Here is a 72,089-nt window from a genome sequence, read left to right as displayed (position 1 = left end):
ATAATTACTTTGGTTGAATCTGATCCTTTTTATGGCTATGAATCTGAAACTGTTGTGGCACATCTTACTAAATTAAATGATATAGCCACCCTGTTCACTAATGATGAGAGAACCCGCTACTTTTATATCCTTAAAATATTTCCGGTCTCATTAAAGGGTGATGCTAAGATATGGTTTAATTCTCTTGATCCTGGTTGTGTGCGTAGTCCCCAGGATATGATTTATTACTTCTCTGCTAAATATTTCCCTGCTCATAAGAAACAAGCTGCTTTAAGGGATATATATAATTTTGTGCAAATTGAAGAAGAGAGTCTCCCACAAGCTTGGGGGAGGCTTCTCCAATTACTTAATGCTTTGCCTGATCATCCTCTTAAGAAAAATGAAATACTTGATATCTTTTATAATGGACTAACCGATGCTTCCAGAGACTACCTGGATAGTTGTGCTGGTTCTGTTTTCAGGGAAAGAACACGAGATGAAGCTGAAATTCTATTGAATAATATGTTGACAAATGAAAATAATTGGACACTTCCCGAACCAACTCCTAAACCAACTCCGAAGAAAAGGGGTGTTCTATTTCTCAATCCTGAAGATATGCAAGAGGCAAAGAAATCTATGAAAGAAAAAGGTATTAAAACTGAAGATGTTAAGAATTTACCTCCTATTGAAGAAATACATGGTCTTAATTTACCGCCTGTTGAAGAAATATATGATCTTAATTCATCACCTATCGAAGAAACTCATGGTCTTGATAACCCGAGACAGCTAGTAAAGGTAAATTCTCTCTATAGACATGATAAAGCTGAAATCCCTCCTACTAAGTTTGCTAGCCAATGTTTGGATGAGTTTGATAACTTTATGGTTAAGCAAGAAGATTTTAATGCTTATTTTGGTAGACAATTAAAACAAAATGCTTATATGATTGAACACTTGGGTGATTATATGTCTAGAGTTAAAGGTGAACTTAAACTCATTAGTAAACATGCTTCTATGGTCACCACTCAAGTAGAACAAGTACTTAAAGCTCAGAATGATTTGCTCAATGAATTAAATAGTAAGAATAATGATTATGCTGTTAGAGTGGCTACTAGAACTGGTAAAATGACTCAGGAACCTTTGTATCCTGAAGGCCATCCTAAGAGAATTGAGCAGGATTCTCAGAGAAATAATTTAGATGCACCTAGTCCTTCTAAAAAGAAGAAAAAGAAAAATGATAGGACTTTGCATGCTTCTAGTGAACCGATTGCTGAACCACCTGAGAATCCCAATGCTATTTCTATTTCTGATGCTGAAACACAATCTGGTAATGAACATGAACCTAGTGATAATGTTAATGAAGATGTTCATGTTGATGCTCAACCTAGCAATGACAATGATGTAGAAATTGAACCTGCTGTTGCCGTTGATCTTGATAACCCACAATCAAAGAATCAGCGTTATGATAAGAGAGACTTTTTTGCTATGAAACACGGTAAAGAAAGAGAACCATGGGTTCAGAAACCCATGCCTTTTCCTCCCAAACCATCCAAGAAAAAGGATGATGAGGATTTTGAGCGCTTTGCTGAAATGATTAGACCTATCTTTTTGCGTATGCGATTAACTGATATGCTCAAAATGAATCCTTATGCTAAGTATATGAAAGAAATTGTTACTAATAAAAGAAAGATACCGGAAGCTGAAATTTCCACCATGCTTGCTAATTATACTTTTAAGGGTGGAATACCAAAGAAACTTGGAGATCCAGGAGTACCCACTATACCATGCTCCATTAAAAGAAACTATGTTAAAACTGCTTTATGTGATCTTGGAGCCGGTGTTAGTGTTATGCCTCTCTCTTTATATCGTAGACTTGATTTGAATAAGTTGACACCTACTGAAATATCTTTGCAAATGGCTGATAAATCAACTGCTATACCTGTCGGTATTTGTGAGGATGTGCCTGTTGTGGTTGCAAACGTTACTATTTTAACGGACTTTGTTATTCTTGATATTCCCGAGGACGATAGTATGTCTATTATTCTTGGAAGACCTTTTTGAATACTGCAGGGGCTGTTATTGATTGCAACAAAGGCAATGTCACTTTTCATGTTAATGGTAATGAGCATACGGTACACTTTCCGAGGAAACAACCTCAAGTTCATAGTATCAATTCTATTGGAAAAATTCCATCGATTATTTTTGGAGGTTTTGAATTTCCTCTCCTACTGTCAAGAAGAAATATGATATTCTTATTATTGGGGATGTGCATATCCCCGTTGAGGTAACATAGTGTTATTCGAAATTTCTCCGGTTTCATGCTATTCGGAATGAGTTTGTTAACAAGACTTGATCAACCTTGTTAGTGGATTCCTTTTGATGAGCATGAGATGGATGAAGTTAGAAAGCACAACCTTCTGTACCCTCTCCCTACTTTCTTTTATTTAGTTGAAATAAAGTAAAAATAGTATTTTCTGTCTGTTTTCTGTATTATCCGTGTAATATAAAAATACCCCGAAAATAAAAGTTCTCCAAATGCCCTGCCAATTTAATATGATTTTTTTTGGAATATTTGAGAATATCTGGCACTGAGAACACAGCAGGGGGAGCGGGCACCTGGCCACGAGGGTCCAGGGCGCGCACCCCCTGGGTGCGCCCCCTGCCTCGTGGGCCCACGGTGGCTCCCCTCCAGTCATTCCTGCACCCACCCACTTCTTCTTCCTCCCAAAAAAATCACCATCCAGCTCAAGCACGAGTTCTAGCTCATTTTGCTGCGATTTTCGATCTCCTTGCTCAAAGCACCTCTCACCAAACTGCTTTGGGGGATTGTTCTTTGGTATGTGACTCCTCCATTGGTCCAATTAGTTTTTTGTTCTAGTTTTTTATTCATTGCAAATTTGTGCTGCCTAGGTGGCCATGTTCTTGAGCTTGCATGTCAAATTTATATGGTTCCAAGTAGTTATAATGCATGATTTAGGCCCTAGGCACTTGTAGGAGTAGTTGCTATCAATTTTGTTGAGCTTGGTTCACTTTTATTTGAAGTTACTAAAATTTTCAGAAATTTTTCAGAGGAAGAAATATGTTTAGGAAAATGTACCAAGGTGGTTCTTCAAGGAAGCAAGGACCCAGGCTTGCAATGTGTGATGCTGACGATGAACCACCAAGGGACGCTCCAGTGCGACCTTGTGAATGGCCTTCAGAAGACTTTATGGATCGAGCAGGAATCAAGGAAGAATTTAACGCATATTTACGTAACGCTGATCTCGTGAGCTTCGAGGCGGAAAAGTGCCGTCAGTACCACTATCTCACTAGTTCCTTTGTGAGGAGGTTTGAATTTTCATCTTCACACAATTCTCAGACTGTCCTATTTGATCTTTATGAAAATTCTTATACTATGGACTTAGAAGATTTTACCACTGCTTGCAAACTTCCACAATGGGGTAGCACTAGTGAGCCTCGCAAATCTGAGTTTAGAGATTTTCTTGCTGGTATAACGGTGGGAGAATCTAGAGATATAACACAAGCTACCATAGGGAGTATTCATTTTCCTGCTATACATTATTTTGCTCTCTTCATAGGTAGGTGCATGGATGGTAAGGATGAAGCATGTCACATGTGTGTCCCTGACCTCAGTGTTCTCAGGAGTGTTGTGTTAGGAGACAAACATTATAATTTAGGAGCCATTGTCGCACGTAGGTTGCATAATAATAAAATTAATGGAGAATTCTTTGGAGGAATTTATGCAACCCGTCTAGCTGATTTTCTTGAGGTACCTATACGTGAGTATGATGTTGAGCTGCCTAATGTTTATTTAGATTATAATGCCATGGTTCATCATCGTTTTCTTGAGAGGAATGAGCAGTCCCTCCAATATCGCTTAATCTTTGACAGACGCCGTGCTGTCCATATTACTCTCCCTACTCCTACCTTCTTTGATTATCAGGCAAAAGGAAGATATGTTATTACCAGAGAGCAGGCAGATGAGTACAAGAGGAGGGCGGAGGCAGCTCGCCGCCAAGCTGCAGCTTAGGAGGCAATAGCCGCTGCATCTCGGTACGACCCCGGTTATAACTTTGGATATCCGCCAGGCCATCCGTGGCAATAAACCAACTTAGGCCAAAAGCCTAAGCTTGGGGGAGTACGTATTTCTCACCGACATTACATTTATGTTCACACACTCATTGCTAGATGTCGGTGCTCATACTTTTTCATTGTACTATCCATGCTAGTTTATTTTCTTTTTCTTGCTTTCTTCTTGTGTGTTTGATAAACCTTAAGAAAAACCAAAAAAATAGTAGTAGCTTTTAGCTAGTTTACTTTCTTGCTGTAGTAGTAATAATTAAAAGAAAACCCAAAAAGATTTCCTGTTCTTCTTTTGCTTGTTGGGAGCTTTCCCGTGTAAATAGTTTTATTTCTTTTCTTTTCTTTGGGGGTCGATAGGAGAAGACCATAATTAAATTGTTGAAGTGGCTCTTATATGCATTATTGTTGATTTAACCAAGAGCCCATATTGCCTTGTCTTCTCCTGTTTATTGAATGCTCGCAGATTCCAGCTTAGTCCAATGCACGTGCACTATTATTATTTCACATCGTTCGGTCGTGCAAGTGAAAGGCAATTATGACGATATATGATGGACTGACTGAGATGAGAGAAGCTGGTATGAACTCGACCTCTCTTGTTTTTGTAAATATGATTAGTTCATCGTTCCTGATTCAGCCTATTATGAATAAACATGTTTGCAATGACAATTAGAGATTATAGTTGCTTATGCCATGCTTAATTAGCTAGGAGTTATAATGGTTTACCTTGCGTGCCAACATGCTATTAAAATGGTTGTGATGTGGTATGATGGGGTGGTATCCTCCTTTGAATGATTCAAGTGACTTGACTTGGCACATGTTCACACATGTAGTTGAAACAAATCAACATAGCCTTCACGATATTTATGTTCATGGTGGATTATATCCTACTCATGCTTGCACTCAATGTTTATTAATTTTAATGCATGTTCATGACTGTTGTCGCTCTCTAGTTGGTCGCTTCCCAGTCTTTTGCTAGCCTTCACTTGTACTAAGCGGGAATACTGCTTGTGCATCCAATCCCTTAAACCCCAAAGTTATTCCATATGAGTCCACCATACCTTCCTATATGCGGTATCTACCTGCCGTTCCAAGTAAATTTGTATGTGCCAAACTCTAAACCTTCAAATGAAATTCTGTTTTGTATGCTCGAATAGCTCATGTATCAACTAGGGTTGTCCGTATCTTCCATGTTAGGCGGGTTATTCTCAAGAGGAGTGGACTCCGCTCCTCACTCACGAGAAAATGGCTGGTCACCGGGATGCCCAGTCCCATGCTTTATGCAAACCAAATCAAAATAATTGCAAACAAAACTCCCCTGGGACTGTTGTTAGTTGGAGGCACTCGTTGTTTCGAGCAAGCCATGGATTGATGCTTGTTGGTGGAGGGGGAGTATAAACTTTACCATTCTGTTTGGGAACCGCCTATAATGTGTGTAGCATGGAAGATATCGCCATCTCTTGGTTGTTATGTTGACAATGAAAGTATGCCGCTCAAAATATTATTTATCTCTGCTTTCAAAATCGAGCTCTGGCACCTCTACAAATCCCTGCTTCCCTCTGCGAAGGGCCTATCTATTTATTTTTATGTTGAGTCATCACCCTCTTATTAAAAAGCACCAGCTGGAGAGCACCGCTGTCATTTGCATCCATTACTATTAATTTATATTGGGTATGACTGGATCTCTTTTACCATGAATTACAATGTTTAGTCAGTCCTTGATCTTTAAAGGTGCTCTGCATTTATGTTTTGCGGTCTCAGAAAGGGCTAGCGAGATACCATCTTGTTATATCATATCATGATTGTTTTGAGAAAGTGTTGTCATCCGAGATTTATTATTATTGCTCGCTAGTTGATTATGCCATTGATATGAGTAAACATGAGACCTAAGTGTTATTGTGAATATGGTTAGTTATAATCTTTGCTGAAAACTTGAATGCTGGCTTTACATATTTACAACAACAAGAGCAAACAGAGTTTGTAAAAGTTTTTCTTTATCACTTTCAGTTTATCAACTGAATTGCTTGAGGACAAGCAAAGGTTTAAGCTTGGGGGAGTTGATACGTCTCCGTCGTATCTACTTTTCCAAACACTTTTGCCCTTGTTTTGGACTCTAACTTGCATGATTTGAATGGAACTAACCCGGACTGACGTTGTTTTCAGCAGAATTGCCATGGTGTTATTTGTGCAGAAATAAAAGTTCTCGGAATGACCTGAAACTCCACGGAACTTATTTTTGGAAAATATTAAAAATATTGGCGAAAGAATCAAGGCCAGGGGGCCCACCACCTATCCACGAGGGTGGGGGCGCGCCTGCCCCCCTGGGCGCGCCCCCTGCCTCGTGGGCCCCCTGTTGCTCCACCGACCTCAACTCCAACTCCATATATTCGTGTTCGGGGAGAAAAAAATCAGAGAGAAGGATTCATCACGTTTTACGATACGGAGCCGCCGCCAAGCCCTAACACCTCTCGGGAGGGCTGATCTGGAGTCCGTTCGGGGCTCCGGAGAGGGGAATCCGTCGCCGTCGTCATCATCAACCATCCTCCATCACCAATTTCATGATGCTCACCGCCGTGCGTGAGTAATTCCATCGTAGGCTTGCTGGGCGGTGATGGGTTGGATGAGATTTATCATGTAATCGAGTTAGTTTTGTTAGGGTTTGATCCCTAGTATCCACTATGTTCTGAGATTGATGTTGCTATGACTTTGCTATGCTTAATGCTTGTCACTAGGGCCCGAGTGCCATGATTTCAGATCTGAACCTATTATGTTTTCATGAATATATGTGAGTTCTTGATCCTATCTTGCAAGTCTATAGTCACCTACTATGTGTTATGATCCGGCAACCCCGAAGTGACAATAATCGGGACCACTCCCGGTGATGACCATAGTTTGGGGAGTTCATGTATTCACTATGTGTTAATGCTTTGGTCCGGTACTCTATTAAAAGGAGGCCTTAATATCCCTTAGTTTCCGCTAGGACCCCGCTGCCACGGGAGGGTAGGACAAAAGATGTCATGCAAGTTCTTTTCCATAAGCACGTATGACTATATTCGGAATACATGCCTACATTACATTGATGAATTGGAGCTAGTTCTGTGTCACCCTATGTTATGATTGTTACATGATGAACCACATCCGGCATAATTCTCCATCACCGATCCAATGCCTACGAGCTTTTCACATATTGTTCTCCGCTTATTTACTTTTCTGTTGCTACTGTTACAATCACTACAAACCCCAAAAATATTACTTTTGTTACCGTTACTTCCATATTACTTTGCTACTAAATACTTTGCTGCAGATACTAAGTTATCCAGGTGTGGTTGAATTGACAACTCAACTGCTAATACTTGAGAATATTCTTTGGCTCCCCTTGTGTCGAATCAATAAATTTGGGTTGAATACTCTACCCTCAAAAACTGTTGTGATCCCCTATACTTGTGGGTTATCAATGCCTTCTCCTGAGTAGGTCTTCGTTTTCTTTTTCCTGGGGAAATGTCTCACAAAAGGATCTTTAGCTGGTAAGTCAAATATGACATTTCCTTCAAACACATTTATCACGGCTTTGATAGTCCTTAAAAAGGTCTACCGAGAATGACAGGAGCAATTGGATCTCCAGGCATACCTACTATAACAAGATCAATCATGACAAGGCAATCGTTAATTTGAACTATAACACCTAAACACCATGCTTAATACCTACTGCCTGAGTAAAAGTAGAATTAGCCATGTTCAAAAGAATCTCGGTATTAGCATAAGGACCGAGATTGAGACTATCATAAATTGATTTGTGGACTATGGAAACACTTGCCCCAAGATCACACAAAGCACTAAATTTAGTTAATCCTACCTCAATTTCTATGGTAGGTCCAACAACATCCTCTTGCTTAGCTGGTAACTTACTGTAGAGCTTCTTCCTTACATCATCAGGTTCATGTACCTTGGTTGCAACTTGTTCAACAAAACATTATATGCTTCATTGTTAGTTACCTCTGGTAGTGGATACTTCATGGATATCATCTTCACAAAATCTACAACAGTATAATTGTACTCTGGCACATGACTTGTGTCAAGTACTTCAGCTTTCTCCTCGTTGCTTCTTACCATTTTAACTTCTTCAATTGGATTAGGCTCCGGTTTACCTGCAAACTTAGCCAGAATTAGTGTTTGGCTCTCTGATATTTTAGCCACTTGTGCTTCCATATTCTTGGATTTTTCCTTCAAGTATCTGTGCATCATTCGTTAGTACAACAACCTTACTGGTTAATTCACCAAGCAAGTTATCATGGTTCTTCAAGATATTCTTAAAGTTTTCATTCTGCTTAGTCTGACTAGCGATAAAACTTTTTAGAGTTTCTTCAAGAGTATTTCTATTGCTAGCATTAGCTCCATTAAAATTATTGGACGCTCCTCCATTACTAGGATAAGGAAGTCTAGTAGCATGTCCTTTATTTTTTCAATTAGAATTGTAGCTATTACGAGCGGTAAAATTCACATCACTAGCTTCTTCACTAGTGAGAGCATTCACGTTTACCTCTTACTTACCTTTTATCGCGGAGATAAGTTCATCTAGCTTGGCTGTTAACTCCATGCTACTTTCTTCCATGGCATTCACCCTTTTAGTGGTGGTTTTCTCTCAACATGCCATTGGGCATAGTTTTCTTGCATATCATCCAATAATTTCTTGACATCTTCTATGGGCTTTCCCATGATTGTTCCCCCTGTAGTTGTATCAAGCATAGTTTTTGACATATCATTCAAACCATTATAAAACATATGAACAATTAACCATTCCTCCATTCAATGGTTGGGATAGTTTCTAATCACTTCCTTCATTCTATCCCAAGCAAGCGCTAGTGGCTCACATTCCTCTTGCTTGAAACATGTAGCCTGAGAACGTAATTGCATAATCTTTGCCGGTGGGCAATACTTAGATAAGAATTTACTGCAATAATCAGACTAAGAAGTAATACTGCCCTTGGATAGTGCAAGAAGCCATTCCTTAGCTTTTCCTCTTAAGGAAAATGGAAATAGACGCAATTTTAGTGCGTCAGGATCGTAATCCTTTATGCGTGTCATGTTGCATAATTCAATGAAATTGTGTAGGTGCATACCGGCATGCTCGGAAGCAGAGCCTCCAAATTGGTCCTGTTGAACCATGGAAACTAAGTTCCATTTAATCTCATACTCAGCGGCTGCTACCTCAGGTTGTGTTATAGGTTCACACATGAAGTTGTTGCTGGGAGTAGCAAAACTCCCAAGATTATGAGCCATAGTAATCTTTTGGTTTCTCAACTAACAAGACTTGCAACTAAAAATTAAAATGTAAACTAAAAACAGAGAAGTAAATACAAAAACTACAAATTAACTATACCAAAAATGCTAAACACAAAGACTAGGAACACTAAACTCCTCCCCAGCAATGGCGCCAGAAAAAGGGCTTGGTATCTCCTTTTTAATGTTCCGGTATTGGAACAGAAAAGAGTATCCCGCACCTATTTCCCCATAGGTGACCCTGGGTTATCGAACCCACCAAAGGAAGATTCCCTTGAAGCGATGGTCTCTAACAAGCTTTCGTCATAGTATCAGATCCAGCTTTTGACTAGATCAGCAAGCACATAATGATTCAAACACTTATAATAAAAAGAGGTACGGGTATGAGGTCTTATGCTTACAACCTTGTATCTGCGATGGGATCAAATATGATATTAGTTTATGCACTGGAAGTCACCCGTCGAGATGTGCTTGCTACTGATCGAAGTAGGTGATCTGTCTAAATAACATCTTCCCGGCACGAGTCCCGCATCAAGAATCAGTTGTCCTATCTGTCGCGCGGGGTTACCTCGATAATTAAGATAATGAAATCATACAAGAGCTTTGGGCGTTTAATGACTACACCTCATTTATCCCCAAAGGATAGGATCCATGTTACCCCACTAAACCTTATTGTCACTTGTGTTCGTTATAACACTTCACAGTCTCCTTGTTCCTAGCCTCACCAGTGCTCGATCTCCATGATCCTGGGTACCTGCAGGGATGAAGATCACGGACAAGACAAGAGACATCTTCACGTAACAATTTTATTTCACACATACGGGGCGTTATATGAAAGTCTTCCATTAATCCCCTCAACAAATACCTCGGGTTGCAAGGCTTATGCCTCAACACATACTTTACCGAACTACTCACACATGGAGATCAGGTCGCGGGAAGAAAACATTGAAGAACACATCTTGAGATTGATAAATTGCAATATGTTTTACAATGGATGCCTCGTGCGATGCACGATTACAAGTATGAATGGGATGGATGAGCACTACGGTGGTGGTCGAGATGGCTATGGAGATGGCGTCGGCTAAGGTTTGTGGATGATGATGATGATAAGGTTCTGTCTTTTGTGCTCCTTGCTCGTCTCTTTGTTCACATTTCGATGGAGTCCCTTTAACAAAAGTTGTTTGGTTGGACGATCTGCCTCGGAATCCACGCCATACGAGCGCTCACGCACGTATGAAACTCCATCTTCTGTGTTGTTTCCGCGTAGACGCTTCCTGGTGATTCATTCCTCCTCCATTCTTTTTCCATTCCATTTTCACACGTGATTTCTTCCCTTTTAGCCCATTCCACGTGGGAACACATCAAAGAGAGGATTTGTGGAATCCTTTGCATTCATTAGTCATTAGTACCAATATCAGAGCGAATACCTCTTTTTAATTGAAAGATCTCAGTTTAAATAAAGGTGAAATAAGTGTAAAAGTATCACTCATCACAAAAAAATAGATAGATCAGAGAGAAATATAAAGCTATAATAATCATGCATAATAAAGTTAAGAAAAGACTCAATTACTTTCAATGAATAATTTGATCATAAGCCCACAATTTATCGGATCCCGGTAAACACACTGCAAAAGAAGATTACATCAAATCGATCTCCTAAAAGATTATTGTATTGAAGATCAAAGAGAGAGAAGAAGTCATCTAGCTAATCACTATGGAAAAGTAGGTCTATGGTAAACTACTCACACATCCTTGGTGGTGCAACAAGGTTGATGCAGAAGTCTTACGTGATCGATTCCCCTCCAGCGTGATCGATTCCCCCTCCGGCAGAGTACCGAGAAAGGCCTCCAGATGAGATTGCGAAAGAATAGAAGCTTGCGCCGGCAGAAAAATTGTTTCGGGTGGCTCTCCATTTTTTTGGAATATTTGGGATTTATAGCACTGGAATTAGGTCAGCCGGAGCCACGTGGGGCCCAACAAGGCATCAGGGCGCACCTAGCCCCCCAAGGCGCACCATGTTGCCTTGCCGTCTCCTCGCTTCTCGTCTGGTCTCCTCCCGAAGCTTCTAGGGTCTCTTATGCCTAGAAAAAATCGTCGAAAAGTTTCATAGCGTTTGGACTCTATTTGGTATAGATTTTCTTTAAAACCAAAAACAAGCAGAAAAACAACAACTAACACTAGGCATTGATTTAATAGGTTAGTCCCCAAAAATGATGTAAAATTGCATATAAAGTATCTAAGATTGATAATATAATAGCAGGAAACAATAAAAAATATAGATACCTTGGAGATGTATTAGATCTCTAGGGCTATTTGTGACACTTTGGGGGTGGTTCAATAGATTGATTGGAAACACAACTTTGAGGTGGTTTGCGACCTACGCGATTTCATCCTACTTTTTTCGACAGAATAGAAACTTTGGAGTGATTATTTGCTACACTTTGAGGGATTATCATGTGGTTTAATTATGTTAATGATGTTGAGAGGTTGCATTAGTGAAAGTATGAACCCTAGGCCTTGTTTCCAAGCTTTGAGACATTATTTTCACACACTTTTGTTATTTGCTACCTTGCTGCCTTTATTTGTTCACTTTTATAAAACCTATTTCTACCATCCATATTACACATCTATCATCATCTCTTCGCTGAACTAGTGCACCTATACAACTGATAATTGTATTGGGTGTGTTGGGGACTCAAGAGACTACTTGTATTTGGTTGCAGGGTTGTTTGAGAGAGAACCACCTTCATCCTACACCTCTCGTGGATTGATAAACCTTAGGTCATCCACTTGAGAGAAAATAGTTTGTTCCTACAAAACTCTGCGCTTGGAGGCCCAACAAAGCATACAAGAATAAAGTTGCATGGTAGACATCACTCTTGCATGGGGATTAACATGCAATATTTCCATAATATCAAGAGGAATTCTATAATAAATAGTTTCCATGGGCGGGGGGTGCTCATCTCTTACCAATTGTGCACGTGGAATCAACACCCCAAACAAACCTCTCAAAAGATGATTTTCCATGATAGCAAGTGTAGATAAAATTCAGCACCTATACACTAGTAGAAAAAGGGTCAAATGTTCAGCTCATTAGTCCCAGTTTGAATTTGAGCCGGCACTAATGTGTCCATTAGTGCAGGTTCCAACGGCTAGGCGGGCCGCTCTCATTAGTACTGGTTCTTGCCGAACTTTTAGCACCAGTTCGTGCCACGAAACGGTACTAAAGAGAGTGGTGGCAGGATGTTGTCAGTCTGGGGCCCCTCCAGCACCTTTAGTACCGGTTCGTGCCTAGAACCGGTACTAAAGGTTCTCCTATATAAACCCCTCATCCACCCGCACTCTGTTCTTCCCCCTTTCCCCTCTCCTCAGTTCTTCCCTTCCTCTCGAGCTCATCACAAATTTTTCCCAAAATTTGTCAAGATTTGAAGGCCCCCATCCATTCAAATGATCACAAAGGTTAGCAACTTTGTCCTTTCATCTCTAATTGCTAGATTAGCTCTTGCAATGGTTTATATAGTGATTAATTTGTGGGTTTTAGTAATTTGGGAGGAATTATATGTGGTAGTATTTGATTTATATGCAATTTGAGGTCAAAATAACACTTAGTTTGCATATGTAGGTGTGGTTTACTTAGTGCCTTCTAAATTTCCGTCGTAACCACCATTGATCGCCCGCACCGTCCCGTCGCCGGCACCACCTTGTGGTGAGCCTCTTGTTCTTATCTTTTTTATATAAAAAATTCATGTTTGTGTGATTTGGATATATAGTTACTCGTATAATTATCTTACCCGTACGTTGTTTGTTATACATAGTGCCATGGTTTTGATATCCGTCCCCGTCGGCCCTCGTCCGTGTTATGATTCGGATGTGGTATATTCTATTTTAAAACTATTTGTTGCATTTTGTGTTTATGACAAATTATGCCCATCAAGTTGACATAGATATTTTTATCTAGGAGGTATGTGAACCGGAAATTCCAACCGACCCTATTGTCGAGAGGTTAAATTTAGTTGAAAGAGAAAACGAGTATTTGAAAGAAAAATTGAAAAGAATTGAGGGGGAGAAGATGGAATTGGAGTTGCATGTTGCCGATGTCATCGATGATCACAAGATCAAGATGGATAAAATGCGCTTGAAGATTAGAAAATATGCCATTGATAGTGAGGCTTGGTATCATTATGTTGTTGGATCAATTGTTACCTTAGTTGCGATCTTGATCGCATTTGTTGTTGCATTTAAATGCTTTAGCTAGAGAGTTATTTGTTTGTTGCATTTAAGTGTTGTATGAACTTGTATTAATTTGGTCTTTTCGGTGTTGTGTAATGAAGATGAGCCGACAATGGATGTACGATGACCGATGCTCTCCCGAGTTCATTAATGGTGTGCAAACTTTTCTGCTTGTGGCTGAGGCAAACAAGCGGGCGGATGATTTTATGCATTGTCCATGTGCTGGCTGTAAGAATGATCACAATTATCTAAGTCAAGAACCATTCACGTCCACCTGTTTGAGTCCGGTTTCATGCCCCACTATAATGTTTGGACCAAGCACGGAGAAAGAGGGGTTATGATGGAAGACAATGAAGAAGAAGAGGACGACGACGGCTATCCTGGCCATGGGTTCCCTGAATATGATGATACAACAATGGGGGAAGAAGCTGAGCCGGCAATGCGGGAAGAAGCTGAAGAAGAGGCATCAGATGAGCCCGCTGATGATCTAGGTCGGGCCATTGCCGATGCAAAGAGAAACTGCACAAGTGATTTGGAGAAGAAGAAGTTGCAGCACATGTTAGAGGGTCACAAGAAATTGTTGTACCCGAATTGCGAAGCTGACAAGAAAAAGTTGGGCACCACACTGGAATTGCTGCAATGGAAGGCAGAGAATGGTGTATCTGACAAGGCATTTGGAAAGTTGCTGGTAATGATAAAGAATATGCTTCCAAAGGACAACGAATTGCCCGAGAGTACGTATGAAGCAAAGAAGGTTGTCTGCCCTCTAGGGTTAGAGGTGCAGAAGATACATGCATGCCCTAATGACTGCATCCTCTACCGCAGTGAGTACGAGGATTTGAACGTGTGCCCTGTATGCGGTGCATTGCGCTATAAGATCAGCCGCGATGACCCTGGTGATGTCGAGGGCGAGCGCCCCAGGAAAAAGATTCCTGCCAAGGTGATGTGGTATGCTCCTATAATACCACGGTTGAAATGTTTCTTCCAAAACAAAGAGCATGCCAAGGCGATGCGATGGCACAGAGAAGACCGTAAGAAAGACAGAAAGTTGAGAGTACCCGCTGACGGGTCGCAGTGGAGAAAAATCGAGAGAAAGTACAGGGAGGAGTTTGCAGGTGACGCAAGGAACGTATGGTTTGGTCTAAGCATAGATGGCATTAATCCTTTTGGGGAGCAGAGCAGCAACCATAGCACATGGCCTGTGACTCTATGTATGTATAACCTTCCTCCTTGGTTGTGCATGAAGCGGAAGTTCATTATGATGCCAGTGCTCATCCAAGGCCCTAAGCAACCCGACAACGACATTGATGTGTACCTAAGGCCATTAGTTGAAGAACTCTTACAGCTGTGGAATGGAACAGGTGTACGTGCGTGGAATGAGCACGGACAGGAAGAATTTGACCTAAAGGCGTTGCTGTTCGTGACCATCAATGATTGGCCTGCTCTCAGTAACCTTTCAGGACAGACAAACAAGGGATACCGCGCATGCACGCACTATTTGGATGATACCGACAGTATATATTTGGATAATTGTAGGAAGAATGTGTACCTGGGACATCATCGATTTCTTCCGAGCAGGCATCCCATAAGAAGAAAGGCAAGCATTTCAAAGGTAAGGCGGATCACCGGACGAAGCCTCGCCACCGTACTGGTGCCGATGTACATGATATGGTCAAGGATTTGAAGGTAGTCTTTGGAAAGGGTCCTGGTGGACAACCTGTTCCGAATGACGCTGACGGACGCTGAAGAACAAATCTATATTTTGGGACATGCCCTATTGGAAAGACCTAGAGTTCCGCTCCGCAATCGACGTGATGCACGTGACGAAGAATCTTTGTGTGACCCTGCTTGGCTTCTTGGGCATGTATGGGAAGACAAAAGATACACCGGAGGCACGGGAGGACCAGCAACGTATGCACGGAAAAGACGGCATACATCAGGGTCATGCCAGCTACGCTCTTACCAAAGAAGAGAAGGAAATCTTCTTTGAATGCCTGCTCAGTATTAAGGTATCGTCTGGCTTCCCGTCGAATATAAAGGGAATAATAAATATGGCAGAGAAAAAGTTCGAGAACCTAAAGTGTCATGACTGCCATGTGATTATGACGCAACTGCTTCCGGTTGCATTGAGAGGGCTTCTACCGAAAAACGTTCGATTAGCCATTGTGAAGCTATGTGCATTCCTCAATGCAATCTCTCAGAAGGTAATCGGTCCAGAAATCATACCAAGGTGAGAGAATGATTTGGTGCAATGTCTTGTCAGTTTTGAGTTGGTGTTCCCACCATCCTTCTTCAACATCATGACGCACGTCCTAGTTCACCTATGCGAAGAGATTAACATTTTGGGTCATGTATTTCTACACAATATGTTCCCCTTTGAGAGGTTCATCGGAGTCTTAAAGAAATATGTTCATAACCGTGCTAGGCCAGAAGGAAGCATCTCCAAGGGCCATGAAAATGAGGAGGTCATTGAGTTTTGTATTGACTTTATTCCTGACCTTAAGCCGATTGGTGTTCCTGAATCGCGGCATAAGGGCAGACTGGATGGAAAAGGCACGCTAGGAGGGGATCAAATAATATGTATGGACGGACATTCTCTCACTCAAGCACACTACACAGTTCTACAGAATTCCGCTTTGGTGGCTCCGTATATGGACGAACACAAGAATTTTCTACGCTCCAAACACCCGGAGCGGTCTGATGACTGGATTACACGTGAACAAACGGGGACTTTCACCGGCTGGTTGCAGACACGTGCCATGCATGACGCCGCTATTGAAGATGACATGTACTTGTTGTCACAGTTACCATCTTCGAATATAATGACTTTCAAAGGGTACGAGATAAATGGCAATACATTTTACACGATCGCCCAAGATAAGAAGAGCACCAACCAAAATAGTGGTGTCCGCTTTGATGCAACAACAAAGACGGGAAAGGTAACATATTATGGTTACATAGAGGACATATGGTAACTTGACTATGGACAAATTTTATGTGCGAACAAATTCTTTCATGCACTGATTTTTTCAGCTAAATGACCCTTAAATTGAAAAACACTTCAAATGAACTCCGAAAACGTTGAAAGTTGGCATGGTATCATAATTTCACCCACATAGCATGTGCAAAAAAGTAGACAGGGTTAGGGCAAAAACTGGATGCACTTCGTGTACAAAATGGACAATCTCTTTCGAAGTATTAGGGTTTCGGACGAAAACTCATCTGTTACAAAGGCATTTCATTTTTTAAATAACCTAAGAATTACCAAATTGAATATAATGATAAAACACACTAATATTAAACATAAGAAAAAAGAATCACTGAAAAATCTATTTTTAAAGTTAAGTTATTCACAAACTAGTGATTCACACAAATTTCAAATAATTCAAAATTTAAATTATTCAAATTTGAAAACTACCGGTACTAACAGAAAGTTTGTAATTTTTTGTACCTAAAGAAAAAATATTCACAAAGAAACTCTAAATACAGCAAAAAACAACTCAGAAATAAATAAAAGAAAATAAATAAAGCAAAAAAAGAAGAAAAAATAGGAAAATAAAAAAGCCCGCCTACTGGGCCACAGCGGCCTGCATACGACTAGAAACCCAACCTGTTGTTGGGCCAGGATGCAGGCCCGCAAGGCCCAGTAGGCCCACAGGGCAGCACAACACAGGTAGGCCCGGAAGGCCTGCTTTGGAGAGGAGCTCGAAGGAGCAGCCGCGGCTGGGTTTAACCAGTGCGGCTGCCTTTCCCTAGGCGAGGTGGGACTAAACTTTACGCCCCTCGCCTGGCAACGCACCACCTTTGGTACCGGGTGGTGACACAAACCGGTACTAAAGGGGGGGTATTTAGTACCGGTTGGAGCCATCAGCCGGTACTAAAGGCCTGCCTTCCCGCCGCTTGGCCTGGCCAAAACAGGCCTTTAGTACCGGTTGGTGCCTCCAACCGGTACTAAAGGTGCCTCCTATATAAGTAACACTTAAAAAAATTCAGTTTCTCATCTCCCACTTCTCTCTGCCGCCGCCCCGTCCCGGGCCGTCGACGTCCCCGTCGACTCCGCGCCGCCCCCGTCGCCGCACCGGCCCGTTGCCGTCCCCTCGCCTCGTCGTCACTGTCGCCTTGGATTCGACCTCGATTTCCTCGCCGACGCCGTCGCCTCGACCTCGCCCGCACGCGCTGTGAGCCCCTCCCCCGGCCTCTCCTGCCTCCAATCTAAGCCACCGCGCCGCCGCCGGCCGTAGCTATACACACACGCGCGCGCACACACACACACATTACACGCGCGCACACACACACACAACACGCGCACACACACACACACACAATTTTTCTGTTTTTCATACAAAGTTTTAGATGAATTAATTAATTAGATTAGATTAATGTCAAATAGTATATAGAAATGTTAGTTATAATATAATGTCAAAGGTTTTTTCTGTTTTTTATACAAATGTTATAAATTTTAGTATATAGAAATGTTAGAAATTTTAGAAATGTTAGAAATTTTAGAAATGTTAGTTTTAGCTAGATGAATTAGATTAATTTCAAATTGTTAGACGATGATCGATGTTTTTTTAGTTTCTTATAATTTTAGTTATAGAAATTTAGAATTTGTATATAAGAAATCACAATCCAATAATTTAAAAAATGTTACATTTGCATATAGTATTTGTTTTCGATGATGCCCGGCCCGCATCCTCGCCGTCGACCCGTTCGCGACGACGTCCTGCTTCAGAGGACCCGTGTCCGGGACTGGGCTCCGCCGGGCTGGCACTGGGAGGTGCTACCTTCAGGGGCGCGCCGCTTGGTGAGGAACCCGGCCCCGGGTCCCGTCGTCGACCCTGATCTCCTTTGGTGGTGTTCGCGTGGGCCACGTTTGGTGCAGAGGGAGCCGGCCCCGCCGGAGGTGGTGCGTCGTCGTGTCAGGGAGGAGGACGAGCACGTCCGTCGCTACATGGCTGCTATGGACGTCAGGTTCTCCAATACCTGGCAGGTTCTTTGGGGAGATGACCGGAGCTATGATCCTATGATGGTTTCTTCTCCTTGGGTGTCCACCGCCCGCGCCTCAGGAACCGCGAGTGGCCTAGATTCTTTTGTAGTATTCGATCTTTATTAGCTAGCTAGCTAGTGATGTATTCGATATATAATATTCGAGACGATGTATTCGAGATTATATATTATTCGAGACGATGCATATTTTGTGCTATGATTCAGTTTTTCCTTATTGATTGCATCCATGCATTGTAATTTGAATACTAAATTGTTTTATATTTCTTCTGGATTAGTTATATAAAAGCTATGGCAGACAATACCGGCAGAGAGGGAGAAGAGACCCTGTTCGAGATCATACGCAGCCCTCGCGGGCCAGATGATCAGAATGAAGAAGATGACGGCTCCCAATATCTGAACAATACCAGGGAGGGTGATGATATGATATTCGATCGTGACGACCGAATTGATGAAGTCATGAACTATGATTATGATTATAATGACGCCGACAATGTTGATCTTGAAATAACAGAGACCGGCGAGGTATATTTATATAAGCAGGCATCTGGTGATCATCACATGTTTTTTTTTATTTGAAGATATATTAACGAATCGATCTTTCTTCTTTCAGCCCTCCGGATCAAGCAAATCTGCTTCTACAGGTGGTAGGACAGTGCGAGGCCCGGGCAAAAAGTTGAAGGAGGGCGTAAAGTACAACATCGATGCCATCAAAACTAATGGCGAACCACTAGCGCCTAAGAACATTGCGAACAAGTTCGTTCATCAGTGCGGAGTTCTTGTGAAGGACCAACTCCCGATCTCCCTTCAAGAATGGAAAGAGCCAGCAAAGAAACGTCCAGATCTTACTTGGGTCAACGACAGAGAAAAATCTCTGCTTTGGGAAAAACTAATGGAACATTTCACCCTACCAGATCATTTCACGGATGCAGATGTGCAGAAAGTCAAGGACGCTGCTCTTAGGAAGATGGCAATTGCATTCAATACCCACAAGAAAACTATATGGGCCAACTATGTCAAAGGAGGAAAGAAGACTCCAGAATTCAAGGGAACACTGGATAAGCAAAGAGAACACTGGCCCGCTTTCGTGAAATTCAAGGAATCAGAATTATGTAAGGAACGGTCGAGAAAAAACAAGGCCAATGCCGCAAAAAAGGAGCAGTTCCATAGGCTGGGGCTAGGTGGCTACGCGGTGGCAATGCCTAAGTGGGATAAGTCTAAGCAAGAGATGCTGGATGCAAAGGTCACTCCGGTTACTAGGAGCTGGCCCCCCAGGTGCAGAACTTGGTTCTATGCGCATGGGGGCGTTGGACCCGAAGACAGGCCTGGTTTTGAAGAAGGCAAGTCTAAAAGGAGCCGAAGATAAGTTACTTCAAGCAATAGAAGATGCTCGAAAGGGGCTGTTCACGCCCAACAGAGAGAACGACGAGGTTACGCACGCCCTGGGAAATCCTGAACACCCGGGAAGAACACGAGGCAAGGGCGTTGTTCCATGGTATGAGGGCTTTTCGGACTGGAATGCCGACTACAGAAGCCGTGCAATAAGGAAGATGGAGGAGGAGAAGAAGAGGAAGTTGGAGGAGGAGCAGAGGAAGCAGGAAGCAGAACGCCTTCAATGCCTAGAATCAGCGCACGCGGACTTGGCACTCAAATTCCAGCAGCAGCAGTAGTAGATCGACTCACTTAGCCAGGAAAGGGGGTCTCAGCAGCGGCAGCAGCTAGAGGATGATCCAGCATTGGATAGCACCGTCCCATCCATGCCGAGAAGCAGCGTTGGTTTCGCCCCGAGCGACGCACTGCTGGATAGATACCCTGTGGATGACATCATGGAGAGCACTAACTATGAGCTACACTTCAAAACGAAGAACATATCCATGAAGGTGGCGGACGCCATTGCTTATACAAATTCCCCCGATGCAACCTTCCATTGCAACCCAATTCCAGCCGGCTATGCTCGTGTCGTGGTTGATGAGGTGGTGAACCAATATTCGGGGCTAGAGCTTGACATTCCTGGAGGTGACGAGGAGCACACACTCGGAGAGGCCAAACATCGTATCATTCTATGGAGAAAGGATTGCATCATCTTTCGAAGGCCACCGACACCGCGTCAGCCGACTCCTCCTCGAAGTCCACCACCTCGTTAGCAGACTCCCGCTGCTCCAAGTCCACCAACACGTCAGGCCACTCCTCCTCCTCCAAGTCTGGCACAGTGTCAGACCACTCCTCCTGCTTCAAGTCCGGCACAGCGTCAGACCACTCCTCCTGCTTCAAGTCCGGCACAGCGTCAGACCACTCCTCCTGCTTCAAGTCCGGCACAGCGTCAGACCACTACTCCTGCTTCAAGTCCGGCACAGTGTCAGGCCACTCCTCCTGCTCCAACTCAGCCACGTCAGCCGTCTCCGTCGCCTCAGGAATCGGGGAAGAGAGCCGCCGCAGCTATGGTGTGTAGCGGTACGAGTCGAGGTAGTACAGGAGGTATAGGCGGAGGCAAGCGATATAAATATGGTCCAAGCCTCGCTCCTCTTCCTTAGAGGCCTTACGACATGACCAAGGAGCAAAATGCAGCCATAGTGAAGGCCCAAGTGGACGCCCATTTTGGACCGAAACCGGCACCGCCGCCAAGGGAGAAAGTGCCCGAGGAAAAGATTGACCACTTTATTCGTATGGCTAGACCACCAGCTCCCAAGCCTGTTGACTCAGACTATGAGTGCCAAATCAGGAAGGCACATCGAGCACGAGTACAGAAGGAGTCGAGCTCGAGCTCGAGCCAAGCAGCTGGCAAAAAAGCAGGAAAACCGTTCCCCAGCTGGGAGAACAGGCGGCGCAATCGATCCCCCCGCTTGTTGTGCCAACACATGAGAGTACCGGCGCCCTATATATATGTGGACAAACCGTTCCCCAGCTGGGCAATCTGGTAATAACCGAGGAGCATATAAGGCAAGCTGAAATGCTCGGTATCACTGTTGGACAACTCCTTGAGATCGAGCCCATGTCTCCGCTTAGAGAGGAGGAAATAAAACGGAAATATGTCCGCGGCCAACCTTTGGTCGAGCCCGAGGAGGTCAAGAACCTCCCAACGAGAATGTATGAATTGCATGATTGGTACATGAAAATTACCAAGAGTTCCAATCGAGAGTCCCTCATGGTGAATGTCAAGGAAGAGCATTACTTCCATAAGCTAGCTTTGTCTGTTGAGTATTCAGAACTATTTCAGTTATTCAATCAAGATGCACTCAACAAATCTCTCGTCAGTTGCTATTGTCTGTAAGTGATTTCTTTCTGTAATTTAAGGCTCAAGCTAGCTTTAGTGCTCATTGATCGATCATTACCTGTAATTATCCTCACTATATTCTTTTTTGTGGTATTATGCAGGATGAAGATGTATGAAATGAAAAAAGAGGGATGCTATGGCATTGGGTTCATTGACCCAAATACCATTAATGAACACACATGGAAATTGGAATGGTATAAACAAGATGTAGAGAATAAAATGCTAGCGTTCTTGAAGCGCCTCAATACCAATGAAGATATACTACTTCCTTACAACTTCCTGTGAGTCACACTGTCTTGTACTACAAATTCTGTTTTTGCTTACTAGCTAGCTAGATGTTAATAATTAAGTGTATAGGTTTAGGGTAGTTGATTAGTGTTATGCACATGCCCGCTTAATTAAGACATGCAAACGTGTGCGCTTGCAGTTACCACTGGATCTTGTTAGTCATTAGAGTTGAAGAAGGAAAAGTTGAAGTACTGGACTCACTACTTAAAAAATAAAGTGACTTCACCATCGTGAAGGGGATAGTCGACAGGTAATTTCAATCATTATTAACTATATCTCGGCCTATTTAGTTCGTCATTTCCTGATATCAACTATTTAATAACCCCTTTATTAATATTCTTTGCCGGCGGACAGGGCTTGGGCAAAGTTCATCAAGGTGACTCCAGGCAAATGGCGACAAAAGCTGTTTTGGTATCGACCCAAGGTAAGTAATTAAGTAGTAGTAGCTAGCTACCATCTCTTTAATTCTTGTTTCGATACCATTAATTAATTATCATGCTTGGCTAATTATTATCTGATTAAATTCTATTCTCGTAAAGGCCCTGAAGCAGGCGCCGGGGACTGAAGTGTGTGCATACTACGTTTGCGAGAACATTCGCATGATGGCGTCCGAAAGGAGCAAATCTGATAGACAGCAATGGGTACGTTTGCCAGAACACTATTCACAAATTTTACATGATTATCGATATCTAGTCACACAACTAATACACATGCATATTGATCTCCTTCTTAACAGTTCAAAGACGTGCGGGACCAGCTACTACCAACAGAGTGCATACGAGCACTTCAAGAGGAAATAGTAGGATTTTTGCTCGACCAGGTCATAGATCCCAAAGGAGAATACTATTACCCGCTACCGCCCCCATGAACCACTCCCAATTGTCATTGTGCTCCGAAGGCACCAAGGCAACATGTAGGAGAAATTGTATATGTACCTAATTGTATATATATATATACATGTGTATGTGTGAATAATGGTGGTTGTGAGACATTCGATGATATATATATATGTATATATATATGATCGGTTCTACGAAAAATTCTATTTTTATATATGCATAACGTGTACAATATGTAGTATCATAAAATACCAGCAAACGAAAAAGAATTAAATGGAAAACACAAAATTAAAGGAAAAAGAAATCATGAAACCAAAACCCCCAAACATTTTAGTACCGGTTGGTGTTACCAACCGGTACTAAAGGGCTCCCCGCCCCCGGCACTGGCTCGTGCCATGTGGTGGCCCTGTAGCGGCAGTTCGTGCAGAACCGGCACTAAAGAGGGGGACCTTTAGTCCCCACCCTTTAGTGTCGGTTGCAGAACCGACACTAAAGGCCCTTACGAACCGGTGCTGTAGCCCGGTTCTGCACTAATGATAATAAAAGTTTCCTTACAAATTCCAGTTACCAAGAGCGCTACGCTCCCCGGTAACGGCGTAAGAAAAGAGTCTTGATAACCCACAAGTATAGGGGATCAATCATAGTCCTTTCGATAAGTAAGAGTGCCGAACCCAATGAGGAGCAGAAGGAATTGATATGAAGTTCTCAGCAAGGTTTTCTCTGCAAGTGTTGTAAGCTTGTTTTGATAGGCAATGTGATAGCAAGATAACTGGTAACAAGTAAACAAGTGACAAAAGTAGTAAGGTGGAACAAGTGGCCCAATCTTTAATTGTGCTAAGGACAAGCCGATGATATTTCTTGTAGTGAATAAAACGTTCTAGGGGGCACATGGGAATATCGCCAAGTTACTTTGATCACGATTCATTGACTTTGCGTTCATTGCCTTGATAAGTGTTATGTGGGTAGACCAAAGCTAAAGTATCGCCCTTACTAGAACAAATACATACTTATGATTATACTCTCCATGCAAGGATCTGCAGACACAAGAGAAGTAATTAAGATAAATCTAACCATAGCATTAAACATGTGGATCCAAAACAGCCTCTCACGGAACAATTCATAAACTGGGGTTTAGGTTTCTATCACTTCCGTAACCCATCATCTACAAACTAAATCCATAATGCCTTCCCCTAGGAGCAAAGATGGTGAAGAATCATGTAGTTGACGTTCACATAACACCACTAGAGGAAGAACAACACAACAAAATATCCAAATATTGTACGGTGATCAACTTCACATGATTACTAGCAATAAGACTTCTCTCATGCCTCAAGAACAAATAGAACTACTCACAACTCATCATATTGAACATGATCAATGGGTATAAATATATGATTGACATGAAGGAAATATGCCCTAGAGGCAATAATAAAGTTATTATTTATTTCCTCATATCATGATAAATGTTTATTATTCATGCTATAATTGTATTAACCGGAAACATAATACATGTGTGAATACATAGACAAACATAGTGTCACTAGTATGCCTCTACTTGACTAGCTCGTTGATCAAAGATGGTTGAGTTTCCTAGCCATAGACATGAGTTGTCATTTGATTAACGGGATCACATCATTAGGAGAATGATGTGATTGACTTGACCCATTCCGTTAGCTTAGCACTTGATCATTTAGTCTACTGCTATTGCTTTCTTCATGACTTATACATGTTCCTATGACTATGAGATTATGCAACTCCCGATTACCGGAGGAACACTTTGTGTGCTACCAAACGTCACGATGTAACCGGGTGATTATAAAGGTGCTCTACAGGTGTCTCCGATGGTACTTGTTGAGTTGGCATAGATCAAGATTAGGATTTGTCACTCCGATTGTCGGAGAGGTATCTCTGGGCCCTCTCGGTAATGCACATCACTATAAGCCTTGCAAGCAATGTGACTAATGAGTTAGTTGCGGGATGATGCATTACAGAATGAGTAAAGAGACTTTCCGGTAACGAGATTGAGCTAGGTATTGAGATACCGACGATCGAATCTCGGGCAAGTAACATACCGATGACAAAGGGAATAACGTATGTTGTTATGCGGTTTGACCGGTCAAGATCTTTGTAGAATATGTAGGAACCAATATGAGCATCCAGGTTCCGCTACTGGTTATTGACCGGAGACGTGTCTCAGTCATGTCTACATAGTTCTCGAACCCGTAGGGTCCGCACGCTTAAAGTTCTGTGACGATCGGTATTATGAGTTTATATGTTTTGATGTACCGAAGGTAGTTCGGAGTCCCGGATATGATCACGGACATGACGAGGAGTCTCGAAATGGTCGAGACATAAAGATCGATATGTTGGATGACTATGTTCGGACACCGGAAGTGTTTCGGGAGGTTTCGGGCATATACCAGAGTACCAGGGGGTTACCGGAACCCCCCGGGGAGTATATTGGGCCTAATGGGCCTTAGCGGAGAAGAGGAGGGGCAGCCAGGGCAGGTCGCGCGCCCCCTCCCCCTCTAGTCTGAATTGGACAAGGAGGGGGGTGGCGCCCCCCTTTCCTTCCCCTCTCTCTCCTCCTTCCCCCTTCTCCTACTCCTACTAGGAAAAGAGGAGTCCTACTCCCGGTGGGAGTAGGACTCCCCCCTTGGCGCGCCCTCCTCCTTGGTCGGCCGCCTCCCCCTAGCTCCTTTATGTACGGGGGCAGGGGGCACCCCAGAGACACAAGATGATCATTGATCTCTCCCAGCCGTGTGCGGTGCCCCCCTCCACCATAATCCACCTCGGTCATATCGTGGCGGTACATAGGCGAAGTCCTGCGACGGTAGCTTCATCAACATCGTCACCACGCCGTCGTGCTGACGAAACTCTCCCTCGAGCTCTACTAGATCGTGAGTTCGCGGGACGTCACCGAGCTGAACGTGTGCTGAACGCGGAGGTGTCGTATGTTCGGTACTGAGGATCGGTTGATCGTGAAGACGTACGACTACATCAACCACGTTGTCATAACGCTTCAGCTTAATGGTCTACAAGGGTATGTGGACGACACTCTCCCCTCTCGTTGCTATGCATCACCATGATCTTGCGTGTGCGTAGGAAAATTTTGAAATTACTACGTTCCCCAACAGTGGTATCAGAGCCAGGTTTATGCGTAGATATTATATGCACGAGTAGAACACCAGTGAGTTGTGGGCGATACAAGTCATATTACTTACCAGCATGTCATACTTTGGTTCTGCGGTATTGTTGGATGAAGCGGCCTGGACCGACATTACGCGTACGCTTACGCGAGACTGGTTCTACCGACGTGCTTTGCACACAGGTGGCTGGCGGGTGTCAGTTTCTCCAACTTTAGTTGAACTGAGTGTGGCTACGCCCGGTCCTTGAGAAGGTTAAAACAGCACTAACTTGACGAACTATCGTTGTGGTTTTGATGCGTAGGTAAGAACGGTTCTTGCTCAGCCCCTAGCAGCCACGTAAAACTTGCAACAACAAAGTAAAGTACGTCTAACTTGTTTTTGCAGGGCATGTTGTGATGTGATATGGTCAAGACATGATGCTATATTTTATTGTATGATATGATCATGTTTTGTAACGGAGTTATCGGCAACTGGTAGGAGCCATATGGTTGTCGCTTTATTGTATGCAATGCAATCGCCCTGTAATTGCTTTACTTTATCACTAAGCGGTAGCGATAGTCGTAGAAGCAATAGTTGGCGAGTCGACAACGATGCTACGATGGAGATCAAGGTGTCGCGCCGATGACGATGGTGATCATGACGGTGCTTTGGAGATGGAGATCAAAGGCACAAGATGATGATGGCCATATCATATCACTTATATTGATTGCATGTGATGTTTATCCTTTATGCATCTTATTCTGCTTTGATTGACGGTAGCATTATAAGATGATCTCTCACTAAATTTCAAGGTATAAGTGTTCTCCCTGAGTATGCACCGTTGCGAAAGTTCGTCGTGCCGAGACACCACGTGATGATCGGGTGTGATAAGCTCTACGTTCAAATACAACGGGTGTAAGCTAGTTTTGCACACGCAGAATACTCGGGTTAAACTTGACGAGCCTAGCATATGCAGATATGGCCTCAGAATACTGAGACTGAAAGGTCTAAGCGTGAATCATATAGTAGATATGATGAACATAGTGTTGTTCACCATTGAAAACTACCCCATCTCACGTGATGATCGGACATGGTTTAGTTGAGATGGATCACGTGATCACTTAGATGATTCGAGGGATGTCTATCTAAGTGGGAGTTCTTAAGTAATATGATTAATTGAACTTTAATTTATCATGAACTTAGTACCTGACAGTATTTTGCTTGTCTATGTTGTTGTAGATAGATGGCCCGTGCTGTTGTTCCGTTGAATTTTAATGCATTCCTTGAGAAAGCAAAGTTGAAAGATGATGGTAGCAATTACACGGACTGGGTCCGTAACTTGAGGATTATCCTCATTGCTGCACAGAAGAATTACGTCCTGGAAGCACCGCTGGGTGCCAGGCCTGCTGCAGATGCAACTGACGACGTTAAGAACGTCTGGCAGAGCAAAGCTGATGACTACTCGATAGTTCAGTGTGCCATGCTTTACGGCTTAGAACCGGGACTTCAACGACGTTTTGAACGTCATGGAGCATATGAGATGTTCCAGGAGTTGAAGTTAATATTTCAAGCAAATGCCCGGATTGAGAGATATGAAGTCTCCAATAAGTTCTACGGCTGCAAGATGGAGGAGAATAGTTCTGTCAATGAACATATACTCATAATGTCTGGGTATAATAATCACTTGATTCAACTGGGAGTTAATCTTCCAGATGATAGTGTCATTGACAGAATTCTTCAATCACTGCCACCAAGCTACAAGAGCTTTGTGATGAACTATAATATGCAAGGGATGGATAAGACAATTCCCGAGCTCTTCGCAATGCTAAAGGCTGCGGAGGTAGAAATCAAGAAGGAGCATCAAGTGTTGATGGTCAACAAGACCACCAGTTTCAAGAAAAAGGGTAAAGGGAAGAAGAAGGGGAACTTCAAGAAGAACAGCAAACAAGTTGCTGCTCAGGAGAAGAAACCCAAGTCTGGACCTAAGCCTGATACTGAGTGCTTCTACTGCAAACAGACTGGTCACTGGAAGCGGAACTGCCCCAAGTATTTGGCGGATAAGAAGGATGGCAAGGTGAACAAAGGTATATGTGATATACATGTTATTGATGTGTACCTTACTAATGCTCGCAGTAGCACCTGGGTATTTGATACTGGTTCTGTTGCTAATATTTGCAACTCGAAACAGGGACTACGGATTAAGCGAAGATTGGCTAAGGACGAGGTGACGATGCGCGTGGGAAATGGTTCCAAAGTCGATGTGATCGCCGTCGGCACGCTACCTCTACATCTACCTTCGGGATTAGTTTTAGACCTGAATAATTGTTATTTGGTGCCAGCGTTGAGCATGAACATTATATCTGGATCTTGTTTGATGCGAGACGGTTATTCATTTAAATCAGAGAATAATGGTTGTTCTATTTATATGAGTAATATCTTTTATGGTCATGCACCCTTGAAGAGTGGTCTATTTTATTAAATCTCGATAGTAGTGATACACATATTCATAATATTGAAGCCAAAAGATGCAGAGTTGATAATGATAGTGCAACTTATTTGTGGCACTGCCGTTTAGGTCATATTGGTGTAAAGCGCATGAAGAAACTCCATACTGATGGACTTTTGGAATCACTTGATTATGAATCACTTGGTACTTGCGAACCATGCCTCATGGGCAAGATGACTAAAACGCCGTTCTCCGGAACAATGGAGCGAGCAACAGATTTGTTGGAGATCATACATACTGATGTATGTGGTCCGATGAATGTTGAGGCTCGCGGCGGGTATCGTTATTTTCTCACCTTCACAGATGATTTGAGCAGATATGGGTATATCTACTTAATGAAACATAAGTCTGAAACATTTGAAAAGTTCAAAGAATTTCAGAGTGAAGTGGAAAATCATCGTAACAAGAAAATAAAGTTTCTACGATCTGATCGTGGAGGAGAATATTTGAGTTACGAGTTTGGTCTACATTTGAAACAATGCGGAATAGTTTCGCAACTCACGCCACCCGGAACACCACAGCGTAATGGTGTGTCCGAACGTCGTAATCGTACTTTACTAGATATGGTGCGATCTATGATGTCTCTTACTGATTTACCGCTATCGTTTTGGGGTTATGCTTTAGAGACGGCTGCATTCACGTTAAATAGGGCACCATCTAAATCCGTTGAGACGACGCCTTATGAACTGTGGTTTGGCAAGAAACCAAAGTTGTCGTTTCTTAAAGTTTGGGGCTGCGATGCTTATGTGAAAAAGCTTCAACCTGATAAGCTCGAACCCAAATCGGAGAAATGTGTCTTCATAGGATACCCAAAGGAAACTGTTGGGTACACCTTCTATCACAGATCCGAAGGCAAGACATTTGTTGCTAAAATGGATCCTTTCTAGAGAAGGAGTTTCTCTCGAAAGAAGTGAGTGGGAGGAAAGTAGAACTTGATGAGGTAACTGTACCTGCTCCCTTATTGGAAAGTAGTTCATCACAGAAACCGGTTCCTGTGACACCTACACCAATTAGTGAGGAAGCTAATGATTTGATCATGAAACTTCAGATCAAGTTACTACCGAACCTCGTAGGTCAACCAGAGTAAGATCCGCACCAGAGTGGTACGGTAATCCTATTCTGGAAGTCATGTTACTTGACCAAGGTGAACCTACGAACTATGAAGAAGCGATGGTGAGCCCAGATTCCGCAAAATGGCTTGAGGCCATGAAATCTGAGATGGGATCCATGTATGAGAACAAAGTGTGGACTTTGGTTGACTTGCCCGATGATCGGCAAGCCATAGAGAATAAATGGATCTTCAAGAAGAAGACTGACGCTGACGGTAATGTTACTGTCTACAAAGCTCGACTTGTTGCGAAAGGTTTTCGACAAGTTCAAGGAGTTGACTACGATGAGACTTTCTCACCCGTAGCGATGCTTAAGTCTGTCCGAATCATGTTAGCAATTGCCGCATTTTATGATTATGAAATTTGGCAAATGGATGTCAAAACTGCATTCCTGAATGGATTTCTGGAAGAAGAGTTGTATATGATGCAACCGGAAGGTTTTGTCGATCCAAAGGGAGCTAACAAAGTGTGCAAGCTCCAGCGATCCATTTATGGACTGGTGCAAGCCTCTCGGAGTTGGAATAAACGTTTTGATAGTGTGATCAAAGCATATGGTTTTATACAGACTTTTGGAGAAGCCTGTATTTACAAGAAAGTGAGTGGGAGCTCTGTAGCATTTCTAATATTATATGTGGATGACATATTGCTGATTGGAAATGATATAGAATTTCTGGATAGCATAAAAGGATACTTGAATAAGAGTTTTTCAATGAAAGACCTCGGTGAAGCTGCTTATATATTGGGCATCAAGATCTATAGAGATAGATCAAGACGCTTAATTGGACTTTCACAAAGCACATACCTTGACAAAGTTTTGAAAAAGTTCAAAATGGATCAAGCAAAGAAAGGGTTCTTGCCTGTGTTACAAGGTGTGAAGTTGAGTCAGACTCAATGCCCGACCACTGCAGAAGATAGAGAGAAAATGAAAAGTGTTCCCTATGCTTCAGCCATAGGCTCTATCATGTATGCAATGCTGTGTACCAGACCTGATGTGTGCCTTGCTATTAGCTTAGCAGGGAGGTACCAAAGTAATCCAGGAATGGATCACTGGACAGCGGTCAAGAACATCCTGAAATACCTGAAAAGGACTAAGGATATGTTTCTCGTTTATGGAGGTGACAAAGAGCTCGTCGTAAATGGTTACGTCGATGCAAGCTTTGACACTGATCCGGACGATTCTAAATCGCAAACCGGATACGTGTTTACATTGAACGGTGGAGCTGTCAGTTGGTGCAGTTCTAAACAAAGCGTCGTGGCGGGATCTACGTGTGAAGCGGAGTACATAGCTGCTTCGGAAGCAGCAAATGAAGGAGTCTGGATGAAGGAGTTCATATCCGATCTAGGTGTCATACCTAGTGCATCGGGTCCAATGAAAATCTTTTGTGACAATACTGGTGCAATTGCCTTGGCAAAGGAATCCAGATTTCACAAGAGAACCAAGCACATCAAGAGACGCTTCAATTCCATCCGGGATCAAGTCCAGGTGGGAGACATAGAGATTTGCAAGATACATACGGATCTGAATGTTGCAGACCCATTGACTAAGCCTCTTCCACGAGCAAAACATGATCAGCACCAAGACTCCATGGGTGTTAGAATCATTACTGTGTAATCTAGATTATTGACTCTAGTGCAAGTGGGAGACTGAAGGAAATATGCCCTAGAGGCAATAATAAAGTTATTATTTATTTCCTCATATCATGATAAATGTTTATTATTCATGCTAGAATTGTATTAACCGGAAACATAATACATGTGTGAATACATAGACAAACATAGTGTCACTAGTATGCCTCTACTTGACTAGCTCGTTGATCAAAGATGGTTGAGTTTCCTAGCCATAGACATGAGTTGTCATTTGATTAACGGGATCACATCATTAGGAGAATGATGTGATTGACTTGACCCATTCCGTTAGCTTAGCACTTGATCGTTTAGTTTACTGCTATTGCTTTCTTCATGACTTATACATGTTCCTATGACTATGAGATTATGCAACTCCCGATTACCGGAGGAACACTTTGTGTGCTACCAAACGTCACGATGTAACTGGGTGATTATAAAGGTGCTCTACAGGTGTCTCCGATGGTACTTGTTGAGTTGGCATAGATCAAGATTAGGATTTGTCACTCCGATTGTCGGAGAGGTATCTCTGGGCCCTCTCGGTAATGCACATCACTATAAGCCTTGCAAGCAATGTGACTAATGAGTTAGTTGCGGGATGATGCATTACAGAACGAGTAAAGAGACTTTCCGGTAACGAGATTGAGCTAGGTATTGAGATACCGACGATCGAATCTCGGGCAAGTAACATACCGATGACAAAGGGAATAACGTATGTTGTTATGCGGTTTGACCGGTAAAGATCTTCGTAGAATATGTAGGAACCAATATGAGCATCCAGGTTCCGCTACTGGTTATTGACCGGAGACGTGTCTCAGTCATGTCTACATAGTTCTCGAACCCGTAGGGTCCGCACGCTTAAAGTTCTGTGACGATCGGTATTATGAGTTTATATGTTTTGATGTACCGAAGGTAGTTCGGAGTCCCGGATATGATCACGGACATGACGAGGAGTCTCGAAATGGTCGAGACATAAAGATCGATATATTGGATGACTATGTTCGGACACCGGAAGTGTTTAGGGAGGTTTCGGGCATATACCGGAGTACCGGGGGGTTACCGGAACCCCCCGGGGAGTATATTGGGCCTAATGGGCCTTAGTGGAGAAGAGGAGGGGCGGCCAGGGCAGGCCGCGCGCCCCCTCCCCCTCTAGTCTGAATTGGACAAGGAGGGGGTGGCGCCCCCCTTTCCTTCCCCTCTCTCTCCTCCTTCCCCCTTCTCCTACTCCTACTAGGAAAAGAGGAGTCCTACTCCCGGTGGGAGTAGGACTCCCCCCTTGGCGCGCCCTCCTCCTTGGCCGGCCGCCTCCCCCTAGCTCCTTTATGTACGGGGGCAGGGGGCACCCCAGAGACACAAGTTGATCATTGATCTCTCCCAGCCGTGTGCGGTGCCCCCCTCCACCATAATCCACCTCGGTCATATCGTAGCGGTGCATAGGCGAAGTCCTGCGACGGTAGCTTCATCAACATCGTCACCACGTCGTCGTGCTGACGAAACTCTCCCTCGAGCTCTACTGGATCGTGAGTTCGCGGGACGTCACCGAGCTGAACGTGTGCTGAATGCGGAGGTGCCGTACGTTCGGTACTGAGGATCAGTCGATCGTGAAGACGTACGACTACATCAACCGCGTTGTCATAACGCTTCCGCTTAACGGTCTACAAGGGTATGTGGACGACACTCTCCCCTCTCGTTGCTATGCATCACCATGATCTTGCATGTGCGTAGGAAAATTTTGAAATTACTACGTTCCCCAACATGACATTCTAAACATAATAATTTTCCACCAAGTAAACCAACTAGCATCAACTATAAGATGTAATCAACACTACTAGCACCCCAGGTACCACTCTGAGGTTTGATACGAAGATTGAACACAGGAGATGAACTAAGGTTTATAGATGAGATGGTGTTGGTGAAGATTTTGATGAAGATGATGATTCCCATGATGAGGAGAGCGTTGGTGATGATGATGTTAGAGATACGGCCTAGAGGCAATCATGTATGATGATATTTCCTATGTGTTTATGAATAAAGATAGTCCTTGAACATTATCAATGATGTCTAACAGCAAGTACGTGACTTTTTTGTGGGACTATGCATTGTATGATGACTATCCTAAAAGGTCCCTAGTCGAAAGGGTTGTGTGGACGCGTAGCCAACTAGACTAGCATATGACACGGTGGATGGCTCGGTCTCACTAGCCATGGAGCATTAGATGCTAACCTGATAATATGGGCTCGGAAGGATCTGGTCGGATTCGACATGGTGGGATCCGAGTCGAGATAAGGTCTGTGTCGGACAGACCCAACTATGAGACACATTGATATGTCATCTGTGAGTTTCTAGTACAACATACATTCTATGTCCTAAGACCTGAGCTGGCACATGTACTTGGGATGGCGACAGACCTGCTTTGGGCCGACCAAACGCTACTCCGTGACTGGGTAGTTACAAAGGTAGGTTTCAGGCTTGTCCAGACCCATGCTGCGAGACATGGTCGAGCAAGATGGGATTTGCCCCTCCGACCGGGAGAGATATACTCTGGGCCCCTCGTGTGATCCGACCAAGATAAGCATGGCCATGCGACAAGGATTATGAGATAATCTGATCTGTGGTCGGCATCACTGGAACGAGGAAGAGGCCGGGCTAGCACAAGGATGACAGACTCGCCTTGAGTCCGACAACATATATCATGTGCAAAGGGAATAGAAGTGTGACACGTTGTACAGGTTTGCCTAACCAGCTTCATCGGACACTTGGAGTCGGCACGCTTTGCTAGAGGCCGCTACCGACTAGACAAGCCGGATGTGATCTGACTCACGACCAAGTGAATGAGAACCTAAGAGGTCGTGTGCTTAAGGGAAGGAACCTGTGAGGCTGGACACGACTTCACGAGTCGGATGTGATCCTACTCGGACTCAGATCCAGGCCGAACAGACTTTGGGCTTTAGGATCCATGCGAGGCCCAAGTGTTGAGCCTGCTACGGATGCCTATATATAGTGGGGATGCGGCACACTCATTTGGTTGATCGCTTCGGTGCTGTCACTAGGTTTTGCATGTGTTGCGAATAGCCACCTCCACTCGCCGCCGACTGTGTGGTCGGATCTAGTAGTCCGCGGCACTGTATTCCTCCTGCACGCGCGGATACCGTTAGAGGCGGTGCACTTGCGCCGCTCCGGCGAACCAGTACGCGGGAGCCGATGGCCGGCTGATCGAGGGAGATCGGACGAGGAGGAGACGAACCGCGCGGATGCACTTCCCCAACTCTTCTTCCGCTGCACGGCACTGCGCATCTAGTGGTAACGATCTGTGATCTATCTCCCGTAGCATGTTCTTTGTTGTTTTGCGCGTAGGAATTTTTAATTTGCAGTCAACGCACCCTACCGTAGAACCCAACAGATGAAGACTTCAATTTTCCCTCCTGGAGGGAAGTATCCTCGGCTGAATCGCTCCGCCGGAGAGCAAAAGTTCTCTTGCCCTGTGTTGTGGTTTTGTCACGTCAGATATCCTAGTGTAAGGACTTAGTCGTGAGGCCAACGCATCTACGTGGTAGCTTGAGAGGGGTTGAGCGGAATCGAGAGACGCAACAAAAGACAAGGGTTTAGACAACTTCGGGACCCGGGAAACATCATCCGGTAACAACCCTACATGTTGTTTGTGGCTAGGTCTCATTATGCTCATGAGGGAATCGCCCGTAAACCGGCTCTTGTGTCTAGCCCTAGAGATTGTTTCTTCTGGCTTGTCCCTCTTTGGGGAGCCCTGCACCTCCTTATATAAGTTGAAGGGGCGGGTTACATGTGGAGTCCTATTAGGATTAGGACTAGTCTACCTTCTAATACAAACCGGATACAAGTCCGGGTCTTAACCCCTTGTATGAGCCGGCCTTTCATGAACCGCCCGTTGGGCCACCGGGTCTTGTCGCTCCTCTGACCCGCCTGCCAGATTACCAATGAATCGTAAACCGCCAGGTCCAAGCGGGTCGCCAGTGAATCGCCAAACTCCAGCCGGGTCATACATCCGGCTGTTTATACCGCGGGGTATATCCCCGACATTAGCCCCCAGTTTAATTTGGATTTATCCATGTTAAACTGATCCTGCAACATAAACACAAGAACGAATTTGACAGGTTGCGCTCCGGGTTAAATATTCTTGTAAGCCGGCATCTGATCTTAAGTCCTTGTTATTTCCTTCTTCTAGAAAATCTGGGTCAGTAGACCAGCTTCGTAATCAATTTGCTTGTAGAAAAAATATTGTAAATAAAGAATCCATTTGACTCGGCCTTCAATGCTCTGACTTGACAAAAATATTAGTCTTCAAATATTCAACTGATATTCAGTCGGCTTGAAAATATTGAACTTGCCGATCTATGATTTCCAAAATCGTCGGGTTATAAAAACTGATAATTCCGGGTCATGATTGTTGCCAACGTCGGTTCATGATTGTTGCCAACGCCGGTTCATGATTATTGATGACGCCGGGTTATGATTGTTGCAGACACCGAGTCATAATGATTGGTGACGCCGGGTCAATAATTGTTGGTGACGCCGAGTCATAATTGTTGCAGACACCGGGTCAATCTGGTTAACTCAAAACTAAAAATTGGAAGATATTTCTCCCTTATATCCATATTACCTGTAGCCCCCAAGTCTTGAACAGAACAAAGTGATGATTTGAGACTTGTTTCCATATAATTACTGCCACTTTGAAGAAATCCATGTTGTTCATCTTAGTCACTAGTAAAAACTTAATACTCCATATATGTAGCCCCCAAGTACCGGGTTGTCATGCTTGCAGCAACCTGGGACTTGTAATTGCCTTATACTCATAAAAACTTCAACCAGTGTAGCCCCCAAGGGCCAGGTCATTATACAATAATGAGCAGGGACTTTATAAATATGATCATGTAGACTTGAACAATAACGTGTAGCCCCCAAGGGCCGGCTCAGTAAGATAATATTGAGCTGGTACTTTATATATACTTCTTTGAAAAGAACATCATATAATGTAACCCCCATCATGGGGCTTGAACCCACGTCCACAAGGTTAAGAGCTTTGTGCTTTACCAACTGAGCAGTGGATCCTTCAATATAATGGATTAAGACTTGTGTACCTTAAATTTTTGACAGGAGCAATTGGTAACCCCCAAGGGCTGGCTCATTATGATGTGATGAGTCGGGTCTTCAATAAGGCCAGTAAAAATGACTTTGCATTAGCCCCCAAGTGCCATGGTGCATGCTGGCAGTGACATGGGACTTGCATATTTGATGTAATCTCAATTTGAATAATGTAGCCCCCAAGTGCCGGGTCGTAAGCCTGCAGCGACTCAGGACTATTCCTTCAATTGTATAATAAATCATATCCATTGATAATATAATAGCCATTGCGCTAAAGCGACTTTGAAAACCTTAATCATAATACTGGCTACTGATAACCATAATAAAATCCAGCCATGTTGGCTATTTGAAGTTTTGAATAATATAATCCAATGATTTATGAGCGCATGATTCCAATGGCGCAATCCAAATATATACTGACGACTTATAATCCCAAGCCGGCCCGGGTTAATAAACACTGGATAATTTATCATTATACTGGCGACTTATAGTCGAAAGCCAGGCCGGATTAATAAACGTCGGTGATTTATAATCATGCTTTATTCAACCTGTTTCTGCATGCAATCAAGTTTAAAGTGTCTTGGCGGTTTACCGCCGGACGGGTCATAATGCCCAACATATAACCCGGGTTTATAACCAAGGCTGCACTTAAGAATAATCAAATATGAAATATATCATACCTGTGACATTGAATCACATTGTTGGTTTACCAACTTTTTGTAGTAAGGGTGATAACCCAAATCTTGAGTACTGATAACTCCTCCCATATTTTGCCGGTTTATGATAAACTGTACCGTGTTGTGATAAACACCAGATTATCCATATATAACACTGGTGACTTATAGTCAAAACCAGACCGGGTTAATAGGCGCCGGATTATAATTGATCATGTATTGACAACTTGTAGTTGAAAGTCAAGCCAGGTTTAATGAACGCCGGTTTACCAAAACATTATAAATCTCATCAAAGGAGAAAAAACTTGCAAATAAAAGCATATGAAAACTTGTAGTCGAGGCTTTTCACGGGCTGCCAGGCCCCAAATTCGAGGCTTTTCATGGGCTGCCAGGCCACTGAGTTAAACCATTTTGCAAAGCCTTTTAAGATGGTCCTCAATCCTTAACCAATCGTCGTTTTAACTTGACAAGTTCAGGGTCTTATCAGAGTAACTTGTCAAAGTTCGACGGGTCATACCAGGTTTACCTGGGCGGAGTAACTTACTTAAAAAGGCAGGCTAACCCGGGGTTTTAGGTGTATACACCAGGCTTCCAAGTCATGGCTTGATAGCCTATTACAAGTGTAGATTCTTTGTTCATTGCGATAGCAAAGAATCCCCAAGCAATATTTTGAGCTATGCTCAGTGGGTGCCTATGTTTGAGTTGTGCTTTTGCAACACTCTGTTTGGCCCCTAAGTAATTTTCTTTTGGCCTTGAGCCGATCAAGAGGTGTAGCTATGGTTCGAATACAACCAAGCCCCAAGTGATCAATAATATGATAAGCCAATAAGGCAGGATACCCATGTTTGAACCGCGCATCATGGCAGCAGGTTCTCTTCGGCAACCTTTAACTTTTTGCAAGAGATAAATTCTTCTTGAACCGGATATTGAGAGCGTCAGAGCTTTGCAAGAGATTTCCTCTTAAACCGGATGAACCAGATACTAAGGGCTTCAGTGCTGTGTGGGAGACGGGATTTCCCTTAAACCGGACTATAAACCGGAAGCATCATTGTGAGCCGGAATATTTCTGACGGCCTTTAAACTCGAACTTGCGAGAGATTAATTCTTTTTTGAACCGAAAATTCTTAAACCGGATTTGAGAGCTTCAGGGCTTTGTGGGAGACAGATTTCCCTTGAACCAGATTGTAAACCAGATATTTGAGAGCTTCAGAGCCTTGTGGGAGACAGATTTCCCTTGAACCGGATTCTAAACCGGATATTTGAGATCCTCAGTGAGACTGACTTCCCTTGAGCCAGATTTTAAACCGAAATCCTTTCTGATGACCCAGAACTTCTTCATTGAGCCGGGATTTTGTAACTGTCATATACTTTCTAAGCCGGAAATTTTCTGACGGTCTTTAAATTTTCATCAATATAACAGTAGCCTCTGGGACCGGGTTATCTTTCCCTCCATCGTCCTGGGGTTCTTAAATTTTGCTGAAACTCGCAAGATTTGCTGAGTCATGTCATCGTAGCCCCCGAGTCTCAAGACGACTCGAGGAGTTGGCCTGAGATTCTTCATACTTGGCCCTGATATAAACCGGCATATAGCTGAACAGTGGACCGCTGTCATATGTTGAAACTGGAAGCAAGGTGGCGAGTTAATGATCTTCGCAACAATCATTGTATATCCTTGGCGTTGATAACGCAATGCAAATCCACGGAAGCTTGAGGTCGATCATGGCGGGTCATAAATGACTCCGTATAATTTGTGTCAATAATCCGGCCAGCGGTTCATCCCAGCTGGTTGTTTCAAGTCTAACCAAACAGTAGTGGCGGCGACTTGTGCGCATGTCCATTGAGTCATCCATCGCTGACGGCGGTCAATAAACAGCTCATGCAGATAGGTGCGGCCTAGTATGTTGATGTAGACCAGGCCGCGAGAGACGGACGACAAAGACGACCGCGGCTTCAGAGGCGGCACAGACACATGAGTCGGCCGCGGCGTTGAAAACCGGCGTGGATGGGCGAGTTAGCCACATCATATTGATGTAAACCGGTCTGCAGAATGGCGGCTTGCACATATATTCATCGAGCTTGATGGCATGGTAAGATACTAGCGCCTTATGGTGGCACGAGTTATTCATCCATGACACAGCCATAGCTTTTGCAGTGAATAATTGTCCTGCATAAACAATATTGCAGACCAAGGCAAAGATAAACTACTCTTTGACAAAAATAATATGTGTTAATAAAATATATTTTAGATGGATATCACCTGATGTGTTTAGGCCGAAAATAATCCGCCATGAAGCTGATGATCACTGGGTGAAACTGAAATCACTCACTGGTGAATCGGCCGCAGGAGCAGACAGATGAATCGGGCGCGGTGTTATAAGCCGGCGCAGACGAGCAAGTTGCCCTCCGCGTTGTAAACCGGTGCAGACACGTGAACCTCCACGAGGGCAGATGAACGAGTTGTTGGTGGCGTTGTAAGGCGGCGCGGGCGGGCGAATCGGCCATGGCATTGTAAGCCGGCGCAGGAGTCCATTGAGTAAGGACGACCACCTGTGCCGAATGATGTTGGCACACCTCCATCTCCGCAACATAATGGTACTTTGTAATAAACAATTCTTTTGCATGTAAAACATAGCAGGACAAAGTAATTTTGCTCGGACGAATTAATATGTGCCTAAAAATAAGGTAAATAGCACCTGGCATTTGTCGAAGGTCAATCCAGTTGTGATAACAAAGCGATCATAAAAATCAGCCGGTAGGTATAGTCAGCCGCGACATTGCAAACAATGCAGACGGAAGAATCAATCACAAGCACCGTAAACCGTGCGGACGACGAATCAATCGTGAGCACGGTCCCAGCTAGTTGATGTAAACCGGACTGCGGGGGATGGCGGCCCGTGCGTGCTTATTGGGTAATTCGCGCGGACCTGATGAGTTGATGCAGACTGGACCGCGGGGACGGTGGCTTGCACACACGCCTGTCAAGTAGCGTGGCATGGTCGAATGGTAGTGCTTGCACTCCGTATCCGCGGTACAATGGCATAAAAAAATTATCCTGTGTAAAAATATTACAGGGCAAAGTAATTGTTCTTTGACAAAAAACAATCAGTTTTAATAAGATAAACTTAGATGGATATCACCTGATTCGTCTGGATGGTAGACGGACTGTCTGATGAACCCGCAGTCGACGTAGATCCTTCCAACCGGTTTTTCTTCGTCCGGCAATTGCGAACTTCTTGATCCTTGAAGAGCTCCCTTCAAGAACTCAACACCACCGTGCGCGTGCCCCATGGTGGGCGCCAACTGTCGTGGTTTTGTCACGTCAGCTATCCTAGTGTAAGGACTTAGTCGCGAGGCCAACGCATCTACGTGGTAGCTTGAGAGGGGTTGAGCGGAATCGAGAGACGCAACACGGGTTTAGACAGCTTCGGGCCCCGGAAAACATTATCCGGTAACAACCCTACATGTTGTTTGTGGATAGGTCTCATTATGCTCATGAGGGAATCTCCCGTAAACCGGCTCTTGCGTCTAGCCCTAGAGATTGTTTCTTCTTGCTTGTCCCTCTTTGGGGAGCCCTGCCCCTCCTTATATATGTTGAAGGGGCGGGTTACATGTGGAGTCCTATTAGGATTAGGACTAGTCTACCTTCTAATACAAACCGGATACAAGTCCGGGTCTTAACCCCTTGTAAGGTAAATATTCCTTATGCCTTTCCTTGTAAACCGGCCCACCATAGTATGAGCCGGCCTTTCATGAACCGCTCGTTGGGCCACCGGGTCTTGTCGCTCCTCTGACCCGCCTGCCGGATTACCAATGAATCGTAAACCGCCAGGTCCAAGCGGGTCGCCAGTGAATCGCCAAACTCCAGCCTTGTCATACATCCGGCTGTTTATACCGCGGGGTATATCCCCGACACCCTGGTTTTGCCTCGAGACGGCGGCAGAAAGTCCCCAAACTCCTCTTCTTATTTTTTTTCTAGGGCAAATGACAATATATAGTAGAAGAATATTGAGAGGGGACCCATGAGGGGAGTATGTGTGGGATAACATGATCCATATTTGGTTAATCTCATTGAATTTGAACTATTGTTGTACTAGACATATTTGCATGTTATTTATGAATGATTTGTGCTTTTTCTATCCAAAATTTATTGAATTTCGTCGTGTTTGATGAAATTTACCCGGTTAGTTGAAATTTGGTTCAAAATGTATGCGAAGAGCATTGAATGGCTGGCTTTTACATTGATGTCCGGGGACTGATCCCCTGTCCGCATACTGACGTGGTGACCGGTTTGGAGGGAGATGCCCTTACCTAGCATTTTTTCTGAGGGTTTTTCCTTTTTTGAGCAAATTCTTTCCGAGGGTAACCTCGGGCAATCAAAATGAAGCTGGGGATATGAGCTGGATCCAGGGCCCAGGCACAAACCCAGCCCATACCAGCTTCCAGTGAGCTCAAGCCCACCCAGTGAATGGCAAACCCACCTGCTCCACCACTTCGCCACCACCGCTTCCCCCGATGCCGTCGTCGACGATCCGGAGCATCTCCATCACAGTATCTGACGACGACGGCGCCGCGGCGCCCCGGCGTACCCGCGCTGGTCGACGGAAGGTAGTGCGCAGCTTGGGGCAGCGCGCCGTGCGGCTCGTGGCCCGGTGGTGGCCTATCCTCCTGCTCCTCCCGGCCGTCGCGCTGCTACTCTTCGAGGCCTCGCGGCTCCGTGCCTCTCCGAGCCCCGCCCCGCCAGTATCGAGTAGCCTTGGCCGCCTAGACCCGACCACGCGCCTCGTCCATGGCGTGCGCGAGCGTGAGTCCCTTACTCTGTTTCGATCTACTCTAGCCCGTCCCCAAATTCCCCGTGCTCTTGTGGTTCCCAACTCGCAATAAGGTTTGCCACGGATTTGACAAATTGCACTGTAAGAGTCGGCTTTCGTAGTAATTTGATAGTGTGAGTGCTGTATTGCAGAATGTGCTGAGATTATGGTGGTGTCTTAGACTACTTATCTGCACAAACCATTGGATATATCATGGCAACTGGAGATTTGGACGTAGCAGATCGTGCACATTGGGAAATGGCCTTAATAGGATTATGATTCTCGAAGTCTTCTTAGTTTCTTACAAACCAGATGTTTGGATCTTGATAAGTCAAATCGCATGTCCATACTTAAGTAAAGTTGTTCCAAAAAATCAGAGAGCACGTATCATGTCAAATTTGTTTGGCCGAGTGACTATTACTGGCTTATGTACTAAATAATGACTTGATTAGTTTTGTGTTCTTTATGTTAACAGCGTGCCTGAAGGTTCTTAGCCCGAAAAGTATAGAAAATTTGGTATTTCATGAAGGCTCAGGACTTGATGGTGTGGTCAAGAGGATTATATACAAAACTGACGACGACGACTATGACTCACACCACTCTGAGGCAAACTCTACCTATTTACTGCAGCACGCAGAAGCTACCAGGTTCAATTTGTTTACAGGATTCCAAACAGTTCCTGAAAGAGAAGAGAGCTTCAAGGTTCTTATGCTGGCTAACATGTACTATTTTGTGGTTACAAACCTATGCCATTTTAGACCTATTTAATGTGTTTCACTACTTCTCCAGGTGAATGAGACTGTTAGTGTGCACTGTGGTTTCTATAGTGACAATGGCGGTTTCAAAATTTCGGATGATGATGTCAGATACATGAGAACTTGTAAAGTTGTTGTGTCTACCTGCGCATTCGGTGGCGGGGATGATCTATATCAACCTATTGGAATGGTCAATTCTTCTATTGGAAAGGTATTTGAGCATTCAGCATTCTCAGAAATGTCGTTTCTGTGTAAACCATCACATGTGATGGCTCTGAGGATTCAGGATGGATTGACTTATGATAAAGCAGGTCTGCTATGTGGCTTTCTGGGATGCTGTCACACTATCAACTCAAGAAGCTGAAGGAAAATTAACTGGCGACAATGAAATGATAGGAAGGTGGCGTATCATTGTTGTCAAGAATCTCCCCTTTGTGGATCAACGTCTAAATGGGAAAATACCGAAGGTAAATCTGCAGCTGTCATAGTCCATTGTGCCAGCTTCCATATTCTCAAAATACTGGCTCATGTGGGATTTGACCTAATAAAGTACTACCTCCGTCATGGTTTATTGACCCCCTTCGTACTTTGTGCCAAATTTTGACCATAAATTTAACTAACAAAATGCTAATGCATGTCATAAAAAATTATATCGATGGATTCATATTCGAACATAGTTTTCAATGATACTCCCTCCGTTCCCAAATATTCGTCTTTCTGGACATTTCAAATGGTTAGAACATATGGATGTATGTAGACATATTTTAGAGTGTAGATTCACTCATTTTGCTTCGTATGCAGTCATTTGTTGAAATCTCTAGAAAGACAAATATTTGGGAACGGAGGGAGTATAACTTTTTCTACATGTAACTTATATTTTATTAGTTAAAATCATGTCAAGGAAGGGGAGCCTTGGCGCAGTTGTAAAGCTGCTGCCTTGTGACCATGAGGTCACGGGTTCAAGTCCTGGAAACAGCCTCTTGCAGAAATGTAGGGAAAGGCTGCGTACAATAGACCCAAAGTGGTCGGACCCTTCCCCGGACCCTGCGCAAGCGGGAGCTACATGCACCGGGCTGCCCTTAGTTAAAACCATGGTCAAAATATGACCCAAAATACAAAGGGAACTAATAAACCAGGACGGAGGTAGTAGTCTCTCTGTAAAGTGTAAGCCATATTGGCTATTTCTGTTATTTGGTAATAACAACTTCAGTTATGCCCCCTCATAAAGTGAACCGCTTAGATGTTAAATCTGCTGATTTGTGTTTTTGCCTTAATTTTACGTGTGGGATTGCATAACTATGTACATTCTGGTAGTAAAATGCATAGCATCATTTTTGCAGATGTTGACTCACCGACTTTTCCCAGAAGCAAGTTACTCTATATGGGTAGACTCTAAATACCAGTTCAGAAGAGATCCAATAGGAGTGCTTGAAGCACTTCTTTGGAGGACAAACTCTACCTTCGCTATTTCTGAACATGGAGCACGGACTAACATTTATGATGAGGGGAAAGCGATTGTTCAAAAGCACAAGGCTACTCCTGAAGAAGTAGAGGTTCAGCTAACTCAATATCGTCAAGACGGCATGCCAGATGAAAAAAGACTACATGGATTAAAAGGTATGCGTTTAATTTTGACTAATTTAACTTGCACATGTGGATTTTTTTTCTCCAGGCTAATTTCTGCTGAAGCATGGTTGTGGTACGAATATGACCAAGCTTTTTGTTTTCTTTCAGCTTTGGCTGAAGCTTCTATCATTGTGAGGGAGCTGACCCCATTGACGAATCATTTCATGTGTGCTTGGTTCAATGAAGTTGTTCGTTTCACATCTCGGGATCAACTCAGTTTTCCGTATGTACTATGGCGTCTAAACATGCCAGGAATCAACATGTTTCCTGTGTGCACTCGAAGGGACCTTGTGAACAGTTTGGGTCACACAAGGAAAGTAAAACCTCTTACACAGACGAATACAGATTCTTCCACGGCATGACCTTTCTTCTTGTTCATTTGCGGACAGTCAACTAACCGGTGGTTTACGTGGTTCTAGGCTTCCACTTGCCTTGATCCACAGTTTTGTTGTAAATTATTCTTTTGATTTTCTTCCTCGAGAAACATCATGACTTGGTTGTACAAGGACTTGCACCTGTTACACTTCAAAAGCTGTTGCTTTTCTGTATGTTGACATTATTACCTGTACAAATCACGTTTTCTTTTGTTTGGAAGGAGCAGTATTCTTCTTCCATTTTACTGTATGAACGTTACCTCCCAACTTTTCTACTTTTCAAGTGCAATCTTATCCATGACAATTATAAATGAACTCTTTTGCTATGGTTTACGCTGTTACAAACTGTGTATCCGTAGTCCAAGTAGATGCATATCTACTAGAATGTACTTACTGTCATCTGTTCCAAGCTCTAACCATGCTATGCAAACTCTTTTTCTTCTTTTTCTAGAGAACATATCTAGCCCTGTTTTTAGGGAAAACTATTTGTTTTTCTTTAGAATGACTTGAAAAAATTAAGGTTGTTTTTTGAGCAAACAGTCTGTCTTTATTGATAAATTAGACATATATCAGATTAAAAAAAAGAAACAACAAAAAGCCAAGATAAAACAAAAAATTACATCAAGTCCTTTGTAGTCCTTGATTCTACATCCATATCTTGCATCTTAATTTTCCTCGTACATCTAGTCCAGAAACTGCAGAAGACCAAACATGCACAAGCTAAACTATCCTCAAAGGTTTAAAGAGTGCTCCTAATAACATGTAAGAACCTAAGATCGTTGAACGCGTCGAACTAACCTCAAAAGGTTTAAAGAGTCGTATGAGCCGCACACTCCTAGCACAGTAAGAACCTAAGATTGTTGAACACACTATGGCTGAAGGCACACCCCTTGCGAGAAATGTTGTCAAACTAATACTTTGTTGTCGTATTGTCTGGAAAGAAGACCGGGAGCACAAAAGAAAGAATCTCTAGTGATAAGAACATTCTTGACAATACTGCCATCACCGTCGCCAAAATAGGTCGAAGTGCGGATGACAATACTCGACAATGGGAGTCGTCGATCTGCGGGACCAAAACACACACCCCCTTCCCCGTGTAGATCGCATCGTGATGCGGATAGGACCATGAATGACATTGTCTTTAACGTCGAGACTTTGCCGTAAAAGAATCAAACATAGATGAAAAACAAACTAGACCCCGAGCATTGATCCGCAGTTCCCCCCACCTCCGAAAGCCGAAAAGGCGAGCAGGAGGCGAGGGGAACCAACCTAAGCCACAAAAACCTAGTGAAGGACCTTTTTTTTTCTTTGTTGACAACGGCGAAATATAGTAAGGTTGCACTGGCAATTTTTTTTGAGGAGGGAGGGGATGCATTGGCCTACTCGTTTTACTTGGAAGCCCATGAGCAAAGCCCATCTCCTCCTCCTCTTTCCTTCCCTCTCTCCTCCTATCCCCTTCTTATCCGCTTCCACTCTCCCCGCCTCGCCTCCCCGAAAGGAAATGCCAGTGGCATTCCAGTGAACCCGCCCCCGACCTAGGTCCGGACACCGCCGCTGCAATGGCTACGGCCATCTCCGCCTCCGCGCTCCTCTCCTCCGCATTCGCCGGCGATAGGCGCCACCGCCGCGCGGCGAGGCCCGCGCCCCGCCGCGCCGTCCCGGCTGGCCTCACGGTGCGGTGCGAGCAGAGCGACAAGCAGAAGCGGCAGTCACTTTCCGCAGTCGTTCCCCGCGAGCAGCGGTTCATGTTCGAGGGCGACGAGCTCTGCGGACCCGTACGAGCCCCCACTCTCATCTCTTTCTCCTATTCCCTAGTGTTGCAATTCATATTCAGGAAAAGAGTAGTTATGCTATATGACTTTTTTCGGTTTGAAATTCTCAAATGGTTCCTTTCAGTTTCATCAATCCATTCCATCATTAGCCTATCACAGACTCACATGTCACTATACAATGTTCATGCCTCCCTACGTTTCAAAGTGTGGTGAATTTGAACTAAACCACGACGTTTATTTATGATGATAAATAAACTGTCAAAATTAGCTGCTAATAGTTTGTGGTGAACGAAGATTCATGGAAATGAAATAAGAATTTAATACAAGAACGAAGCTAAGATGGTAGAAATGGTTTGCTCTCGTACATCTGGTAAACAAATGCGGCATTGGCTCATCGTGGCCACCCATGTTTCTGTTTAGTGCTTATGCTCATTAAGATCTCAGCATGACTATCTTGTTTATGTTCCACCGGTGTATTGGTATCATGGCTTGCTTGCTTGCTTGCTTGTGTGTGTGTGTGTGTAGCCTTTTCTGTGTAGTAATCTGATCAATCAATTTAATTCGCAGGACATATGGAACACAACATGGTACCCTAAGGCTGCAGATCACGTAACTACCGAGAAGACGTGGTATGTTGTTGATGCAGAGGACAAGATTCTTGGCAGGCTAGCATCTGCTATCGCAGTGCATATGAGAGGGAAAAATGAGCCCACATACACTCCAAGTGTGGACATGGGGGCTTTTGTTATTGTGGTATGTACCGAAGTAGTTTGTATGGTGTTTACAGAATACCGTAGCACAGTGTTTTTTTCAAGGCAAATAAGTTCATAACATTAGCGGGAGGAAAAAATAAGCACCTAAACCCATCTTGATTCTTGAAACCTAGATTATATCATCATGTTAATGTGACTTAAATCATTCCAGAATCTACGGTACATTGCTGAGCTGACATACTGAACTATATGTTTTACATAGGTTAATGCAGAGAAGGTTGCTGTTTCTGGTAAAAAGCGGTCACAGAAGCTCTATAAAAGGCACTCTGGACGGCCCGGTGGAATGAAAGAAGAAACTTTTGATCAGCTTCAGAAAAGGATTCCGGAGAGAATTATCGAACATGCTGTGCGTGGCATGCTTCCTAAGGGCAGGGTAAGAAATCATCTTTTGGCATCTGTTAGTTCTTACCTAATTGGTTGCATCAGGTCTTTTGTGTGCCCCAAAGTTTTATTCGTATTACTAAGAATTAGAAATGCAGATAAATTTATTTAATTAAATATTGCCAATAAGTTTTACCTTGCCATTGGCATGAATGTGGAATTACACCCAGTCCAAAATATTTGCTCTTAACTTAAGTGCTCAGATGACCTGGCTAATAAGTATTGGATTGTGTTCCCTGAAACGCCCATGTTAGCTAGTAGAAAATATCTTGTGTTTCTAAACCCTTGAATCTGCCTACTCTCCTGTTAAGTGCTAGTTTTCTCAGTTCGCCAAATTTACTCTTTTTCTCTGTGATCTTCTCAACCTTTGGACCATTTTGCAGCTGGGAAGAAGACTATTTACCCACCTCAAGGTGTACAAAGGATCAGAGCACCCGCATGTGGCTCAAAAACCTGTTCCACTGCCCATCAGAGACAAAAGAATAATGAAGTCTGGCTAGAGAACCCCTGGATATTGAAAAAAGATACAGCAACCGTGCTTCCCCGCCCAGTGTTAGGAGCGTGACCCGAACATTCATGTCATCTGTCCACAAGAGTGGTGTGTAATTTTTTTGTAATTTAATTATGTTTCTGCAAAAGCTTTCGATTCCTTTCGGTCATAATTATGTCGTATGGTACGATTTGATGGAATCCAAACTCTGAATTTTGGAAGGTGTAAATTTTGACCAGTGGTGAGGTAGGCTCGTTACAGTTTCGTACAATATGGGCGTGTTTGGTTACATTGCCGATTTAGCCTGGCCCGGCGAGTCTGGCTCTCTATTGAGCCGGTTTGAGGGGATGCAGGCCAAAAAAACCAAATGCACATAGTTTGGTTGCCTGTATGCCCCTAGTTGCATGAGACAACCATTTTCGACCCGGCGTTTGGTTGCCCGCATTGCATTAGGCGCACATATGACATTGACATGGTGTTTGGTTGCAACCTGCATAAGGTGTTGTCACCACTTCTAACTAGTGGTGAGCTTACACACAGAATCTGAACATGTAGCGCCATCTACTTAAACAAATGACAGTTCATCCTAACTACTATCAAATGACAGTTCAAATTATTAACAGCCATTGGCTAAATAGGGGATAGTCCATCGGTGCTACCAGATCCTCCTCTTCCTCTCCTCTTCTTCTACTTCTGCTTCTGCTTCAGTTGCTGCTTGTGCTACTGCTGTTGCTGCTTCTTGTTCTTCTTCCATCTTCTTCAAATCCTGCACTGACATCTGTTAAGCCACATTGCCTCTACCCACTCCAACCTTTTGTTTTTCCAAGCGTCATTGTCAAATGCCTTCATACCATGGCCGAAGCTAACAACATCGTCAGGCTCGACATCTTCCTCCTCAGGCACGTGTTCATCAAAGCCCCACTGGAGGATCCAGTTATGCAGAATGCAACAAGCAAGAACTAGCTTAACCTGAGTGGAGTATGGGTGGAATGGCTTCTGATCCAGGATCTTAAACCTATTCTTCAGACCTCCAAATGCCCTCTCAACAGTTACTCTAAGGCTGGAGTGTCTGAGATTAAACAACTCCTATGCAGTCCTAGGATAGTTCCTACTAGAGAACTCGTTGAGATGGTACCTTGTTTTTCTGAAGGGTGGAAGAATACCCGGCCGACATGCATAGCCAGCATCTCCAAGGTAGAACTTGCCGTCGGGGATGTTGATCCCATCAGGTCGACTCATGCTGTCAGTGAGAATGTTAGCATCATGCGCTGACCCCTCCCAGCCAGCCAGCACATATGTGAACTTTAGATCAAAGTCAACAGCAGCAAGCACATTCTGGCTTGTGTAGTGCTTCCTCCCCTGTATGCTGCTGACTGTGACCTAGGAACTCTGGCAGTGACATGAGTACCATCTATTGCCCCAATGCAATCCTGAAAATGGCATCACAAGCATGTGTTAGTGCTCAACTTGAACAATACAAGCATATCAAGCCATGAAAAGTGTATATTGTCAATTCTCACCTTGAAGTATGGATACCATCTTGGGCTTCCGCGAATCTTGGGTGGAGTCTGGCCAGATGGTCTCCTGATCATCTCTCCTCTAAGCTCCCCAACAGCATAAAGCACCTGCTTGAAGTACCTAGAGGTGGTCTCCATTGATCTCCTGAACGTGTTGTGAATGACCCTGAACCTCTGTTTATGGCCAACAACATGGAGGAACATGCACACTTGCTCTTCGACACTGGTTGTTACAGCCCCTGCTCCTGAAGGTCTCGACAAGTCTGGCAAATGGTGCTCTTTTCATTCTAAGCATCCACAGAGCCTCGACGTCATTGCAGTTGTAGATGTAGTTCAGACTTTGGATCCTCTCCTGTTCCCCGGGAAACAATGGACCATAGCGGATCAAAGGTCTCACAACACGACGAACAGCTCTCTAGTGCATGAACATGACCCATGCCTGAATCACACTAATCAGTACTGCTGCCTGGATTATCAGCCTCATCTGTGCGTCCATAACCTAGTCGACATCGACGGTTCGTTCAGTGGGAAATCGATCCTACACCTAGCTTAACGGCCTAACCACTGAGCTAACAAAGGGGGGAGGGGTGCTGCTTACCGGCATCGGAGACGAGGACGGCGTAGGGGGAGCCATGGCACAGACTAGGTCGACCAGACGGTGGCCAACAGCAAGGGCAGCACCAGATCCGCCGCAAACGCCACCGCCTCTTCCGCCGCCGCCGCCTATAGCACAGATCTGAAATCGCAGCCGCCGCCGGTGGTGAGGCAGTAGGGAAGAAAGGGGGGCAGTGGCTATGGGTGAGCGAGTGAAAGGGGGGTGAGGCTAATTTGGCGCCGGGACGGCGCGCCAGATTTCCATCTCCCGCCATCCCCCCTCGCCCTCGCCTCGCTCCCGCCCATGCAACCTTGCGTCGCACTCAGCTTGGCTCACGAGAAACTGCCGATCCGAGCGTTTCCAGCGAGCCAGGCTCTGGGCTGCTTTGAGGAGTGTGCGATGCAGGCCCAACAGGAAAACCAGGCAACCAAACAGGCCTCTCCCTTCCCGCGCGGGCCTGGTTGGGCTCGATGCGGGCAACCAAACACGCCCTATATATTATCTGCGAATTAGGTATTTTGATTTGGAAGTCACAACACCATGACCAATGGTGAGGTAGGCTTGTTACCCGGCCTGGCAGGGGGCAGCAAAAGATCTTGTGAGAAATCATCACCGTGCCCAGCGTAGCTGGCGTCGGGAGTAACTTTAGCAGTAACATAAGGTCCAACTCCACAAATTTGCTTATGTGACAATGATTTAGTGAGGAGAGAGATGAATTGAATAACATAACTAGTTACTCATACTATGAGTAACATCATACATACCAAGATACGATGAGTCTACAAGCTAATAAATGAAGTGTTGCATGACACCACGCATATGTTACTCTCCACTATGTAGGTAGTAACATATGCATGTTACTAGTCGAAGTTACTCCCCACTGTGACTAGTCTGAGAAACGCGCTGCTGCCATTGTAGGTTGCGAGTTGCAGATGGCCATTGCCGCTGCAACCGACACCCCTGCGCGGGTTGGCGGAGCGTGGATTGAGGGCGAGGGCCATGCGGCGGGCCGAGCACGACGTGGATGGGTGGCTCGATTTTTTTTGCATTCATGCCACTCCTATGCATTGGGCGCAAATGTTCCCAACGACTGTCCGCCCTTCGGACGCTGCCCACCTTGCGACCCGAACGGATAAATGTGCGCATCTGTTTGGGGTCTAGCATTTTTTTGGCGCGGAATTAAGAAGCTTTATTGCATGAGAGAGATACGGTTACATTCATCCAAAAGGCTACTAACTAAGAAGGATGGGCAGGAGCCCAGACAACAATCTGAAACTGGTAGTGAAGTTGCATGTTTCGCACAAAGATCAGCCGGACTATTAGCTTCTCTTGTGACATGTTGTACCGAAAACGAGACAAAATTTGAGGCTCTTTCCTTGATTTCGTCGAAGATAGGCACCACAATTGATCTAGGACTGTGATGCGAGTTCCAGAGGTTCGCTACCTCGCAATCCACCTCCATTACCACGTGCGAGAAGCCCCTCAGCTAGGAAAATATTACTCCTTCTCGCAATGCAAGGATTTCGGCAATGAAGGGGTCTGAAACACCGGGTATAGGCTTCCTCCATGCGCCCAAGAAGGATAGGTGATACGGGGCTAACCCGGTGTAGGCCGATCTTTCACGATTGGAGTGGATTCCCTCAAAGAATACGATGAACACGGGGAAGAACGGAGAGAAATCACAAGGGGAAACACTCAAGAAGAAGTCCAATCACACATCCACTAGACAATCAAACACACAAGATCCACAAGGTACATGAACAACAAAAGGAAAGATACAAGGTAAAGTTCATCTCCATGAGGAGGTCTTGATGATATCCTAGACGGATCTTCCCGTGAGGGGTCTTGATGATATCCTGCGGGATCTTCTCACATGGAGGTCTTGAACTCCATGGGAGTGGTAGTCTCTCTCTCTCTCTCAAGAGTAGAGGTAGGTAGGAGCAAAGCTCACATACAAATGAGCTATCATATTTGCTAACCCTAGAAAGGAGGTGGAGGTGGAGTATATATAGTCTAGGGCCACGAAGGGGTAAGTGAGGAGGGGATACATGGGCCTCTGGCCTGGTTAGGCACGCGTAGGTGCCGGACGTCCGGGCTGGGGGCCGGATGTCCGGGGCTTCGGGATGAGACGGATGTCCGGGGTCTCGGCCAGATGTCCGGGCTGAAGTGACAGTTCGGTTGCTCTCTGGATACGCCGCTGCCGGATTTCCGGGGGAAATGCCGGATGTCCGGGCTGTCGGGAGGCGCCGGATGTCCAGGGTTGGCGTCGGATGTCCGGCCACTGAAGCTTGTTCAGCTGACTACTAGTGCAGCTGTTGGGCGGCTACATAGGCGCCGGATGTCTGGCCTCTGGCCCGGATGTCCGGCCGCTGTAGCTTCAGCATCTCCGTCTTCTTCCGTCGTCGCTTCCATGCTTCCCTCGCGGATGGTGTAGTTGTTCTTTAGCGCTTGCACTCCTCCTCGTTGTCCGTGAAGCTCGGACAATACCTATGCATGCACACGAGAGGGGCGTCAAGTAGTATACCATCCTCGAAGGGGTCAAGTGAGCACGCATAAAGGAGATGATTCACCTTTGTGTATGTGAAGTAGATGTCGCAAGTGTCACTTGCCAAACAGACTCTTGACATGGTGATGTCCGTAGGATGCTCCGCATCATCTCCCCCCCTTGGGAAAGATCCGACCTCGGAACGAAAACCAAATCACCATGGGAAAGAGATGGCTTCGCCGTGTAGAAGTGGACGTTCACCAAGTACGCGTCATCTTGAAGCTCGAAATGGGCACTCTCCAATGTCGCACCGTCTTGTGATTCCTTCAAAAGGAGTAAGGACAACAAACACTTGGAAAAATAAATGTGGTTAGCGTTAGTGCAAAACCAAGCATTCAAGAGGTGAGTCACCAAACAAGTGTCATCATCATGCAAAGCATATGGTGTGACAAAGGATTGTGACATGGCATGTAAGCATATCAATCGAGCATAAGCAAATATATCATGGGGACAAGCATGTAATTGTGAGGTAGAGATGCAAATATGTGTGGCAAGAGAATAAGCATCTACCTTAAACTCATAGCAAGCATTCACAAAGCGCTCAATGAAAGGTCTATGGTAGGCATAGGAATCATTCACAACACCTAAGAAGATGAGATGTCTAAACACATGGGTCAAGTGCAAGACAATCCAAGCATAACGTGCATAGGGTGTAGTGAATATAGTGTGGCACTCAACACAATAGAAAGAGCAATTGTTCATCATGTGTGAGGCAATCAAGCTAAGCATGTAGCAATCAATGGGACATGGCATATGTGAAAAAATGACATTGTTGCAACCAAACATATGATAGGAGCAAGTAATCCAAGAATTGGATGCAACACACAAGGTAAATATGTCATGAGGCATGGAAAGGTGAAAATGACAAGTCGAAGCAAGATCTCTAACGTGTGTGCAATCAAATGGTCCAAGATGACCAATAAGTCGCATGGTGCAAGCAACACAAGTAGTATGATCCACAATAGCCATGCTCATGGTTTGGGGGTTCTCGAAAGAGAAGGATATCACCTTGAAAACGTGTCCTTGTGCATCCTTCACAATGCCGAAGCACAAGCAAGTGCGATGTAGAATCATCGTAGTAGAAGGTGGTTCGCTCTCAAGAGCTCGAATGGTCAGCTCACATGAAGTGGAAGTCGACACAAAGTCCAAGTATCCTACACATGCACACAACAACAAAAAAGAACGTATGCGCATGGTAGATAAACACATCATCCATCATGATGGTTCTCTTCTCTTGCACATAACCATTAGAAGCACAAGTCCATGAATAATATGACGCAATAATGGCTATATTCATGGCACTAGGTATATGGTGCAAAGAAGTAAGGCAAGCATGCTTCACAAGTAATATGTCAAAATCTCCAAATATATGTGAGAATGCTATGGGGGCAAACTCATTATCAACACTAAAAGCATTGTTGCACTCAATACATGGCAAATCATCTAGCATGAGATAGACAACCCATGGAGATGGATGACAAGAAGCAATAACAATCATGTGCAACGCATGGAAATGGTTGTCATCAACCGCATGAAATAAGAAAGTATGAATCATTGGTGATGCAACATAAGCGAGCATATCAATCATGTCGTGCAAACTAGTGGAGCGAAGATGCAACACACTAAAGGAAATCATGGCAATCATGTCATGTGAGCAAATAGTGGATATAGGAAATGCACATGACATATCGCAAGCACGAACACAAAGCAAGCTCATAGTATCATCATAGGTATGGGGCACAAAACAAACATGGCAATAACAAGTGATATCTCCACCACGCTTGCAAATACACATACAAGTACTAGAATCAATCATCATGTGTAATGCAAAGCATGGGTCACAAATGCATGTCAAAGGCATAGGAATGAGCATATCATGCAAAGTGAACATTGCAAGATGGGCATATAATATGTAATGGACAATAACCCATAACCATGTGAGGGCCATGTAGACGAAATGCGCGAAGTATTTGCGTGAAGAGAGCGGTGGGAAAGCTAATCCACGTGATCCCAAGTCATCGTTGCTCTCTAGAGCTCATTTTGTCAACTCATGGGATTGTGAGGTTGACAAGTAAGCATGGGTACCTACACATAAGAGACACAAACCAAAGAAATTGTGTGCGTGGTAAATGTACACATCATCAATCATGATGTGTATGTGCACGTGAGAGTTAGCACAAGATAAGAATCGCTCAAAGAAATTGGAAACATGGTATAAGAACATGTCATCCATCATGAAAGAATAGTTGTTATGTATGACATGATGGGGACACAAATTGAGCGGGCAAGTATATGGCACATCAATAGCATTTTCATTCATGGGGAGCATATGGTGCACATAATTATGAGGATCATGCAATGGATGGGAGTGATCAAAATCTCCAAACATGTATGAGGAAACTATGGGGGTCTCCTCATGAGCAATATCGGAAACATCATATGGAGAAAATGGACAACATCCAAAACAATGCATATCCGAAGGTAGGTGGTCATGGCATGGCATATGAGATAAATGATACAAAGGGAGCATATCAATATCATCACAAGAAAAACAAATGCCAATAACCATGGGCTTGTCATCTATGCCATAAGTGCAAATTGGGTTTATTTTAATGGCATATGCATAGTTACTACGAAGAGATTGCAAATATGACATATTGTTGATCTCATGCATAGCATATGACAAGTCAAGCGGATTGTCAAACATGATGTGACCTAAAGAATTGTCACAAGAAATCCTATGTAACATGGCATCACAACTAATAGACTCCACACGAGAATCATCATACTCATCGTAAATGGGCAAGAAATCATCACATGAGGAAGTCGCACTAGCATGAAGCATGGAAATAGGTTGATCAACATCAATGCAAGCAATCAATGTCAAGAATGTCCACTAGTGGAACTAGAGCATCACCTTCACCTATGTTGCCTTTTTCATTCCACTCAAGTGGTGTAGGTGAGGTGGGAAAGACCAAATGGTGGTAATCTTCATCTTGATGGAACCATGTGGGGGTGCATCATATTCCACCATGGCCATCGTCTTGTCCAAAGGGAGGACATAGTCGTCGCGAATCGGCGCGTCATCATATATTGGACCTAGCACCAAATGATAAGACACAATAGAGGTAGAGGTCAAGTTGTTAGAAATGCAAATGGCCTCACGAGACCTATCAACTATCACACTCTCTCTATGTGGTGGTTCACTCACTCCCTCAAGGTAGGTGCACTCAATCTCATGTATGGTGGAGTCACTCATCTCACTCAAGTGGTGGGGGTTGGGGCTCTCCTCACATGGGAATTGGGGCAACTCGTCATATATGGGGCTAGTGGTGAACTCACTCTCACTCTCAATATGGTGGCACAAGTCACTCAAGTCATCATACGTCGCCGTGGTCGAAGGGAAAATCCCATGCTCAACCATCTCGTCGTCGTCGCCGTGGATGAAGGTCGAAGATGGCACATCATCACTCTCGCCTCCTAAGATGGAAGCATCATCCTTGCTCATCACCATGTCTCTAGCCTCCAAAGCTTGGTCCTTGAAGGTCTCCATAGTCGTAGTCGTCGTCGCACCGTCTTGAAAAAGAGTCGAAGTAGACTCGGCACCATCAATGCCACAAAGAGGGATGTCGATGAAGTCAAACTTGGGAGCATCGTCTTGGAGCTCGTCAGGCTTGGACATCTTGGTGGTACTATCCTCATGCTCGTAGTCGTAGAGCTTGGTCATCGCGAAGTGTGCTTGGGGTGGAGAAGCCTTGGCCTTCATAAGTTCTTGTTCCGCCTTGAGAGCACCAATGTAGTTGTCATCGAGGGACTTGTAGTTCTCAAGAAAGATAGTCTTTGTGATGTCGTTGTGAAATCCCATCATGAAGTGGAACTTCATAGAAATGGGGTCGTCCACGCCGGCTCGTCGCAAGGCATTCTTCATCTCCTTGAAGTTCGCGTTGATGGACTTGGATCCTTGGATGGTGTTCTCCAATTGGCGTAGAAGTTGTTCCGTGTACGTTGGGGGCACGAACTCTCGCCGCAAAGCTCTCTTCGTCTTGGGGCAACTCATGTCATAGCCATCCGAAGGTGTGTGAAGCCACCATGTGGACGCGTAGTCGTGGAAGTTCCTTGTGGCGTACTTCACTTGATCTTTTGGAGGAACATGATGTATCTTGAGGTAGTCGTCCATTAAGTGCTCCCACTCGAGATACTCCTCGGGTTCTTGAGTCCCATAGAAAGGAATCGTGTTGTCGATGTCGAGGTCGTAGTAGCTCGTGGAAGTCGTGGACTTGAGCTTGGGGAGCTTCTCTTGAGCGTAGTCTTGAGGTTCTTGTTGGCGAAGATGCCGTATGTCCATAGGCGAAGATGCCTTGAAGTCGCTTGGCGAAGATGCCAAGGGACATGGTGAAGTCGTTGAGCGGTTGTTGGTGTAGAGCTCTTGACCTTCACGTTCTCGTCGGTGATTGTGTCGATGCCGATGGGACCTTGCCGGAGATGGTAGCTCGGAAGCATGTGCATTTGAGCATCGTCTCGAAGACGAGGAAGATCGATTGTAGGACTTGATGAGGGCCTTGATCTCTTCCATTTGAGCATCCATCTTGTTGTCGGTGGAGTTTGTCGTGGCATCGAACTCGTTGTTGTTGTTGTAGACCGAAGGTGAAATGCCTTGCCTATCCATCACAAGACTCGAGTAGAGGTGAGTAAAAAATGAGATAAACAATACCAAGTTACCTTTTCCCAAAGTTGAGGATGTATCCCATTTCACTCAATGTGAAATGAAAGAATAGTGGAATTGGTACAGGACTTGTTCACTCACACCTATAAAGTAAAGCTTATGGAGTAGCTTGGTTAGGATAGTGACACAAAAAATTTGATGCAAAATGTTAGCAAGAGTCAATAATGTTGAAAGAGATTCACAAATTCGCAAGTGAAACAAGTAGACCAATAGCAAAGAATGGCACACGGAAACACACACACAGAGATAGATAAATGGGGTCGTGCAACCAAGGAATGAGCACAAAATGTGGAGTCCATGGAAAACGCTCGTGTTGCACAACTCAAGAGAGATGCTAGCATGATTTCTCAATGGGCGGATACGACACTTGTGCACAACCTATAAGATGCAAAATATATCAAGTTTCTATCCCAAGTATGCTATGTATGTTTGGTGTTTCGGTGCTCTTCTCAAGATGATCCAAGATGATCAAGTATGATACCATATGATATATTGTAATGCACTATGATACGATGCTATGGCTCTTGCGTACAAGCTCTTTGTTCACTCTTTTTATTTGCTTAAAAGCTTATTCTTTTTTTTTATATGGCCACTTTGTGAAATGCACAAACCAAGATAGCAATTGTGTATATGCGGGAACAAACTTTTGGCACATGAGATGATATGATGATACCAATATGATATGGTATGTATGCAATGGAATGGCGGATCACTAATGTGCACGAGTAACATTGCCGGCAATACTCAAAGGCTAGTCTCGATGGGCAAGTGACGCAAAATGGGCTAGGGGTTAGCAATGCAATTGCAAGGGGAATATACAATGGTGTCGTCGAGTTTACCGTCCATATGTACGATGACGACCTCGTGGCGGTGATGAGTGGCGGTGTTCTCGACGTCGAACCGTTCCTAATTAGCCGAAACACATTAGGAAACGAAAAAAAACACGAACTCAAGATCTCAAATGTCAAATGTCAAAATGGTGGTAGCGGGAATGTGGTGGTGGTTGCGGAAGTATTGGTGGAAACCCGGTCAAAATGGGTTAAGGTGGTGGAAGGGTATGATGGGCAAGCCTATGCGGAAGTTATGGTGGTGGTTGATGAATAAGCAACCGTCCCTAAGTAGCCGAAACACCTTAGGAGACTTGAATCACTACTCAAGCAACCACAAATGCGATGGGGAACAAAATGGGTTAGGTTGCGGAAGGCTATGGAGGTTTTGCGGATGATATGGTGGAGGGCCTAGGCAAACTTGCCAAATTTTGGAAAATTTGATGGATTCAAATGATTATGATGGTATTTTTATGGGATGAGGGATGTCAATAGCTTCAAAACGAGCTAAAGAACATCAAAATCGGACTCCGGATGAATTAGTTATGGTCAAAACGGTGAAACACGGGAGGCTGAAATCTACAGGGGTCGGACATCCGGGGTTGGGTCCGGATTTCCAGGGTCAGTGTCCAGAACCATGCAGATTTGGCGCTCCAGGAGCCAGATGTCCGGCTTGGGGCCCGGATGTCCGGCCTGTGGCCCGGATGTCCGGCCCTACGATTCCAGATCGGGATTTGGACTTCGAAACTCGATTTGGGGCGGAAATTGATGATTTCGGGGGCAAAATTGGGGAGATTTCGTGGATGGAAGGTGGGGAAACTTGGGGAGATGCTAGATCCACTTGAAACCAAGCAAAATCCATGGATCAAAATCAACAAAACATCATCAAACCAACAAATCACAAAAAAAATTGGGGGCTATTTTTTGTGGGGATTTTCAAATTTAGGACGAAATCAAGCAAAAGAAGGCTAGAAAATGGTGGGAGGGACTCCAAATACGTGATAAACGTGGCTCATGATACCATATGATACGGGGCTAACCCGGTGTAGGCCGATCTTTCACGATTGGAGTGGATTCCCTCGAAGAACACGATGAACACAGGGAAGAATGGAGAGAAATCACAAGGGGAAACACTCAAGAACAAGTCCAATCACACATCCACTAGACAATCCAACACACAAGATCCAGAAGGTACATGAACAACAAAAGGAAAGATACAAGGTAAAGTTCATCTCCATGAGGAGGTCTTGATGATATCGTAGATGGATCTTCCCGTGAGGGGTCTTGATGATATCCCGCAGGATCTTCTCACATGGAGGTCTTGAACTCCATGGGAGTGGTAGTCTCTCTCTCTCTCAAGAGTAGAGGTAGGTAGGAGCAAAACTCACATACAAATGAGCTATCATATTTGCTAACCCTAGAAAGGAGGTAGAGGTGGAGTATATATAGTCTAGGGCCACGAAGGGGTAAGTCAGGAGGGGATACATGGGCCTCTGGCCCGGTTAGGCACGCTCAGGTGCCGGAAGTCCGGGCTGGGGGCCGGATGTCCGGGGCTTCGGGATGAGCCGGATGTACAGGGTCTCGGCCGGATGTCCGGGCTGAAGTGGTAGTTCGGTTGCTCTCTGGATATGCCGCTGCCGGATTTCCGGGGGAAATGCCGGATGTCCGGGCTGTCTGAGGCGCCGGATGTCCGCGGCTGGCGCCGGATGTCCGACCACTGAAGCTTGTTCAGCCGACTGTTGGTGCAGCTGTTGGGCGGCTGCACAGGCGCCAGTTGTCCAGCCTCTGGCCCGGATGTCCGGCCGCTGTAGCTTCAGCAGCTCCGTCTTCTTCCGTCGTCGCTTCCATGCTTCCCTTGCGGATGGTGTAGTTTTTATTTGGTGCTTGCACTCCTCCTCGTCGTCCGTGAAGCTCGGACAATACCTATGCATGCACATGAGAGAGGTGTCAAGTAGTGTACCATCCTCGAAGGGGTCAAGTGAGCACGTGTAAAGGAGATGATTCACCTTTGTGTATGTGAAGTAGATGTCGCACGTGTCACTTGCCAAACGGACTCTTGACATGGTGATGTCCGTAGGATGCTCCGCATCAATAGGTGTGAGCGAGTGATACATCTCCGTCGTATCTATAATTTTTGATTGTTCCATGCCAATATTCTACAACTTTCATATACTTTTTGGCAACTTTTTATATTATTTTTGGGACTAACATATTGATCCAGTGCCCAGTGCCAGTTCCTGTTTGTTGCATGTTTTATGTTTCGCAAAATATCCATATCAAACGGAATCCAAACGGGATAAAAACGGATGGAGAATTATTTTGGAATATTTGGAGAATTCCGGAAGAAGAATCAACGCGAGACGGTGCCCGAGGTGGCCACGAGGCAGGGGGCGCGCCTGCCCCCCTGGGCGCGCCCCTGATCCTCGTGGTCCACCCGTAAGGCGGTTGATGCCCTTCTTCGGCCGCAAGAAAGCTAATTTTTGGGAAAAAATCACGGCGAAGGTTTCAGTCCAATCGGAGTTACGGATTTCCATATATATACGAAATGGTGAAAGAGCAGGAGGGGAGAACGCAGAAACAGAGAGACAGATCCAATATCGGAGGGGCTCTCGCCCCTCCCACGCCATGGAGACCATGGACCAGAGGGGAAACCCTTCTCCCATCTAGGGAGAAGGTCAAGGAAGAAGAAGAAGGAGGGGGGCTCTCCCCCCTCGCTTCCGGTGGCGCCGGAACACCGCCGGGGGCCATCATCATCACTGCGATCTACACCAACACCTCCGCCATCTTCACCAACATCTCCATCACATTCCCCCCTCTATCTACAGCGGTCTACTCTCCCGCAACCTGCTGTACCCTCTACTTGAACATGGTGCTTTATGCTTCATATTATTATTCAATGATGTGTTGCCATCCTATGATGTCTGAGTAGATTTTCGTTGTCCTATCGGTGGTTGATGAATTGCTATGATTGATTTAATTTCCTTGTGGTTATGTTGCTGTCCTTTGGTGCCCATCATATGAGCGCGCGCGTGGATCACACCATAGGGTTAGTTGTATGTTGATAGGACTATGTATTGGAGGGCAAGGGTGACAGAAGCTTCAGCCTAGCATAGAAATTGATGCATACGGGATTGAAGGGGGACCAATATATCTTAATGCTATGGTTGGGTTTTACCTTAATGAACATTAGTAGTTGCGGACGCTTGCTAATAGTTCCAATCATAAGTGCATAGAATTCCAAGTCAGGGATGACATGCTAGCAGTGGCCTCTCCCACATAAAACTTGCTATCGGTCTAGTAAACTAGTCAATTGCTTAGGGACAATTTCGCAACTCCTACCACCACTTTTCCACACTCGCTATATTTACTTTGTTGCTTCTTTATCTAAACAGCCCCTACTTTTTATTTACGCTCTCTTTATATTCTTGCAAGCCTATCCGAAAACACCTACAAAGTACTTATAGTTTCATACTTGTTCTAGGTAAAGCGAACGTCAAGCGTGCGTAGAGTTGTATCGGTGGTTGATAGAACTTGAGGGAATATTTGTTCTACCTTTAGCTCCTCGTTGGGTTCGACACTCTTACTTATCGAAAGAGGCTACAATTGATCCCCTATACTTGTGGGTTATCAGCGAGCTACCCCTCCCGCGCCTCACACCTGAAAACTAGGTGTCAAAAGCGCCGTCCGTGTTGATTTTTTTCCACCCCGACTGTGGCGGTATCCAGCTCTGGGCATCGGAGTTGCGCCACTGGTCTGTAGGAAGAGCTAGCAGTGCTAAATCATCTCGAGCCCGTTTGATCACCTGGGTAGGGTCATAACCTTCCTCGTCATGTGTCCAACGATTCAATGAGGTCCAAATGGAGTACATGATCCTAATGATCTTGCATCTATCCGGGTCTGAGAACATAGTGTCCACCACTAGGTCTCGCGCCCATGTGTTTGGGTGCAGCCATGGAAGTTTCAGACGGAGAACTTCTTTTGCTGCTGCCCAGAAGCTTTTCGCATGTGAGCAATGGACTAGAGCGTGCATCAAGTATTCATCCATTGCTTTACACAAATCGCAGAGAGATGTTGTGCGAATATGTCTGTACTTCATGGTGACGTAGTCTCGCAATATCCCCCTGAGTACTCGCCACATGAATACACGAACTTTTGGGATCACCTTGAGTTTCCATAAAGCTGTCCACAACTGTTTCTGTGAAGTTGAAGTTCCCGCTACCGTCCCTTCCTCTAGAGTGCGATGCTCGTTTCGAGTCACAAGAGCATGGTAGGCTGATTTTACAGTGTATTCGTCGGATCTCTCAAGAGCCCAAGCCATGAAATCTTCTCCACCATTAGACCGAATTGGAATGTTCAATATGGCCTCGGCGTCTGTTGCAAGAAAATTCCGTCTAACTGTTTCTACATCCCAAGTGCCGGCATGGATATCTATGAGCTCAGAGACCCGCTCAAGCGGATCATTGCCGTTGTTGGTAAATGTTGCATGGAAAACAAAAAATTTCTACGCACACGCAAGATCTATCCATGGAGATGCATAGCAATGAGAGGGGAGAGTGTGTCTATGTACCCTCATAGACCGTAAGTGGAAGCGTCTATTAACGCGGTTGATGTAGTCGAACTTCTTCGCGATCCAACCAATAAATTACCGAACGTACGACACCTCCGCGTTCAGCACACGTTCAACTTGTTGACATCCTCGCCTTCTTGATCCAGCAAGACGGACGAAGTAGTAGATGAGTTCTGGCAGCATGACGGCATGGTGACGGTGATGGTGGTGCTATCTCCGCAGGGCTTCGCCCAAGCACTTCAAAAATATGACCGAGGGACGAAACTGTGGAGAGGGACGCCGCACACGGCTAAGAGATTGTCGTAGGCTATGTGTGGCGCCCCCTCCCACATATATATAGGTGAGGGGAGAGGGGAGGCAGCCAGGAGGCGCCCCCAAGGAGGCTGAATCCTCCTTGGGCTCCTGCCCTAGCCGTGCCCCCCTCCTTATTTGTGCGCGGGAGGAAGGCAGGGGGAGGTGGTGCCCCCTTCCTTTTTCTCATGAGGAGGGAAAAGGCAGGAGGGGCCAACCCTCCCCCTTTCCTTCCCCTAGGGCCGGCAGCCAGGGAGAGGGTGCGCCGGCCCACTCGTGGGCTGGTGTGTGCCTTCCCTTGGCCCATTAGGCCCATAGACCTCCCGGGGCCTCCCGGAACCCCTTCCAGTGATCTGATGGTTACCCGGTGCAACCCAAAACCTTTCTGGTGTCCAAATAGCGTCGTCCTATATATCAATCTTTACCTTTGGACCATTACGGAGCTCCTCGTCATGTCCGTGATCTCATCCGGGACTCTGAACAACATTCGGTCACCAAATCATATAACTCATACAACACTATAGCATTAACAAACGTTAAGCGTGCGGACCCTACGGGTTCAAGAACTATGTAGACATGACAGAGACACCTCTCCGGTCAATAAACAATAGCAGAACCTGGATGCCCATATTGGTTCCGACATATTCTACGAAGATCTTTATCGGTCGAACCTTATGACAACATACATAATTCCCTTTGTCTGTCGATATGTTACTTGCCTGAGATTCGATCGTCGGTATCTTCATACCTGGTTCAATCTCGTTACTGGCAAGTCTCTTTACTCGTTCCGTAATACATCATCTCGTAACTAACTCCTTAGTCACTTTGCTTGCAAGCTTCTTGTGATGTGTATTACCGAGAGGGCCCAGAGATACCTCTCCGATACACGGAGTGACAAATCCTAATCTCGATCCATGCCAACTCAACAGACACCTTCGGAGATACCTGTAGAGCATCTTTATGATCACCCAGTTATGTTGTGACGTTTGATAGCACACAAGGTATTCTTCCGGTATCCGGGAGTTGCATGATCTCATAGTCGAAGGAATATGTATTTGACATTAAGAAAGCAATAGCAACAAACTGAACGATCATATGCTAAGCTAACGGATGGGTCTTGTCCATCACATCATTCTCCTAACGATGTGATCCCGTTATCAAGTGACAACACATGTCTATGGCTAGGAAACCTTAACCATCATTGATCAACAAGCTAGTCAAGTAGAGGCTCACTAGGGACACGGTATTTGTTTATGTATCCACACATGTATCTAAGTTTCCGATCAATACAATTCTAGCATGAATAATAAACCTTTATCATGAGTAAGGAAATATAATAATAACAACTTTATTATTGCCTCTAGGGCATATTTCCATCAGTCTCCCACTTGCACTAGAGTCAATAATCTAGATTATATTGTAATGAATCTAACACCCATGGAGTCTTGGTGCTGACCATGTTTTGCTCGCGGAAGAGGCTTAGTCACCGGGTCTGCTACATTCAGATCCATATGTATTTTACAAATCTCTATGTCTCCATCCTTGACCTTTTCATGAATGGATTTGAAGCGTCTCTTGATGTGTTTGGTTCTCTTGTGAAACCTGGATTCCTTCACTAAGGCAATTGATCCAGTGTTGTCACAAAATATTTTCATTGGACCCGATGCACTGGGTATCACAACCAGATCGGGTATGAACTCCTTCATCCAAACTCCTTCATGAGCTGCTTCCGAAGCAGCTATGTACTCCGTTTCACACGTAGATCCCGCCACGACGCTCTGCTTGGAACTGCACCAACTGATAGCTCCACCATTCAATATAAATACGTATCCGGTTTGTGACTTAGAGTCATCCGGATCATTGTCGAAGCTAGCATCAACATAACCATTTACGACGAGCTCTTTGTCACCTCCATAAACGAGAAACATATCCTTGGTCCTTTTCAGGTACTTTAGGATGTTCTTGACCGCTATCCAGTGATCCACTCCTGGATTACTTTGGTACCTCCTTATGCCAAGGCACACATCAGGTCTGGTACACAACATAGCATACATGATAGAACCTATGGCCGAGGCATAGGGAATGACTTTCATTTTCTCTCTATCTTCTGCAGTGGTCGGGCTTTGAGTCCGACTCAATTTCACACCTTGTAATACAGGCAAGAACCCTTTCTTTGATTGATCCATTTTGAACTTCTTCAAAACTTTATCAAGGTATGTGCTTTGTGAAAGTCCTATTAAGCATCTCGATCTATCCCTATAGATCTTGATGCCCAATATAAGCAGCTTCACCGAGGTCTTTCATTGAAAAATTCTTATTCATGTATCCTTTTATGCTATCCAGAAATTCTATATCATTTCCAATCAACAATATGTCATCCACATATAATATCAGAAATGCTACAGAGCTACCACTCACTTTCTTGTAAATACGGGCTTCACCATAAGTCTGTATAAAACCATATGCTTTGATCACCTCATCAAAGCATATATTCCAACTCCGAGATGCTTGCACCAGTCCATAGATGGATCGCTGGAGCTTGCACACTTTGTTAGCACCTTTGGGATCGACAAAACCTTCTTGTTGCATCATATACAACTCTTCTTTGAGAAATCCATTAAGGAATGCAGTTTTGACGTCCATTTGCCAGATTTCATAATTTTAAAATGCGCCAATTGCTAACATGATTCGTACTGACTTAAGCATCTCTACGGGTGAGAAAGTCTCATCGTAGTCAACCCCTTGAACTTGTCAAAAACCTATTGCGACAAGTCGAGCTTTTTAGATAGTGAAATTACCATCAGTGTCTGTCTTCTTCTTGAAGATCCATTTATTCTCAATGGCTTTCCGATCATCGGGCAAGTCCACCAAAGTCCATACTTTGTTCTCATACATGGATCCTATCTCAGATTTCATGGCCTCAAGCCATTTATCGGAATCTGGGCTCGTCATAGCTTCTTCATAGTTCGTAGGTTCGCCATGGTCTAATAACATGACTTCCAAGACAGGATTACCGTATCACTCTGGTGTGGAACATGCTTTGTTCGACCTACGAGGTCCAGTAGTAAATGATCTGAAGTTTCATGATCATCATCATTAGCTTCCTCGCTAGTTGGTGTAGGCATCACGGGAACGGTTTTCTCTGATGTGCTACTTTCCAATTCGAGAGAAGGTACAATTACCTCATCAAGCTCTACTTTCCTCCCACTCACTTATTTCGAGATAAACTCCTTCTCTAGAAAGGACCCATTCTTGGCAACAAAGATCTTGCCATCGGATCTGTGGTAGAAGGTGTACCCAATAATTTCTTCAGGGTATCCTATGAAGACGCACTTCTTCGATTTGGGTTCGAGCTTATCACGCTGAAGCCTTTTGACATAAGTGTCGCATCCCCAAACTTTAAGAAATGACAGCTTAGGTTTCTTGCCAAACCATAGTTCATATGGTGTCGTCTCAACGGATTTAGATGGTGCCCCATTTAACGTGAATGCGGCTATCTCTAATGCATAACCCCAAAACGATAGTGGTAAATCGGTAAGAGACATCATAGAATGCACCATATCTAATAAAGTACGATTATAACGTTCGGACACACCATTACACTGTGGTGTTCCACATTGTTTTAAATGAAGGCTAAACTCGTAACTCAAATATTCGCCTCCGCGATCAGATCGTAGAAACTTTATTTTCTTGTTACGATGATTCTCCACTTCACTCTGAAATTCTTTGAACTTTTCAAATGTTTCAGATTTGTGTTTCATCAAGTAGATATATCCATACCTACTCAAATCATCTGTGAAGGTCAGGAAATAACGACACCCGCCGCATGCCTCAACACTCATCGGACCGCATACATTGGTATGTATTATTTCCAATAAGTCATTAGCTCGTTCCATTGTTCCGGAGAACAGAGTTTTAGTCATCTTGCCCATGAGGCATGGTTCGCAAGTATCAAATGATTCATAATCAAGTGATTCCAAAAGTCCATCCGCATGGAGTTTCTTCATGCGCTTTACACCAATATGACCTAAACGGCAGTGCCACAAGTATGTTGCACTATCATTATCAACTTTGCATCTTTTGGCATCAACATTATGAATATGTGTATCACTACGATCGAGATTCAACAAAAAATAGACCATTCATCAAGGGTGCATGACCATAAAAGATATTACTCATATAAATAGAACAACCATTATTCTCCGATTTAAATGAATAACCGTCTCGCAATAAACAAGATATCCAGATATAATGTTCATGCTCAACGCTGGCACCAAATAACTATTATCGAGGTCTAAAACTAATCCTGAAGGTAGATGTAGAGGTAGCGTGCCGAGGGCGAACACATCGACCTTGGAACCATTCCCGGCACGCACCGTCACCTCGTTCTTAGCTAATCTTTGTTTATTCTGTAGCTCCTGTTTCGAGTTACAAATATGAGCAATCAAACAAGTATCAAATACCCAGGCGCTACTACGAGCACTAGTAGGTACACATCAATAACATGTATATCAAATATACCTTTATTCACTTTGCCATCCTTCTTATCCGCCAAGTATTTGGGGCAGTTTCGCTTCAAGTGACCATTTCCTTTGCAGTAGAAGCACTCAGTTTCAGGCTTGGTCCCAGCTTTGGGCTTCTTCACAGGAGCAACAACTTGCTTGCCATTCTTCTTGAAGTTCCCTTTCTTTCCCTTGCCCTTTTTCTTGAAACTTGTGGTCTTGTTAACCATCAACACTGTTGGGGAACGTAGTAATTTCAAAAATTATCCTACGCACACGCAAGATCATGGTGATGCATAGCAATGAGAGGGGAGAGTGTTGTCCACGTACCCTCGTAGACCGACAGCGGAAGCGTTATCACAACGCGGTTGATGTAGTCGTACGTCTTCACGATCCGACCGATCAAGTACCGAACGTACGGCACCTCCAAGTTCTACACACGTTCAGCTCGATGACGTCCCTCGAACTCCGATCCAGCCGAGTGTTGAGGGAGAGTTTCGTCAGCACGACGGCGTGGTGACGATGATGATGTTCCACCGACGCAGGGCTTCGCCTAAGCTCCGCGACGATATTATCGAGGTGTAATCTGGTGGAGGGGGGCACCGCACACGGCTAAGAGATCTCAAGGATCAATTGTTGTGTCTATGGGGTGCCCCCTGCCTCCGTATATAAAGGAGCAAGGAGGAGGCAGCCGGCCAAGGGAAGAGACGCGCCAAAGGGGGGAGTCCTACTCCCACCGGGAGTAGGACTCCTCCTTTCCTTGTGGGAGTAGGAGAAGGGAAGAGGGAAGGAGAAAGAAGGAAGGGGGCGCCCCCTTTCCCTAGTCCAATTCGGACCAGATCATGGGGAGGGGCGCGGCCAACTTTTAGGCCTTTCTCTCCTTTCCCGTATGGCCCATTAAGGCCCAATACGAATTCCCGTAACTCTCCGGTACTCCGAAAAATACCCGAATCACTCGGAACCTTTCCGAAGTCCGAATATAGTCGTCCAATATATCGATCTTTACGTCTCGACCATTTCGAGACTCCTCGTCATGTCCCCGATCTCATCCGGGACTCCGAACTCCTTCGGTACATAAAAACTCAATAAAACTGTTATCGTAACGTTAAGCGTGCGAACCCTTTGGGTTCGAGAACTATGTAGCGAGACACCTCTACGGTCAATAACCAATAGCGGGACCTGGATGCCCATATTGGCTCCCACATATTCTACGAAGATCTTTATCGGTCAGACCGCGTAACAACATACGTTGTTCCCTTTGTCATCGGTATGTTACTTGCCCGAGATTCGATCGTCGGTATCTCGATACCTAGTTCAATCTCGTTACCGGCAAGTCTCTTTACTCGTTCCGTAATACATCATCCCGCAACTAACTCATTAGTCACAATGCTTGCAAGGCTTATAGTGATGTGCATTACCGAGTGGGCCCAGAGATACCTCTCCGACAATCGGAGTGACAAATCCTAATCTCGAAATACGCCAACCCAACAAGTACCTTTGGAGACACCTGTAGAGCACCTTTATAATCACCCAGTTACGTTGTGACGTTTGGTAGCACACAAAGTGTTCCTCCGGTAAACGGGAGTTGCATAATCTCATAGTCATAGGAACATGTATAAGTCATGAAGAAAGCAATAGCAACATACTAAACGATTGGGTGCTAAGCTAATTGAATGGGTCATGTCAATCACGTCATTCTCCTAATGAGGTGATCCCGTTAATCAAATGACAACTCATGTCTATGGCTCGGAAACATAACCATCTTTGATTAACGAGCTAGTCAAGTAGAGGCATACTAGTGACACTCTGTTTGTCTATGTATTCACACATGTATTATGTTTCCGGTTAATACAATTCTAGCATGAATAATAAACATTTATCATGATATAAGGAAATATATAATACTTTATTATTGCCTCTAGGGCATATTTCCTTCAGTCTCCCACTTGCACTAGAGTCAATAATCTAGTTCACATCGCCATGTGTTTTAACATCAATAATTCACATCACCATGTGATTAACACCCATAGTTCACATCTCTATGTGACCAACACTCAAAGGGTTTACTAGAGTCAATAATCTAGTTCACATCGCTATGTGATTAACACCCAAAGAGTACTAAGGTGTGATCATGTTTTGATTGTGAGATAATTTTAGTCAACGGGTCTGTCACATTCAGATCCGTAAGGATTTTGCAAATTTCTATGTGTACAATGCTCTGCACGGAGCTACTCTAGCTAATTGCTCCCACTTTCAATATGTATCTAGATCGAGACTTAGAGTCATCTAGATTTAGTGTCAAAACTTGCATCGACGTAACCCTTTACGACGAACCTTTTGTCACTTCCATAATCGAGAAACACATCCTTATTCCACTAAGGATAATTTTGACCGCTGTCCAGTGATCTACTCCTAGATCACTATTGTACTCCCTTGCCAACATCAGTGTAGGGTATACAATAGATCTGGTACACAGCATGGCATACTTTATAGAACCTATGGCCAAGGCATAGGGAATGACTTTCATTCTCTTTCTATCTTCTGCCGTGGTCGGGCTTTGAGTCTTACTCAATTTCACACCTTGTAACACAGGCAAGAACTCTTTCTTTAACTGTTCTATTTTGAACTACTTCAAAATCTTGTTAAGGTATGTACTCATTGAAAAAACTTATCAAGCGTCTTGATCTATCTCTATAGATCTTGATGCTCAATATGTAAGCAGCTTCACCGAGGTCTTTCTTTGAAAAAACTCCTTTCAAACACTCCTTTATGCTTTGCAGAATAATTCTACATTATTTCCGATCAACAATATGTTATTCACATATACTTATCAGAAATGATGTAGTGCTCCCACTCACTTTCTTGTAAATACAGGCTTCACCGCAAGTCTGTATAACTCTACATCCTTTGATCAACTTATCAAAGCGTATATTCCAACTCCGAGATGCTTGCACCAGTCCATAGATGGATCGCTGGAGCTTGCATATTTTGTTAGCACTTTTAGGATTGACAAAACCTCCTGGTTGCATCATATACAACTCTTCTTTAATAAATCCATTAAGGAATGTAGTTTTGTTTATCCATTTGCCAGATTTCATAAAATGCGGCAATTGCTAACATGATTCAGACAGACTTTAAGCATAGATACGAGTGAGAAACTCTCTCATCGTAGTCAACACCATGAACTTGTCGAAAACCTTTTGCGACAATTCTAGCTTTGTAGATAGTAACACTACTATCAGCGTCCGTCTTCCTCTTGAAGATCCATTTAATCTCAATGGCTCGCCGATCATTGGGCAAGTCAATCAAAGTACATACTTTGTTCTCATACATGGATCTCATCTCAGATTTCATGGCCTCAAGCCATTTTGCGGAATCTGGGCTCACCATCGCTTCCTCATAGTTCGTAGGTTCGTCATGGTCAAATAACATGACCTCCAGAACAGGATTACCATACCACTCTGGTGTGGATCTCACTCTGGTTTACCTACGAGGTTTGGTAGTAACTTGATCTGAAGTTTACATGATCATCATCATTAACTTCCTCACTAATTGGTGTAGGAGTCACAGGAACAGATTTCTATGATGAACTACTTTCCAATAAGGGAGCAGGTACAGTTACCTCATCAAGTTCTACTTTCCTCCCACTCACTTCTTTCGAGAGAAACTCCTTCTCTGGAAAGGATCCATACTAAGCAACGAATGTCTTGCCTTCGGATCTATGATAGAAGGTGTACCCAACTGTCTCCTTTGGGTATCCTATGAAGACACATTTCTCCAATTTGGGTTTGAGCTTATCAGGATGAAACTTTTTCACATAAGCATCGCAACCCCAAACTCTAAGAAACGACAACTTTGGTTTCTTGCCAAACCTCAGTTCATAAGGCGTCGTCTCAACGGATTTTGATGGTAGCCTATTTAACGTGAATGCAGCTGTCTCTAATGCATAACCCCAAAACAATAGTGGTAGATCGGTAAGAGACATCATATATCGCACCATATCTAATAAAGTACGGTTACGATGTTTGGACACACCATTACACTGTGGTGTTCCAGGTGGCGTGAGTAGTGAAACTATTTCACATTGTTTTAACTGAAGGCCAAACTCGTAACTCAAATACTCTTCTCCACGATCAGATCGTAGAAACTTTATTTTCTTGTTACGATGATTTTCCACTTCACTCTGAAATTATATGAACTTTTCAAATGTTTCAGACTTCTGTTTCATTAAGTAGATATACCCATATCTGCTCAAATCATCTGTAAGGTCAGAAAATAATGATACCTGCTACGAGCCTCAATATTCATCGGACCACATACATCTGTATGTATGATTTCCAACAAATCTGTTGCTCTCTCCATAGTTCCGGAGAACGGCGTTTTAGTCATCTTGCCCATGAGGCATGGTTCGCAAGCATCAAGT

General features: G+C 44.3%; 2 protein-coding genes across 2 annotated transcripts; both read left to right on the top strand.

Annotated features, from left to right (window-relative positions):
• The first annotated feature begins 41,571 nt into the window (after positions 1–41,571).
• On the top strand, positions 41,572–44,933 carry LOC123079013 (probable hexosyltransferase MUCI70). The gene is made up of 6 exons (XM_044501682.1): positions 41,572–41,921; positions 42,404–42,630; positions 42,718–42,894; positions 42,995–43,150; positions 44,024–44,300; positions 44,418–44,933. Exons 1-6 carry the CDS (start codon positions 41,633–41,635, stop codon positions 44,669–44,671), a joined length of 1,380 nt encoding a protein of 459 aa, XP_044357617.1. The 5' UTR covers positions 41,572–41,632; the 3' UTR covers positions 44,672–44,933.
• A 1,199-nt stretch (positions 44,934–46,132) lies between these two features.
• Positions 46,133–48,328, top strand: LOC123079012 (50S ribosomal protein L13). Its single transcript, XM_044501681.1, has 4 exons — positions 46,133–46,458; positions 47,023–47,208; positions 47,431–47,601; positions 47,993–48,328. The coding sequence occupies exons 1-4, from the start codon at positions 46,243–46,245 to the stop codon at positions 48,107–48,109; spliced, it is 690 nt and encodes a 229-aa protein (XP_044357616.1). The 5' UTR covers positions 46,133–46,242; the 3' UTR covers positions 48,110–48,328.
• The last annotated feature ends 23,761 nt before the right edge of the window (positions 48,329–72,089 follow it).

Source organism: Triticum aestivum, chromosome 3D, assembly GCF_018294505.1.
Source record: "Triticum aestivum cultivar Chinese Spring chromosome 3D, IWGSC CS RefSeq v2.1, whole genome shotgun sequence".
NCBI lineage: Eukaryota > Viridiplantae > Streptophyta > Magnoliopsida > Poales > Poaceae > Triticum > Triticum aestivum.
This window is presented reverse-complemented; position numbering and strand designations above follow the sequence as displayed.

What these genes read in the sequence shown, in the direction of transcription:
- LOC123079013 (XM_044501682.1), top strand. Translation starts at nt 41,633, where the DNA reads ATGCCGTCGTCGACGATCCGGAGCATCTCCATCACAGTATCTGACGAC. An exon ending in TCAATTCTTCTATTGGAAAG is followed by an intron (nt 42,895 to 42,994) that starts GTATTTGAGCAT and finishes ATGATAAAGCAG; the next exon opens with GTCTGCTATGTGGCTTTCTG. An exon ending in TAAATGGGAAAATACCGAAG is followed by an intron (nt 43,151 to 44,023) that starts GTAAATCTGCAG and finishes TCATTTTTGCAG; the next exon opens with ATGTTGACTCACCGACTTTT.
- LOC123079012 (XM_044501681.1), top strand. Translation starts at nt 46,243, where the DNA reads ATGGCTACGGCCATCTCCGCCTCCGCGCTCCTCTCCTCCGCATTCGCC. An exon ending in GCGACGAGCTCTGCGGACCC is followed by an intron (nt 46,459 to 47,022) that starts GTACGAGCCCCC and finishes TTTAATTCGCAG; the next exon opens with GACATATGGAACACAACATG. An exon ending in GCATGCTTCCTAAGGGCAGG is followed by an intron (nt 47,602 to 47,992) that starts GTAAGAAATCAT and finishes ACCATTTTGCAG; the next exon opens with CTGGGAAGAAGACTATTTAC.